The sequence below is a fragment of the Solanum lycopersicum genome, chromosome 5 (genome assembly GCF_036512215.1).
Source record: "Solanum lycopersicum chromosome 5, SLM_r2.1".
Classification (NCBI taxonomy): domain Eukaryota; kingdom Viridiplantae; phylum Streptophyta; class Magnoliopsida; order Solanales; family Solanaceae; genus Solanum; species Solanum lycopersicum.
In genome coordinates, this window is record NC_090804.1 from 56,622,819 (window position 1) to 56,694,907 (window position 72,089).

The following is a 72,089-nucleotide window of genomic DNA, read 5'->3' on the forward strand; positions in this document are numbered from 1 at the left end:
CGTCATCATGAGAGCCTGGTATCTCTACTAGGTCCCTGGGTTTGTTTCATCTGCAATACTCAAATAAGAAACCTGCAATACTCAAGTAAAAAACCTAGTACCTTTATGAGGTCCCTAAGTTTGTCAAATCATCAAAACTACAAATAACATTTTCCCCCTTTTTGATGATGATAATCAATGATCTGAGATCTTCTCCAGGATTGTTCCCCCTGACTGTATATTCCCCCTTACTGTATATTCCCCCTTTACTTAATTATCATTTAGCTACTCACAGTTTTACTTCCCCCTTTTGGCATCATAAAAAAGATATGCAGTAGACCAGTGATGTCAACATAAATACTGAGCAAGATCAAATCTAACAAAACAATCAAACAGTAGAGGAAAAACATTCACAAAGGAAGATAGTCAGAACAACAAAGGAATAAAGTAACCAACATGCCATCATAACATAAACACATTAAAAACAAACTGAAATATCTATCAACACAGTGATAAGCCACACAAAAAAAATGACACAAGGGAGGATTGTTTAACAGGCTTGGAAGAGGGGGGAGGTTGAGACAGGGACTGAATAACAAGAGTGAGTCGTGCATTGGCAGCATCATTATCCTTGATGACCTTTTCTTGCAGAGCAGTTATCTTCGCCTTCAACTCAGCATTCTCTTTCTCTAGAGCTTGAACAACTGAAGAACCAGGTCCCTCACTCAGTGCAGTAAGCAGTTCTGCTTTGAGTATAGCAATTTCTGCCTCTTTGCCACTCGACCGCACAGTGAGCTCTTCAATCTCGTGTTTAAGCTGATCCTGGTCCTCAATAAGTTGAGCCATCTTGCTCTTTGGTGTCACGACCCAATTTCTCGAAATGAAGCCAGACAACATGTGAGGATTGTCCTTTCTAAAAAAAGCCGGACAACACTTTCCTTGTTAGCAAGTCTTAGTGGTGTAACATAGAAAAACTGAGACATCATGCAGAAAAACAAGGTCATAGAGTTCAAGATATTCCAAAAATCATTACAAGTTAATTTTTCAACCATTTTCTTGTTTATTTAAGAAAAAATTAACCAACTTAACTACATAAAAATCAGAGTAATGGGAATTAACATAATTACAGAACTCTTGCACAGCTTAATTATATAGGTTCTGATTTTAGTACCTGCTATCAGCGACATGAAGAATGAAAGTCTTGCGCGAGTACTTTTCATTGTTTAAACTTAAGTAATACAGTCATACTTAAGGTGGGGAACAGGTCCCACAAGAGTTAGTAAGGATCAATCCCTCAAAAGAAAATTCTGCACAAGTAACTTAAGAAATAATCCTAATGTCCTTAAAAACAAACGAAATTCTTGTAGCAGCTACCACACTAGAATACTCGGTAGATCATCTCCTCACTAAAACTTAAGAGCTAAACTTTTTTTCTTATGTTTCCCTTCTGAGTGTTCTAAGCATTAAAATATACTCTCCAGACTTATATTTTATGTACAACCCAACAGAATAGAGATATGGAGAATGATTGACATTCTGTATCTGGCATTCTCAACAAACTTTTCCTACTTGCTTGCACTGTACTGTGGCTGCTTCACTTTACATATCAGAGCGAATGCGTGCAAGCACCTCCATGCACCACCCAAGTTGTTACTGCCAAGATACCATCTCAATTATTTGAAGTTTCATAATCAAACTAGAATATAGCATTTAGATAACTTGCGATTAGTGAGGTATCACAGGTTATTGTGTCCCTACAGATAGAAACGTTATCACCTAATTATAATTGACATCATCTTATGATTATTTACTTTCCTACTTTCAGCTTTACATATGCACAATTCCATATATGCCTTTTTCAATGAACTCCTGACCTCTACAAGTAAATTAGAAGAACTCAGTTGCTTTTGTCTACCAAGACTTCTAGAACTAGTTTTGTCCTGAGGACTTTGATCTAGTTGTAGTATTCATCATATAAAAAAGTTCATTTTGTATACAAACCCCTTTGGTGTTTGTTGAGCTTGCACTCCAGACCTTTCTTTTTTGGGAGGGGGTGGCAGCATTTGGGATCCCTTCCAAAACCTGGAAGTCACTAATACAGAGCTACCAACAAAACGAGTACAAGTCCCAACAGTGGACCACCGAAACTAGACTGTCTCGATAAGTAAAAGACAAGTCTTTATATAAACAGATGGAGACTGAAATAGTACAAAATGTTGTGTGCTCACCCCTGTCTCCAGACCAGAAATTCCTCAAACTCGATCAACGCTGACTACCGGTGCTCGAACTTGCATCACGAAAATAGATGCAGAGCGTAGCATGAGTACCAAAAAAACAGGTACCCAGTAGGCATCATAGGCCGACTGAACTAGAAAAGTAAAGCACTATGAAAAGACGGAATCACAAAACTAGAGGTCAAGAACAGAAGGCTAAGTAACACAATAATGCACACGACTGTATAAAAATCTAACTAAATTAATATAAATAAGCTAACTACACCTAACTGGACCCACCATAAGCCCAGAAGGTACACTCGTGCACAAGTTTAAATAAAAACCCGAACGAACCCCCATAAGCCCGACGAGTACACAAAATAACTATAACTTAAGGAGAATAAAACTCGAGGCCAAAGAACACCGAACCAAAAAGTAAAATCTGACGGTACGGAGGTCGGGCCTTGAACCGGACACTCACCAGAATTACACAAGTAGCCAATTGCAAAATATAAGTAACTGAGGCCGGACCTCTAACCGGATGCTCTACATACTTGAGGCCGGACCTCTAACCGGATGCTCTACATACTTGAGGCCGGACCTCAAATCAATCTTAGAAAATACGACGGCACCCGGAAGCTGATCAAACAAATCATCTATACGAGGCATAGGGTAACAGTTCTTCACCGTCACCTTGTTCAGCTGTCTGTAGTCAATGCACATCCTCAAAGTCCCATCCTTCTTTTTCACAAACAGAACAGGAGCACCCCAAGGCGACACACTCAGACGAATGAACCCCTTTTCTAAGAGGTCCTTTAACTGAACACTGAGCTCTCTGAGTTCTGCAGGAGCCATCCGATAAGGCGGAATAGAAATAGGACGAGTGCCAGGCTCCAAATCTATAGCAAAATCAATGTCACGCTCTGGGGGTAGGCCAGGTAGATCTGTATTAGTGACTTCCAGGTTCTGGGAGGGATCCTTTATTGTATTTATGTTTTGGTTTGCTTATGTTGTTATAGTAATTTTTCTTAGTCTTGTTTAGTTTCTTCTACCCTCACACCCAGTATGTGTGGTTCTGGGTTGTGGTTTGGCTTACCTACTGATGGGTTATAGTAGGTGCCTTCATGGCTCGAGAAATTGGGTCGTGACATTTGGATAGCCTCTTCCTTCAATGCATTCACACTCAAACAAGATATTCTCAGAGATAGTCTGTTTAACTGTCCCAACCTTTCCAACATTGAGAGGAATTCGAAAATGCTTGAATACCTCCGTGAGAAAGTATCTGTAACCCATTCCATGAACACCTTTCCTCTCAATGACGGTTTTGTGAATGTGCTCAATCATTAGACTAGGGAGGATCAGGGCTTCAAAGCTACACAGCATCTCCATCACATACAGATCAGCAGTAGTTGCAACTGTCCTCTTTTCTGTGCGAGGAAGGAGCACCTTGTTGATGAACTCAAAGACCAGCTGATACTCACTCTTCATGATTTTCTTATAAATCCCAGCAACCTTAGTTGTGGGTGACTTCGAAATCATAGAAGCAAACTCAGAAGAGCAAGTTTTGCCCAGCACAGACCGGGTCCCCTCTTTAGGCACCCTGAGAATTTTGCTCAACACCTCCTCATCCAAAGATATGGAAATATCGTTTACCCGTGTGAGGATGCTCCCACCTTCCATGAATTGGACATTGTAGTAAAATTCACGAACTTCTTCTTCATGGAGGATGGGGATTTCTTGTCAAACAAGTGCAACCAAGATTGAATCTCCACCATGTCGTGCAGAGAATCCATGCCAGGAAGAGTTATAATGCCCATATCAAAAACTCTTCGTGCTAGGACTGCTTGTTTCCTCAGGTTGTCAACTACCTTCTGCATGTTGACATTCTCAACTTTCCTGGCTTGGGAACCAGGTCCCTGTGACCGCTTTCTCTTTTTCTCAGATCTCTTCCCTTTTGACTGTGATTTTTCAACCTTCCTTGTAGCTCTTTCCCTTTTCTTCTCTGACTTCTTTTTCTTATTTTTCTTTTCCACTTCTTCCAGACAACTCAACCAATTTTTCCTTAGGTATTCTAAAATTTGATACCTTGAAGGTTCTTGCACTTCTAACTGTAGCAGTAGAACGTGCACTTGCCTTCAAGGGATCAGCCATCAACTTTTGTGCAGCAGACCTTGTAGTAGGTCGTCTCCTAGGGACCTCCTCTACAACCTTTTCCTTCCCTTTTCTAGTTCCCACCCCTTCTTTTCTCTCAACCTTCCATTTTAATGGCTCCTCCTCACTTGCAGAGTCAGAGGAAGAGGAAAAAGAGTACCTTCCTAAATTAGGGGTTTTATCAAAAATAGGTTGAGTAGGTCTTACCTCTTCCCTCTCCAGGACTTCAGTATGCTCTGCCTTGCTTCTTCCCGCATCATGGCCAGGCTTTCAATCACGAGTTCTTCACTCGCTGTCAGTATGTTAGACTCGGAAGCCCTATGTTTTGGTAGATCCCCTTCAAACATATTGTCAGACAACATGTCTTGAAACGGACCAGGTCCAGTAGGCACTGCAGAAGTATTTAGATCTATGGCGAAAAAAAGGGTTATCAGGAGTGTCTTGTTGAGGACTGGAAGGGGAATGAAGTCTGGCTTGTGTATTGGTTGGAGAATAGAAGGCAAGGGGCTCTATTTCACTGACAGCATTCAACATTTGTTTATAAGAAGATGAAGGGGAAGACATGATTGTTATACTGGAAGGTTTCTTTGAACAGCGAAGAGACGAAGAAGAAGACAGATTTTGCCTTTGAATTTTGATAAAAGAAACCGATGAGAGTTCAAAAAAGAAGAAAGGCTTTTTAAAAAGAGTGAAAAGGTGCCAGGTCCTGTGATTGGATGTGTCGTTTGAGGAAGAAACGATGGGACTGATCGGTCAGAGTAACCGATGACTAACACGTGGCATTTTCAAAGCTCAAATTTTTTCAGTTTAAATTTAATGTATAAATGCTAACCTAGACAGGTACCAGGTACCACGATAGAGTTTAACTTCATTCCTTAATTGTTCTAGTTGCTTCTTTTGCTGAGCAGGTCCCTACTGAGAGTATACCTACAAAAGGTACAAAGGGAATATTTGTTTAGATATTTAAAATTCACACAAAGGATACCTGCACTGCAATTTTAGCCATTAAGGGAGTTCCACTGTTGGAAGCTAAAAGCATCAGTTGAAGATCAACATCCCCAACTTTAACCGATTTCTCTCAAATTGATCCTTGCTGAGAGCCTTGGTGAAAATGTCTGCAATTTTCTCCTCCGTTGGACAATATGTGAGCACAATATTTCCCTTCTCAACATTATCTCTCAAAAAGTGATGTCTAACATCAATATGCTTTGTTCTCTTATGGTGGATTGGGTTCTTTTCCATACTAACAGCACTAGTATTTTCACACATAAGAGGAATTACTTTGATGTGAATTCCAAAATCTTCCAAGTGTTGCCTGATCCACAACAACTGAGGACAACAGGCTGCATCAGCTACATATTCAGCTTCAGCAATTGAAAGAGCTACAGAGTTCTTCTTCTTGGTACCCCAAGAGATAAGTGATGATCCAAGGAAATGAGCCATTCCAGAGGTGCTCTTCCTGTCAACTTGATAACAAGCAAAATCAGCATCTGCAAAACCAACTAGAACAAAAGTATCACCTGCAGGATAAAAGAGAACCAGGTCCCCTATTTTCTTCAAGTATCTGAGAATGCGTTTTGCAGCCTTCAAATGTGAATCACGAGGACATGCTTGAAACCTGGCACACATTCCAACACTATACACAATATCAGTCCTACTAGCAGTCAGATATAACAAAGATCCAATGATTCCCCTGTACATTGTCTGATTCACAAGAGGATCATATTCTTCCACTATCATCTTGGAATTTGTTCCCATAGGAGTTTCAATAAGTTTAGAATCAAACATATTGAATTTCTTCAACAGCTCCTTAATGTACTTCTCCTGACATATTGAAATCTCATTTAATGATTGCTTGATTTGCAAACCTAGGAAGAATGTTAATTCACCCATCATGCTCATTTCAAACTCCTTTCCCATCAGTGATGAGAATTCCTCACACAAATATTCTGAAGTAGCTCCAAAAATTATGTCATCCACATACACTTGAATGATAAGCAATTCTTGTTCTCTTTTTAATAAGAACAGAGTATTTTCTATCTTGCCTCTTTTGAAACCATTCTTCAGCAGAAACTTTGACAGCCTTTCATACCATGCTCTTGGAGCTTGCTTCAGACCATATAATGCCTTATTTAATCTGAACACATGATTTGGTAGCTCTGCATCTTCAAAACCAGGAGGTTGTTTGACAAACACCTCCTCTTTGAGATCTCCATTCAGAAATGCACTCTTCACATCCATTTGGTACAGCTTGAACCCCATGAATGCAGCAAAAGCTATTGAAATTCTAATAGCTTCCATTCTGGCAACAGGTGCAAAAGTCTCATCATAGTCTATTCCTTCTTCTTGATTGTATCCTTGCACCACCAACTTGGATTTATTTCTAGTAATTACTCCATTTTCATCAAGCTTGTTTCTGAAAACCCACCTAGTTCCAATTACTGTTCTGCCTTCAGGTCGAGGAAACAGGTACCATACCTTACTTCTTTCAAACTGATAGAGTTCTTCTTGCATAAAATTGATCTAGTCTGCATCACCCAATGCTTCTTTAAAATTCTTGGGCTCAATAGATGATATGAATGCTGAGAATGCAGCTAGATTTCTTGTTTTTGATCTAGTATGAATTCCAGAATTCAAAGGAGAAATGAGATTATCAAGAGGGTGTGATGAACTATGCTTCCATCCTGACCTTGGAGCAGAATGACTTGGCTGATCTGCATGTTCTTCTTCATTAAGAGTTACATCATTTTCTGGGGAGTCTGATGTACTCTGGCTGGAATTTTGAGTAGTACCAGGTACCATATCATCCTTTTCAACCTCAGCAGCCTCTTCAGGTAGACTATGATTTTGATTATCACAGTCATTATTTAGTTGTTGATCTGCATCAGCTTCAACTCCTTCAGACTTCTTTGATCTGAGCATTTTCATCACATCATCATCATCATTTGATCCATCATTGTTCAACCTTCCATATTCATCAAATATGACATGAATTCTTTCTTCAATGCATTGAGTTCGTTTGTTGAATATTCTGTAAGCCTTGCTAGATAAAGAATATCCAACAAACACTCCTTCATCACTTCTGGGATCAAATTTTCTCAGATCATCCTTCCCATTATTCAGCACAAAACATCTGCATCCAAATGCTCTAAGATAGCTCAGCATTGGCTTTCTGTTGTTGAGCAGCTCATACGGAGTCTTGTTCAAAATAACTCTTATTAGACACCTGTTGGTAACATGACATGCTGTGTTAACAGCTTCGGCCCAGAAACTTTGAGGAAGATTTGATTCAATAATCATAGTTCTGGCAATGTTCACCAAGGTTCTGTTCCTTCTTTCCACTACTCCATTTTGTTGAGGAGTTCTTGGAGCAGAGAAATTGTGGCTTGTACCATTTTCCATACAAAATCTATCCAGCGTTGAGTTTTCAAACTCTGTGCTATGATCAGATCGAATGCTGCAAATAACTTGATTCAATTTGGTTTGAATCATTTTGAAGAATACCACCAACTCTTCAGCTGTGTCTGCCTTTGATCTCAAAAATCTCGTCCAGGTGTATCTTGAGTAATCATCAACAATCACCAAAATGTACTTCTTGACATTTCTGCTTTGAACCTTCAAGGGTCCACACAGGTCCATATGAAGCAGCTCTAGTGTTCTTGATGATGTTACTTGATTTTTGGGCTTAAAAGATGATCTGATCTGTTTTCCTTTAACACAAGCTTCACAGATTTTATTTTCAGCAAACTTCAGTTTGGGCAGACCTCGGACCAGATCCTTAGAAATCAGTTTGTTCAGTAAAGATTAGCTTACATGCCCTAGCCTACGATGCCAGAGATCAGCATTCTCATTCTGAGCACTAAGACATGTTAGGTCATCTCCATGAGACGTTTCTAAGTTTGCCACATACATATTTTTACTTCTGTGTGCAGTGAGAATTACCTTGTTTGTAGTTAGACTCACCACAGTGCATTTCTCAGAAGTGAATTTGACCTCATTTCATTTGTCACAGATTTGTGACACACTCAGCAAGCTGTACTTCAACCCATCCACATAGTAAACATTGTCAATTTAATCTTCAAGAGATCTTCCTACTTTGCCAACTCCCAAAATGTACCCCTTCTTACCATCACCAAATGAGACACCTCCTCCTTGGAGGGTCTTGAGTGAGAGAAAGTTCTTTACATCACATGTCATATGCTTAGAACAACCACTATCCATATACCAACATTGACTGTTGCTCCTCTCATTCACCTGCACCAAAAATCACTTGTTAAGCTTGGGAACCCATTTCAACTTGAGTTCCCAGTAGGCAGACAAAGGAGTGATTAGATTGTATTTGGTCCAATATGGTAGATTTTGAAGCTTTCTAACAAAGGACATGAGAGCAGGGACATATTTTTTCTTTGAAAATCTGTGAGTTGAAACATGCTTTGGAGGACCAGGTCCCTCTTTTGGTACATTTTGCCTTTCATCATAATTAGAGAACCTTTCACATGATTTTCTCCAGCTAGCACACTCATCCTTCAAATGTCCATTCTTACCACAATGAAGACACAATAGATTGTCAGACACAAACACATACTTAATGTGAGGATTATAAGGACTTATGTGCAGACTTCCTAGTCCTTTCTTATTGAAATTACTCTGATTTGTTGCATTTGATAGTAACTTTGAGGATTTGGTCCACTTAAGTGATTTTTCAAGTTCTTCCTTAAGTTCCACAATATCCTGTTCTAATTTGTTACTCTTTTCAAGTGACAGACCAAGGTTTTTCTCAGAGTTTTTCAATTTTTCTTGAAATTCAGCTTGCAAACTATTTGACATTCCATTCAGCTTTTCAGATTCTTCAGTAATCTGATTGAACTGGTTCTTAAGTTCAGAGTTATTTGACTCTAGATACACCATTCTTGACATTTTCTCTTCAAGTTTAACTTTGTTTTCAGTTAAACTGTCAAGTTCAGCATTCATGGTGTCTCTTTCAGATGTTAACTCTATCACAGAATCAATCATGACTTTTGCCAAAGTTCTCAATTTTTTAAGAGAATATTTATCCAAGTCATTTTTCATATCTAGAAGGGTTACCTGATTGTCCTCTTCTTCATTTTCTGTGTGAGCCATGAGAGCAAACATTTCATTGAAGACAGTTTCCTCCTCATGCACAGCAACCATGGACACATCTTTTGGCTCATCAGGCTCTTCTGAATCACTTGAAGAATCCCCCCATGCAGCAAGAGCCTTTTTGACAACCATATCAGCAGTAGATTTTCGATCTCTGTTGCCAAGTACCAGGTCCCTTCTATTTTCTTTGTAACTCCTGTGTTTTTTATGTTCGTTGTTTTCATTCTTGAGCAAAGGACACTCTCTGATGAAGTACCCAGATTTTCCACACTTGTAGCAAGTATCACTTCGAGCAGCATTTCGAGTACCATTTGTTCCTCTTTTATAAACTTTGTTTTTCCTTACAATTTTTTGAAATCTACTGATGAGATATGCCATATCATCATCACTGGAATCTTCATCTGATTTATACTTCAGCATCAATGACTTGTCTTTCTTGGCTTTCTTCTTTGACAAATCGTAGTTTCGATTCATCTCATGTGTCTTCAGATTACCAATCAAAGCATCCATGGTCAGCACCTTCAAATCCTTGGCTTCTGTAATGGCATCAACCTTGCTCTCCCAAGACTTTGGAAGGATTCGAAGCACTTTTCTGACTTGTTTGGTCATGCTTATAGGTTCACCCAGACTTCGCAGCTCATTTGTAATGGAAGACAACTTGGTGAACATGTCATGTATTGTTTCTCCTTCCTTCATTTTGAAGTTCTCATACCGTGAGGTAAGCATGTCAATCTTAGATTCTTTGACTTGTTCAGTTCTTTCATGTGCAGTCTTCAAGCAGTCCCAAATTTCCTTAGCATACTCACAGGCTGACACTCTGTTGTACTCATCAGGTCCTATCCCACAAATAATAAGAGCTTTAGCTTTGAACCCTTTTTCAATCTTTTTCCTTTCAGCTTCGTCATATTTCTGCCTAGGCTTTGGAACAAGAACAGTCTTCTCTCCATCCTTTTCTTCCATAGTTGGAACAAATGGTCCATCCAGTACAATATCTCATAACTCACTATCTTCAGCCTTGAGGTAATCGTGCATTCTAACTTTCCACCAGCTATAGAAATGTCCATTGAAACGAGAAGTTCTGTATGACGACTGACCTTCTTCGAGGTTAAGTGGAGCTGCCATTCTAGAGCAAATATCACTTCCTTGGTGTTAACCAAATAGATAGTGCCTGCTCTGATACCACTTGATAGAATATATGCCTTCACTTAACAAGTAATGGTCCAGGTCCCTTACTACACTACTGAATAAAACAGAAAGTTAAATGCAGTAAAATCAACACAATGATTTTACGTGGAAACCTCCTTGCTTAAGGGAGTAAAACCACGACCTGTCTCACAGAATTTTCAATCGTTTTTACTAATCTTCAAAAGCAAAAGTAAAACATGATTACACCAAATGTAAGAAAGAGTTATCAATCTTACAGTTAAGCAATAGTCTTCTATTGCTTAACAAGCCTAAGTAGAAGACAATCTACCCACTAAGCTATCCCACCTGGACAACCTAGACTTCTAACACAACACACCAATTCCTTTATAGATTCAGGAATGGTTTACAGTTTAAGAACAAGAGAATGTATTCCTAAACAACTAGACGAAAAGCTCCAGAGATTGATGTTGTTCTTGGAATAATTCTGCCTTTTCTTTGTAGTAGCCTGTGCAAGAATTTTTGAAAAGTTTTTATCAAGTTGCAAAAAACTACTAAAAATGTTTAGGAAAGTGTCTTTTGTATAGACAAGTCACTTTCCTAAACTTATTTGCCATTGGTTGGAAAAGTCACACTTTCTGACGTCATCGGAAGTGTGCACCTACTTTCTATACCATCTCCAACTAGCAATCTACTGGCTCGTCATCATGAGAGTCTGGTATCTCTACTAGGTCCCTGGGTTTGTTTCATCTGCAATACTCAAATAAGAAACCTGCAATACTCAAGTAAAAAATCCGGTACCTTTATGAGGTCCCTAAGTTTGTCAAATCATCAAAATTACAAATAACAATAATGTATCCTACAAGCTCTATGACACGTCTCTAGGTATGGTCTATATCGCTTGTATGGGGTCCACATACTTGTGGAACATGTGCATCTGAGTCATGGTTCATTAGTGTATTAGGCTTAGCCATTGGATCAAAGACGAAGATAAAAGTCCAACTAATCCACTAGCAATTTTGGAACTATTGAATTAATTAACGGTAATTAGTGATATGAGACTCAAGATAAAATGCGAATAATCCAATCGAAATACCATAACGGGTGCAGATATAAAATAACAAAAAAGTGAAACCACACGAGCAAAGGCATTCTTTGATGGATGTGTCGATTGAGTAACTGAAAGTGAGGTCGATGGTGGGATATAAACTCACAAGGCTAGTCAGCTATCACTATGCCAATGGTCCTAATTCTAGTAGTATTAAGCTAAAAAAATTGGATTAATTAAGATGAAAGCATATTTATCAAACTTAATTAGCAATCCATCATAATTTTATGTACAATAGTGATCATGAAAGTAATATTTTTTGTAATTCTATTTCACCTACTTTTATCATTATCATATAAGGAGTCAATTTTCTTTATTGGTCGCATAAGTTTAAATTTCATTTTTTATGTATTTTTTATTTAGAGGAGATCTTGTTGAGAGAAATTAAATAGTCAGAAATATATTATTATAAGAACTCTCAAATAGAAAAGAACTAAGAAATACAAAATTTGAGAAAAGAATTAAAAAGTAAACGGAAAAGGCCTAAAATACCCTTAAAGTATTGAAAATGGTACAAAATTACCCTTCATCCACCTATTGGCTCCAAAATGCCATTTTCATCCACCTATGGGTCAAATTTAAACCTAAAGGTGGATGGCAAGGGTATTTTGGAGCCAATAGGTGGATGAAAAGGGTATTTTGAAGCCAATACGTGGATGTAGGATAATTTTGTACCATTTTCAATATTTCAAATATATTTTAGGCCTTTTTCCGAAAAATAAAAGAAAGAAAAGAGTGGGAGCTCTGAGTAGGAAGTGTTTTAGTTGATAAAACCTCCATCGCTTAGGGTCCTCTATCACAATCAAGTGCACATCGACTCTCTCTATAAAGTTTAGTTATGCTCCCTCTGTCAGTTCTGCTCAATTTCAAAGCTTTAAACGCCTACTTGATTTACATGACGATGTAAAAAAATTAAAATTATGCATCTAAACCATTCATGTAGAAGTAAGCCTAAATCTTCACAGACAAGTTCACCTTCCACAAAAAAATAGATAAGAAAAAAATTCACAGATACAAAAAGTTAAATATCAAAATTCACCTAAATCAATTCTCAAAAACAATCGACTCCACTTCCTATACCAAAAAAAAATTGCACATCAAAGCTTTCAATATAGTTTTACTCAAAAACAAAGGAAAAAAAATAAAAGTGATTACATTTTGGATACCTTAACACTCTTCTGAACCGAGGAACAGAAACGAATGAGTGTGCTTTTGGTGAAAACTTCTCAAGAGAAAAGTGAATCTAATGAACTAAAACACAAGCAACACATTTGCAAAGAAAGGATTTCTTGAATATTCATTTCCCGACAACGTCTTCGTTATATCCAAAAAGGGTAAAAAAGAGAAATATGAATTATTTTTATCTTGCAAAGAAACAACAAGTCGTCAAAATATTCTTATGGAAAACAACGTGAAAGAGAAATATAAATGACTTTTTTTTTTTCTTTCTTTTTATGAAGTTGAATTTGATTGAAATGAAAAAAATTCAACAGATTTATACATAGAGGTAGAAGGAAGAGTTTGGGTTCTAAATTTTAGGAAAACAGAAAAAAATATTACAAAATATGCTTCCTTTAAATGAAAGTTTAGTTGATAATGAGATTTGAATTCAAGACATTGGTGTGAAAATTGTTTTCTTCATCATTTCCTAACCACTGAGCTATTGATCAATTTTCTTCGTTGTTTCCTAATTACTGAACTATTAATCAATTTTATTAGGGGTTCGTAAGTTAATATACATATATATTTATTTAATTTTCTAATATAAATACAAGATCTACGAAAAAACTAGTGAATTCATCATAAACCTCGAATTCCCACCCAGCGCTCCCTCTAATTGTTTTAAAGAGGTAGTTCAAGAATAGTTACGGAAAGCTTTCATTTGATTTTTAAAAATATTTTATTTAATAATTGCTATTTGATAGATAAAATTGCAAATATAAATAAATAAGAAGTAAATTAATATTATAGTTGAAACTTATTAAACATCTGTTTCTCCACGAGAAATGATCAAGACTTCTATAATAACTTTTATTTTTTTCTATGAACTTTACTTACTATATTTGCCAAACTTCTTTCGATCTAACATTTCTACTTACTACTACTATAAGTGAAATATAAGTCTCATTATATAAGATAGGGAAATTGCACAAGTATCCCCTCAATTTATGTCCGAAATTCCAGAGACACACTTATATTATACTAAGGTCCTATTACCCTTTGAACTTATTTTATAAGTAATTCTCTACCCCTTTTAGGCCTACGTGACACTAGTTTGAAAGAAAAAATCAACCAGTGTTGGCCCACTAGATAGTGCCACGTAAATCGAAAAAGGATAGAATATTATTAATAAAATAAGTTCAAGGGGGTAATAGGATCTTTGTATAGTATAAGTGTGTTTCTAAGATTTTGGGCATACGTTGAGGGGATACTTGTGTTATCCCTGTAAGATAACTAGCTAGAATTGCAGATATAATATTTTAATATTTGTGATGATTTGTCCTGTTGGATCATTTTCTACAGGAAAAAATATTAATATTAATATAATACAAAACAATGCAGTAGATTTTACAACTAAAAAAATGATAATTATAGACGAAACAAACTTAGAATAAGCCCAACTTCTGGTTCCAAATGAAAAATGATAAATTACCAAATTACGCATCCTTTTTATCATATTTTTATTATTCTTTAACATTTAAAAAAATTACAAAAGAATCCCCTTTTATTCAATTTCTCTCGCTTTCTCGATACATCACTCTAAATAATCACCCTCGGAATATTTTTTTCAAATGTTTTTTTTCTCTTTTCCAATTTATCAATTGCAAGTTATTGAAGAGGTAGTTCTTCTTCATCTCCTTGTTCATTCATTTTTTTCATTTCAGTTAATCAATTATCGTTTTTTTAAAAATTCTTTTTAGTTTTTTCATCTATAAATTTCTAATATATATAGATGATAGGTATGTACGGACGCTCTTCAGAAAGCATTATCGAACAACACGAAGCAAAAGAAATGGAAGAAAAGAGATGAACCCATTGTTGTCATATGGCAACGTAAATTTTCATATGGGTTGTGGTCCATCATTTAATATTGGTCTTACCCAATAAGTTTCAAAAATAAAAGATCTCATCCTCGCGTTTGTGATTCGAAAAGATGAAAGATGCATTGCAAGTTCTAAATTACCCATTGAGAAAGATTCCACAAAAAAAGAGAGAAAATAGAACATGTTACTAAATACTCTTCTCTACCCAAGATTCATATTTTCAATATATCTAGTTGATTTTGATTCATAATTTAATGTATAATGTCGTCGTTTCAACACCCTTCTCTATCCAAGGTTATATTTACAATATATGTGTAACATCTCGTAGCATGAAATAGGTAGGAATAAGCTAAGAAACTAAAAATAATCACTTTTGTAAAGAAAGGAAAAAATTTGGAAATTCTTTCAAGTTCAAGAAATGAGTTTTGGTCATTTTCAAATGAACATAACTTTTAGCTTAGGAAGAGTTAGAGGTAGTTCTTGATATGGTTGCGAATCCTCTGAAGAGATATTTTCAGCTCCGCCAAGTTTGTGCATTTTTGATATGGTATGAGGGAGATATGCCTATCGAAAATTGGATTGTCGAAGTGAGAAAAGTTCGATTTCGGATACAAGTAAGGGCAAACTAGTCTTTTCACCAATTATTTTCTAACTAGTTTTAATGGTTTAATTGGGGTAAAAATAAGCCTTAAGTAAGTTTTGGAAAATCAATTCACGCTTAGGGCTTGGGAGAAAAAAGCAGAGAAGAAAGAGAAGGGAAAAAGATCAAAATTTCGCCAAGAACGCCAAGGATTTGCGAGTGAAATTTATCGGTGGTGATCCTTATTAAGGTATGTGAGATCTTTTGTGTTGCGTTAGTTCACCCACACACCAATTTGTTTCAATTCAACAAATCTATGAGTTGATTCCATGTTAAAACTTGAAGTTCTTGAAGAAAAATATCGCATTCTTATTGATTAAATTGTTGGCTGACTATTGTTGGTTGATTCTTGTTTCTATGAGTTGTTCTTTAGTAAATTCAGTGGGTATTGAGGGTACCAATAGTCCTAAGTGTTTTGTGAAAGAACTAGGGAGGTTTGGAGATTGAAAAACGAGTTAAAAACCAGTCATACACATCTGGGTAGGCCAGGCGCGTCGCGCTTGCAGTGCGCCAAAAAATGGCCTCAGTCATTGGGACATGGTGCGGGCGCCACCAGTGAACCGGGAATTGGCATTAGTCAATTGAGGCCTCACCCGAATGCACCCGGATCGGCGTTTTCAACTAAGTTTTCATTGTTTAGACCTTTTAAGTCCTTCTAAGGTATATTAACACCTCCCAATGATTCTTGTCACGCCCCGAGATACCCCCGAGACGCGACACGAGACATAGGACCACAAGTGATCCCAAGCTAACCCTGCTAGCATGATTATGAGCATACTAAAGAAATTAAATTGATGAAGAAGCTAAAATCATAATGTAAAATGAAAATATGGGGAATACCCATATGCTAAAACTGAGATATATGAAAACTGATGAGTTTAATACAAATAAGTTATTAACTCAATACTAAGTTGAAACTGACTATGTATGATATAAGCCTCAAACTAATTGGAAATGCTTAGACAAGCCCCCCACTAAGTCTAGCAAAAACTGAAACTAAATGACTGAAAGGAACTCATGATTCTTGTCTTTGGAGAATGAGGACTCACCAATGATTCTGTTGAACTGGACATTGGAATCGCTCTAAGCGTGATCTGCATGCTGAGAACCTGAACCTACATCATGAGAAGATGTAGAGCACGTATGCGTCAGTACTTGAAAAGTACTGAGCATGTAGGATAGAGTAAAGCTGAAATAAAACATAACTGAACAAGCACAAAACCAAGTATATATTATGAACATGATGTACTAAATTCTGAGCTAACTGGTTGCAATGACCAAACTTATAATATGCAGAAATTGAATACTAATTGAACTGTAAATATGGTCAATGTAATAGAGTCTGACTAAACTGTGGAGCTACTAATAACCGATAATAAAATCACATGAGCTAAATGTTGAGTCTGATGCATACGACCCATCGAGAGGAACCAATATACCCTGCCCGAGGTATAAAGGCATGCTGGTGTGATCACTAAATTGATGCCCACAGAGGGGACTTACAACCTACTGGACTAGTAAATCTGGGACTAATTGGGTACACTAAACCCTACTCCAACTCAGTATTATGCTACTCCCAATGAATAAAGTGATTAAGACATTGTGACTGGATTTTTGTAAATACTGGATAGCTCATAACCAAAAATGCAAATGAAGAATGCACAATTTATTGGATAATTATGCATTAATAACTAAGGCATGCATATCAGAAGTAACTGAAATATCTAACCTAACATATGTAATTCAAGAACTAAAGAAATACATAACTAGGATTCTGAAATTCATGCGATAAATAGAATAATAACTTTACAATCTGATTTGGAATATATATTTAACTAATTTGTGTGTTCTGATGTAATTTTAGAAACCCTAGGTTTAATCATGATAAGAAAATCAAGAATTGACTGGAAACTAGGGATCTAATGGGTGAAAGGAACCCACTAGGGAAATCTCACATGCCTGGTGATGAAATCCACTGAGAAATATTTAGATTTCAGGACTGGAACTAATGGAACCTTGATGTGTTCTTGAACTAGGGTTATTGACCTTTTTTTCCTTTCTTGCATCTAATTTTCTAAGTTTTGATTTATGATTTTGACTTAGGTAAGTTCTTGTTATATTTCTAGGCTTAAACTAACTAAAATATGATGATCTAGGGCTTAAATGACATATCTTAGGGTTTAAACGAAGTAGGAAAAGACCAAAAGACCCCTGGAAATTTTGTTGTTGGACCAAAAGACGACCTGGATTGACGGTCCGTAGTTCAATCGACGGTCCGTCGTTTGGGTATGCTTAACAGGCCTTTACTAAAATGGACATAACTTTTCACTCAGAGGTCTGATTTTATTAAACTCGATGGATATGGAAACCTAATTCAACAATCTATCATTTCATAGGTCATATGACACATAGTTCATTTTATGCTAAGAGTTATGATCATTTGAAGTTGATCCAACAACATTTATCTCCTAACTGACTGCAAATTTTCACCTACGGACCGTACAGGTCAATTATGGTTCATGTCAGATGTTGGGTAAATGAGGTCTTGATCCACGAACACAGACTACGGACATAGGTCTGTCTGTGGGTTGAGACATAGCCGATTTTTCTAAATTCAGTTTGGGAGGGGCTGTAGTGGCAATCTATGGACCTGCAGTACGGGCCATAGATCAGACTATGATCCGTCGATTGCACCTGCAACATCTGAAAAGTTGTTTTCTGGTCTATTTTAGATGCGGGTTGTTACATGATCTCCCCCTTAGAAACATTCGTCCTCGAATGAAGACTATACTAGCTGAAATAGGGGGAGAGAGCTGCAATCCCTACCACTAAACGCTGGAACTAAGTTTCTGATTGGATTAAGTTCCAAGAACATGCAATTACGCTGAACATGTAAGTACAATATATGGGAACATGATTCTAAGGCTGAATTTACGCATGAATGACTAAAAATCTAAAGAGGAACTATTACCTCAAGCTGGAGTAGAATCGAAAGGAAAGAAGTGAGGATACTTGACTTTCATGACTGCTTCTGCTTCCCAAGTAGTTTCCTCTATGGACTGAATCCTCCACAAAACCTTGACTGATGCGACTTCTTTGTTCCTCAACCTTCTAACCTGACGGTCAAGAACTTCAACTGGTACATTCGCATAAGAAAGTCTATATTTCACAGCCACACTCTCTAATGGCACTATAGAGGCTGGATCACCCACATACATCTTCAAAAGTGAGATGTGGAAGATCGGATACACTCCTGCTAGCAACTCTAACTCATATTCCACCTTGCCAATCCTCAGGGGTGGACCCAGTAAGCCAGACGCGGGTGCTCGAGCACCCGTTTGATTTCTGAAATTTTTTGTATATATATATATATATATATATATATATATATATATATATAGAAAATATGATACATATGCTATTATAATTTAAATGAGCACCCATAGAACAAAAGCAGCTATGGGTGAGCTAGTTTAAACCTCTGCAATAAGAGGCGCGCGAAGCCATAGGCGAGAGTTCTAATCCTGCCAATAGCATTTCTTTTTTTAAAATTTTTCCAAATTTTCCACCTGTTTTTTTTTTAAAATCTTTTTTCTAATTTAGGGCTTATTTAACTCTTTTTAAAAAAAAATTAATTCCAACGAATTTTACGACTTTTTTTTATTTTTATTTTTCCTTTTTCTAGTTAAGGGCTTATTTAACTCCCAATTTTGTATTTGTTTTGACTTTTCCTATTCTTACTTGTTTTGACTTTTCCTATTCTTAATTAGTTTGTGATTGCTAACAAGTTTATGTTAAAGGAAGTGAGCACCCACAACCTTTAAATCCTGGATCCGCCACTGCCAATCCTTTTTAAGATCTTTTAAGGGTCTACATATCTCGGACTGAGATTTCGTTTCTTGCCAAATCTCATCACCCCCTTCATAGGTGACACTTTCAGGAAAACCCAATCATCAAATTGGAACTCTAGTTCCCTTCTCCTTACATCTGCTAAGATTTCTGATGACTATGGGCTGTCTTAAGTCTATCTCTAATGAGTTACACTTTTTCCATATCATAAAGGACTGAATCTGTCCCAATAAAAGTTGTTTCACCTACTTCAAACCAATCAACAGGAGGTCTACATCTACACCCTACAGTGCCTCATAAGGGGCCATCTGAATGCTGGAATGGTAGCTACTGTTGTAGGCGAACTCAATAAGAGGAAGGTGATTATCCTAACTACCCTTGAAATCGATCACACAAGATCTCAACATATCCTGTAGGGTTTGAATGGTACACTCTGCCTATCCATTCGTTTGCGGATGAAATGTTGTGCTAACATTAACTTGATTACCAAGACCCCTCTGAAATGACTTGCAAAAATTAGAGGTAAACTGAGGACCTCTATCTGAGATGATAGAATATTCTTACCCATCCCTTCAAACTCCCAAAATATTTTCACCATCACTGGAACACCATAAGTCCATTATTGGGTCTTTAAGGAGGAAATGTAAATAATGATCTCAGAGCTCGTTCAGAGATATTCAGGTTTTGCTCATTTGAAAACTGAAAATTAAATTTTAAAAAAAAGTTGGGGGGGGGGAGAAAAAGACAAATATGATGGAATATTGTCATTAATGGTGGTCATCGAAGATAAGCATTCCTATTAAGGAAGATGAGAGGAGGAGCATACGATGTCTTCTACATCATCATCCATGCGACGATAATTTCAAAGAGGAAGAGACCGATTCTACGACAATTGATAGATTAACAAGATTAATAGCGACAATTTTTTAGATATAGTTGTTTGATTGAGATTTGATTTTTCTCAAATTAGACCCAAAGTATCTTGGGGTGATATATATATATATATATATATATATATATATATATATATATATATATATATATATATATATATATATATATATATATATATATATATTATAATTAGGTAAATTGATTTTGCAGGAGTTTTTATGAGTTTGAAAATTTGTTTAGAATAAAAAATAGTGAATCCGGTGAAGGTGGTGGTGGCAACAAGATGTAGAGGTGGTGAAAGATTGAGAGATTTGTTTATATTGATGGAGAAGAAAGAACACAAGTAAGAAAAATAAATAACTGAAAATTCACATATTTATTGAAAAGGGATTTTAAAAATAAAATTTTAATGATATATTTAGATGCTCACTCTCCCAAAGGGGGTGAAATACACTCACTATACTAGCTATGTATTCAGGGAAGTAATTATTTTAGTTTTAAATAGTACGGGGGAGGGGGGGATATGACTCCCGTGAAGTTTTAAGTGTGTACTTGGAAATTCAGATATATGTTGAGGGGGTGATAGAATAAATGCCTTCACTTATCAGTCAATGGACCAGGTCCCTTGACACACTAACAAGTATGAACAGAAAGTAAATGCAGTTTAAACAACACAACGATTTTATGTGGAAACCTCCTTGCTTAAGGGAGTAAACCACGACCTATCTCACGGGATTTTCAATCGTTTTCACTAATCTTCACAAGCAAAAGTGAAACACGATTACAACAAATGTGAGAAAAAGTTTTTGATCTCACGTTTAAGCAATAGTCTCTATTGCTTAACAAGCCTAAGTAGAAATGAATCTACCCACTAAGCTATCCCACCTAGACAACTTAGAATTTCAACACTACCCACTGATTCCTTCATAGTTTCAGGAATAGTTTACAATGTAAGACCAAGATAATATATTCCTAAACAGCTACACTAAAAGCTCCAGAGATTTCTGCTGTTCTTGGAATGATTCTGCCTTTGCTTGGTAGTAGCCTTTGCAAGAGTTCTTGAAAAGTTTTTATCAAGTTGTAAAAACTACCAAAGATGTTTAGGAAAGTGCCTTTTATATGGACAAGTCACTTTCCCTAAACTCTTTGCCATTGGTTGGAGAAGTCTCACTTTCTGACGCCATCGGGAAGTGTGCACCTACTTTCTGTACCGTCTCCAGCTGGCAGTCAACAGGCTCGTCACCATGATAGCCTGGTACCTCTACTAGGTCCCTGGGTTTGTTTCATCTACAATACTCAAGTAGGAAACCTGCAATACTCAAGTAAGAAACCTGGTACCTTTACAAGGTCCCTAAGTTTGTCAAATCATCAAAACTATAAATAACAGGGGGCATTCGACCATTTTCTCAATCATATTTATAGTTATTATACTTATACATAATCTAATGTTGTTTATACTTCTACTAGTGGATTCTATGTAACATATCATGTTTATATTTATTATAATATTAATACATATCCTAGTGTTGCTAATAATTTGACAAGTGATTTTTTTGCAATGTATCATATTTATATTTATTATATTGATCCATAAACCTAATCTTGCTGATACTTCGACTAGTGTGTTTCGTGTTCAATTCAAAGGTTTTTTATACATAAGTAATATATAATGTATTATTTTGCCATATATCAAGCTCTATAATTTATTAGTAAAGTAGTTTTCATTTGATTTCATTCGTGCAAGATATACAATTTGATTGTACAAGATATGTAATTTTTCAGCTACATGTAAACTGACACACAATAGTGGCTATGATACATTTATACAAATTTCTACTAATACCTATTATTTTTCAATGATATATTTATACAAATTACTGCTAAATAACTCATTCTTTTGCAATGATACCTTTGTACAAACTAACACTACAAGTATCTAATACTTAATATTTATAACACAGTAATATTTCGATACAAAACAAAACACTTTAAATCTTACATCTCTAATATATTTGTAGGATTGCAATGCTTAGATTTACTAAATACTTTAGACATAATAATGTATCATGAGTAATATATCTATCTTGAATGCAAGAATTAACTGAATTCAATTTGATCATATTTGGTCTCTATATTCATTATAACACACAACTATAAACATGTAAACAATAACTAAAAGAAATTGATCAACAAGTCTTCACAATATAGTAATATCCAGAGCCATTATCTTCCGATGCCAGAAACATGTAAACAAGCGTAAGACACAACCTGTTAAACTCATTGTCATGTTATTTCAAAAGAAAAATCAAGAAGATTTATTTACAAAAGCTAAACTGCAAAATACATGATAGTATGATCAACAACACACAGAAAATGGGTTAAGCTTGATCTCATCAGTAAATGTCATCACTAACAAATAGCTTTACCTTATTTATTTAGACCACCCATTGCTTCCTCCAAACCACTGCTCGTCGCGGCCAAAATATGGGGATATTTATAGTTCATGACAGCTTGCACAATTGCCCTAACTTTCTTGTAAGGATCAGAGCAACTGAGTATATCTGAACCATCTCTCCAATCATCTACAATGGCAAATTTGAAATTCATGATTTTAAATTGATGAAGAAGATGAAAATTTGATTTTTGAATATTGAAGTTGTTACAGATTGAAATGAATTGATATCAATCAGTTCTGCATGATTTGTGGGAAAGAAAATAAGTTTTGTGTGATTTCATATTAAGTGCAACATACAAATTTTATAATGTATCACAATTAATATATCCCGATGACCAATTTTTATGTAAAATAAAAAGAGTTGGGATAGGATACAATTTTGAATATTACACTATGAGATTTATGTAAGTTATACATGAAAAAAGTCTGATATTTTAATTAAAAAAAAACTACCTTATTTGATATACATCACTACCATATATAAACCTCACATATACTTTTAAACAATTGCGCACATAAGTGCTTTTCATATTTTATACAATATTATTAAAGATATGGTCAAATATCCATATCCCTCAGAATGAATTATTTGCACAATTAAACCATCCCCAATTCAAGCTTTATGTTAATTAATTTTTTTCTCTCCCTCTCTCTCGACAACTTCAAATTCCACCACCGTTTTCTTACTTTCTTCCTTCTCTTCGCCACGAATTCCACCATTACACCTTAAAAATTGAAATCTGAAACAACACAACAATTTGATGTTTGTGTCTATTTAATCATTTTCAAATTCATCCATCTGTGATAGATTTCAATTTGTTTCATCTTCTGGTTCTTGAAATTTAAGGTTAACTCCATTGATTAAGAGTTTTCTTTTAGTTTTTATTTTCATGGCTAGTGATTCTCCAAATGAGAAGAATAATGAGAAGAATGTTTATTTATTGTTGCTCCGACTATGACATGATAATTACCACTACAATTCTCGATATTTTGAGTTGCTTAAATTTAAAAATTCAAAAATGCAACAACTTTGATGAAAAAAAAGAAGAAGATAATATGTAATTTGTTGCAAATGGAAAGATCGTTTATGTGGTAATGGTGATAAACCATAATGAGGAAGAAGATGAGAAAGGGACGTTTTGGATCGGATTGAAATTATCGATGTATCTAACACATTATTAATGTATTTGACACATTCTAAAGTTAATATTATATATATCTATTTTTTATCCATGTATCTAACTAAGTGTATATATATCTAAATAAATATATGCATGTATTGATAATTTATGCATCATTGAAGATTTACACACATATATATTGCACATTATGAATGTTTCGGATACATTATTGATGTATATGATATATTACTGAATTAAGATTATATGTATCTAATTTTTTGTTAATATATTTGATTAAATGTATATGTATATAACAAAATATATGCATTTATTTGAAAAATAGTTCATGAATATGAGTTAAGAAGTCTATACTCTGCTAAATCTCCAAAACAAAAAAGAGAAGGATTTTGATAGTTTTGATGTTTTTTAGGAGTTGTAATATGCTTCCTTTAAAGTTGTTGCAGACATGATTTTCTCCTTACTTAATTGATTTCAGTCGCATCCGTGAGAGGGTGAATGTAATTCAGCTCGAACGAAGTGAGGGGGCTGAAAAGGAAGTTCGACCTACCGGGAGAGGGAGGTCATTCAGAACCCGCTGGCTCCAGAACCTTAATTAGACACGCTATTTAATTAATGACTTTCAATTATACTCCTTAATTATACACACTAATTGGATGCACATATTTGAAAAAGATATCTGAGATCCAAAATATGGCAAGGATTGTAATATTGTCAAATAGTGTAAATCTAAATAATTAGGTCCCAAAATAATGAGATTTGTGTAAGTTACCTTTTAATTTAAGAAAATGTTTTGGAAATAACTAATATTCAATATATATAGATATATTTTTGGTACTTAACATTCATAGCAAAAAAAAGAAGAAGAAGAAGAAGAAAGAAGAGACGAATTATATTGGGATGAAAAGGAGGGAGGCAAGTGATATTGGTAGAGTAAGGAGAGACGCGAGCAAAATCTAGGACAGAGAGAAGAGAGATGCCAAATATAAATTGTATTTGATGAATACAAGTTGTATTACCAAATATAGTCTGATACAAGCTATATTACTTGTATAATATATTCATTCTCTCTTGTAGCGCTTGCATTCATTTGTTATACAGAGAGCTGATACATGTGTATTAGGGCATCTCTAACCCTCTCTTCTATTTAACTGTCCAAATTTAAAGTTCTCTAATTTTTCAAATAACCAATTTCAACTCAATTCTCTATTTTACTCTCTAAAAATTAATCTTTTTCTCTCTCGTCAATATTATATTATTATTTCTATTTCATTCTTATTTTCTTATTTCATAATATAAATCCCTTCATTCTCTTTTTCTAAAATAATCACTTTTATAATTATTCATGTAATATGATTCTTTTTTCAAATTCTTTTTTAATATAAAATTATACTTTATTATAAATTTCTAAATAGCATAAATTATAAAAAATTATATAATGTACAAATTAATTAACCATTCAAATAAAAGCGAATCATTAATGAAATATAATTATAAAAGAATTAAATAAATGTCAACTTTCAAGATTATTACGTTGCTCACATAAATGCTTTTGAACACATTTTGAAGTTTAAAATGAGCATTTTTCTGTAATTTTTTTATGTCTGCTAAAAATTGTTCAAATCGAAGATTTTCATCTACCACCTTTTTATGTCGTTGCAATTGGAGTCTCTACAACATCTTGAATTGATGCATTAAGATTACATTCATTCTCGATTATCATGTTGTAAACTACAATACATGTAGTCATTACATCATGTAGAACTTTTTTTTCCAAAAACGCAATTGTCCTAGAATAATTACAAAATGTGATTGCAAACCTTCAAATGTATGTTGAACATCTTTTTGGCTCGATTATTATTTCATTGTGTAATATTTTTTCTTTTGAGAACGTGGATTACGAATATTTTGAATGATTGTAGACAATTTAAAATTGTGCATTCTTTATAGTGAAAGTTAGTAAAAGTTAGTATAAAATCAAATTATATTAAATTGACAAAGAAAATTAAAAAATTGAATTATCATTAATTCAAAATGAAAGTGGTATATATTAAATAATATATATTTTAAAAATAGTATATTACATTTAGAAAGAACTATAAATATTAGAGATTTAATTCATAGCCTTATATGAAAAATAATATGTAAATTACGACAAATAGAAATAATAATAAAATAATATAAAAAAAGTTATAAAGTGTGATAGTAGTTCTCCATCTGCTAGGAGAGCTCAATCTCTATTTTACTCTTTCTCCCATTTACGTGGATCCATCGGCTAATGTTTCATAATGGTATGAGCCCTGTTTTCCAGCATGACCTAGACTTCTTGACATCTTGTTCTGATTCAATATTTTTCATTGTTTACAATTTAAATTTTGTGTTAGCCTAAGTTTCAAACCAAAGCTTCTGGCAGATGATTTCAGGACTTTTCTATGCTTAGAAGTGAGTTTTTGCTGATTCGTATCTATCTATTTCTTTTTCTTTCTCAGTTGAATATGTAGGACGGTTTAAGAAATATCTCTCGAATTATTCTTTTAGAAAGTTACAAAGTTTGTTGTCTGTAAAATATGGAATCCGCGGCTGCTCATATCGTTATTTTAAACTTGGGTTAGAATCATCTTAGAAAAGCACAAGGCATGTTCAAAGTTGATGCTTTCAAGTTCTGAAACATGATTTCATAAGTCGTTTAGCCTGATTGATGTTGTTCTCGGTTGTTAAGTATCATTCATGTTTATGCTGATGTTAAAGTTTCATAAGTAACCGCATTATTTCGAAAGTCTGATTTGAATTAATGTTTGAGGAGTTACGATCCTAAATTTTGTTTACTCCTTCAAATAAAACCAAGGATGCTAAATAAGCATTTACTTATTAACTTGATGTCAGGCCGAACCAACTCGAGTATAATCTTGATTTATTTCTCTGCTTGTATTCCACCTTATCTGGAAGTATTTTTCTTTTTCTATGATGTTGTCAAATAAGATCGTCACTCACCTCCTTTATTTTGTCTTGGTTCACAGAAATGAACCTAAGAATGTTTGAACGTTCCTAGCTCCTCTCATCTTCTGTTTTATACCAATTTTGGTGCGATTAATTCGATTGAACGTACACCTTGTTCGTTATTGCATATATGTTTGACTACCAAGCTTAACCATATAAAATAAACATAAACCAAAATACACATACATGGCACACACATCTTTATATGCAGCTAGGAATACATCACTTTATCCATAAGGTTGAAAAAATATCTATCTTGATCACAAAATAGCATTCTGTCAGTTGTTTGAATGATTTTTGAAGTCTAAAGTGCATTTCTCTCTTACTGGTAGATCTGCACACAACCATATTTTTCTTTATTGTACACTATGAATCAGTACTAAGGAATAGTTGTTGCTTTTATCATCAAGTCTTTTATGTGTTAATCAAGATTAAAGATTTAAACTCCCTCGTATTCACTCGCACTGAATCATTGCTGCTATTATGAAAAGAGTTTAACATTAGCTGATTACTATGGTAAAGTCATAGCAAGTCAGATTCATATTCTACTCCCTATTTAAAAGATAGTTTTGTCTCTTCTTTGACTAGGTGATTCAACTTGATTCTCATTTTTTTCCAAAGTGAGCCAATGTTACTCTCCGTGACCTGGTAACATGAATGTATGTGTGTGTTAATTTGGTTTGAACATATATTAGAAATGTATGGTATGGGAGGTCAACTACTAGAAACATTTCGATATCATTTTCTTATAGAAACTCTCGATTACTCCTCTTTTAAAATGAATAATATTTGCCTATTTTGACATGAATACTTCTGTTTCTCCAAAGCTGTAAGTTAAGATTTGGACTGTTCAGTTCTCTCAAACTTTTTCCATTAAGTGTACTTAGCGTAATTTTTTCTTCCATCTCATCATTGAATCTTGGTTTGTTTAATTGGAATTAAGCATGAGGATCCTTCTTGATTACTTAGTATACTCATGTAACTTAACTGTTGACATTTTTTTTCCAATCCTCCTCTTTTTTTTTTTACTTCACATGTACACTTGGGAGCGCATTTGGAGTTACGATATAACTCCATCTCTGTCAATCAGAGAAACAAATGACCGCCTGCATTACCGCCCGTGTCTAGCAGCGTTTTTTCACGTCAATTGTGCCCAACACTTCCTTCTCGCTTCAAACTTTCATGTGCTTTATATACATTTACGTGTTGTTGCTTTGACTAACATTTTATTTATTAGTATTTAACTTTGATATTTGATTGCTTCTGTTTGTGTTTGGATTTGTACAAACCAACTAAGAACGATGTCTAAAGTGCAGATCTTTGTGAGTCCAGATGCAGATTCTAAAGTTGAAAGAAGTGCAGACTTTAAAGTTGAGGGAGTGCAGATTATTTTAGACTAAAATGCAGGTTTTTAGTTATAAAATTGCAGATTCTCAAACTTAAAGTTTTAGATTTTTTTAGTGTGAAAGTGTTGCTTTAAATATGTGCTCTACTAAGAAGATTTTTAGTGTAAAACTGCAGGTTTTTTTTTGGTCTAATACACAACACTTTGGTGGGCTTTAAGGTGTAATATTTCAGCTTAAAATGCAGATTTAAAGAGGTGAAAATCTGTTGCTTTAAACTGCCCAGCAGTGCAGATATTTCTAGTGTGAAAAATGCAAATTTAACCTGCTCTGCCGAGCAGATTATAACGTAAAAAGGTGCAAAAAATGCAGGTTTTGAGAGGTAAAAAGTATAGATTTTAACAGCCCAACTGGGCAGATTTTTTTGGCGTAAGAATGCCGTCTTTTCCTTAGTTTTCCGACACCATTTTTAGGATCTAAAAATATAGTTTTTGGGAACTAACCACTATATTTTGAGAGTTTAAAAATTGTAGTAGCTCGAGTCTAAAAATTCTTGAAAACACTATTCCAAAGGAAGAAGAAATGTTATTTTAAAAGAATATTTAATAGTTATACTTATCAATACTTAGATTTTTATGTTAAGAAAAACTTATCATTTAAAACTCCCAAATAAATTTAAAAGGCTAAGATATTTGCCCTTTGGATAAAAAACAAATAAGAAAGTAGGCTCATATATATAACAAAAAATAATAAGTAAAAATTCAAGGAATCCCATAGTGTAATTCAATAATTACACTCTGTCCCGACAAATTTAGTATTTAAAAAAAATTCCTTAAATTTGTTGTGTCGTGATACTTTATACTCTAGTGATACATGGTAAATGATACATGGTAAGTTTAAACTGTTGAGAAAAAAATGGAGAAAAACGGTAAATTTAATGTTGTTACTAAAACAGCTTATTTTACGGTAACAGATCATTAATCAGCATAAATTCAGCACATAATTGGATATTATTTTCAAATTTTGAAAATCAAAGATTAGATCATCTAGTTTGAATACATTTTTTATGAACAATCTGTTAAATTTTGAACTACAGTAATTTTATTGTTATTACTGTGGATTTTTCAAGATGAATACTTCAATTTTGATGAGACATTCCGGAATTTGGGTGAACGAATTGCAGTATGAAAGTTACAAAATTGACGGAATCGTTGTTGGAGATTCTATTAGTATCATTAAGCAAAGTTGATGACGCATTTATTAAACATAGTGAATGATACATTATAACAATTTTGAAAACATGTATCAGTACATCAACTAAACAACTAATACCTTACTGATACATGATATCACTTTTCAGAAAATTCATACTACATGAAAAACATGTGATACATATATACTACATGTATCAGTGCATTGACTAAACACTATACACACTGATTCTATATGTATCATCAAGCACAATTGATGGCTCAGTTATTAAACTTAGTGAATGATACATTATAACAAATTTTCAGAACTTCATGATACATGATAATAATTTTCATGAATTTTTGATACATATTGGATTCCTTAAAATATTTACTAATTTCAACAACAGTTTTAAATACCAAAATACTAACCCGAGACAATGTAGGACTAACAACAACGTTTGCTGCTTCTTTTTTCTTTTTTTTTTTGTTGTATTTTGACAACCTTTGATTTTGATGTTTCGCTAGAGTCTTTGTTTGAATCCTTCTGAAGATTCACAGGATCATGCAAAGACTTTTTTCTATTTTCTTTCCAATGTTCATCGTCGGAATCATATATCCTTCTATTAAATAACGGATCCATTACTATGATGTAACATAACAATTAACAAAAACAAAAAAGGGAAGAAAAGAAGACCTGATGATGGATTAAGAAGAAAAAGATGCTGGGTTAAAACGATGATGAATTAAGAAGAAAAAGACGATGATGGATTAAGAAGAAAAAGAAGAAACCAATAAAATATGTTGGGTTAAGAAGAAGAAAGACGATTATGGAGAAAGAAGAACTGAAAACGTGATGGAGTAAGAACTGAACGGGAGAGAAATTGTCCAAATTTTTGAAATTTCAAATATTTTGAATTTTGAAATTCAAAATTTCAAAATTGGGTGTTTTAATTAAAATTAATTAAAATTAATAATTCAAAATCCAAAAACTGAATTAAAAGGTTGAGTGTTTTAATGGAGAAAATTCAAAATCCAAAAACTGATTTAAAAGGTTGAGTGTTTTAATGGAGAAAAAATAGGCATTAAAATGGGTAATTGTGTATTATAGGAGAGAGAATGTTATGTATCTATAAACTTATACTAAAATTAAAAAAAAAAGGAATTATGTAATATTTAAAAAAAGAAGGGAAAATTAGAGAATATAAAACTTATAGTTGTGTATTTAAGTTATTTTTACAAATAAATATGACTATAGAATAAGTCCAATTGTCAGGCCCATTTTGTATTCTTTGACATCACCCCTTTATGAAGTATATTTGCTAATTTTTTTTAGATATAACTAAACATTTAATTTCTTAACATGCTATTTTCAAGAACTTTAGATATGTCAACGTGTTCAAAATACAAGATACATACATATATATGTCATACGCAAAAAGGTACAAATTATATATTTTAGTTTTCTCTATACATAACTTATTATTTTCACATTATTTTTCTCATATCTACTCTCACTTTTACAAACGATACTTATTTTATTTTTATAATTTATAAATTTCTACATTCTAATATATACATTATTTTACTATATATTCACACCCGATAATTATCTTATTTGTTTTATTTTTCTTTACATCTCAATTCTATATATAAATAAAACGATAAATTTTCATATCTATTAAACTCAACATTTATTTTTTACATTTATATGAGATACCTCTGTATTTTTCAACGTATAAACATTGACATACATTTTAATACATTTATTTATTTGTTACCGTATAATAAACATACTACTATTAATTTTATAGACATACATATGTTGTGCCTTGTATTTTACTCTTTTTTAAAAATAATAAAATTTACTTGTCATTAATTTTAAAAGCGAACAAATAAAAAGTTTTTCCTTACTATATTTTCCTAAGTTGAGTTTAAGGACTATCTTCAGATAGGCTCTGAGGGATGCTTAATACCTTCACCTCGAGTAACCAAAGTCCTTACCGTAAATCAAAACAGAGTTTATATTTACATATTTGAAAAAATGATTTTCCTAATATTATCCTTAAAATTTAGGTGACAACTCTAACACAAAACAATTTTCCAAAAAAATCAGATTGTCAACCATATTATGTTGTGAACTGTTTCGGCTGGTTCAAAATAGCGGTGCGATAGTACCCTCAATATCCAATAGATTTAACTCGAAAAAATACCTGGAAATATAATCAAATTAACCCAGGCATGAACAACTCAACCAACAAGAATTTGACAGTTTGTTCTTCAATGACTTCACTTTTTAACATGTAACCAACTCAAAATCGCTGAATTGAAACAAGTTGGTGTGTGGGTGAACTAATCCAACATGAAAATATCTCACATACCTTGATAGGAATCACTTTCGATGAATCCCGCTCACATATCTTGACGTTCTGGGAGAATTCCTTGACTTTTCTCCCTTTCTTTCTTCTTTTCTCTCTTCTCCAAGCCCTAAGCGTAAAGTCTAATTTTTCAAACTGAACTAAGACTTGTTTTTACCCAAATAAACCCCTAAAAACGAAATAGGAAATTAATTGGTGAAAAGACTAGTTTGCCCTTCCTTAAATTCGGATTTGGACCTTCCTCAATTCAACAATCCAACTTTCGATAGGAATATCTTCCTCATACGATATTCAAAATGTGCGAACTTGGCGGTTGAGAGATCTTTCCAACCATATTAAGAACTAATACTTACTCATCCCGAGCTAGAAGTTATAGTCGATTGAAAATGACAAAAACTCACTTTCTTAACTTGAAAAAAAATTCTAGATTTTCCCCTTTCTTTCCAAAAACGAATATTTTTAGTTTCTTAGCTATTTCAAATTGTAAGATCTTACAATATCTCCCCCTAGGAACATTCATTCTCGAATGAGATTCTTTTCACTAAGCTAAGGATAGTAACATCAAGTTCAACACTCAACAACAAAAGCAAGTAACCACATGCTTACTCATAGTTCATAAAGTACTAAGAAGAGAATTAGTACCTTGATCTGCACCTTCTCCGGATTAAAAGAGATGTGGATATGTCCTTTTCATATCCTCTTCAGCTTCCCAAGTAGCCTCTTCAACAAATTGGTTCTTCCAAAGGATCTTGACTGATGCAACCTCCTTTATTCTCAACTTGCGAACTTGGTGATCTAAAATATGAAATGGTATCTCCTCATCGGATAAACTATCCTTAATCCCGACATTTTTGGTTGGTACAATCAACGAAGGATCGCCCATGCATATCTTCATCATAGAGATGTGAAACACTGTATGATTTCCTGCTAACTCTTGTGGCATCTCTAATTCATAAGCTAGATTACCAAACTTTTTAGCTATGTGATATGGTCCAATATACCAAGGACTAAGTTTCCGCTTCTTACCAAACCTCATAACACCCTTCGTGGGTGAAACCTTCCATTATAGCCAATTATCCACTTCGAACTCTAGTGACCTTCTCTCAACATCTATGTAGGATTTTTGACGACTATGTGCCGTTTTCAATCTCTCTAGAATCACCTTCACCTTCTCCATATCTTGGTGAACTAGATCTAGTCCTATCAACCCTGTTTCACCAAATTTGAACCACTCAATAGGAGATTTGTACCTTCTCCAATAAAGGGCTTCATACGGAGCCATTTGATTGTTGTTGTTGTAAGCGAACTCAATGAGAGGTACGTGATCATCGCAATTCCCCTTTAAATCAATCATGTTATCCCTCAATATATCTTCTAATGTCTAAATGGTGCGCTCTTCTTGCCCATCCGTCTATAGATGAAAAGCAGTACTTAAGTTCACCCTTGACACCAAACCTTTTGACAATGATTTCCAGAATTGTGCAGTGAATTACACACCTTTATCTGAAATGATCAAAACTGAGATTCCACGAAGTCTCACCACCTCCTGGATGTATAACTTTGCATAATCCTCTACCTAATGAGCGGTCTTTACCGGCACAAAGTGGGCTGATTTTGTCATTCTATCGATAAACACCCTAATTGAACTATGCTGCCTGCGAGACCTTGGAAAGCCTGTGATGAAATCCATATTAATCACCTCCCACTTTCACTTTGGAAGTTCTATATTATGAGCCATCCCATAGGTCTTCGGTGTTCAACTTTGACTTTTTGGCGACAAATTCAACAATACCCTTCTTCATACCATGCCACCAATATGCCTCTCTGAAATTGCGGAACATCTTTGTAGAACCCGGATGGATGGAATATCTGGATCTGTGAGCTTACTCCATGATCCTCTTTTGGAGTTCATCTACTATTGGTACACACAATCTACGTTGATACTTCAACACACCAATCCTCCTTTTTCAAAATATAATATTCTTTACTTATGAACATTTGCCTTCAAATAAAGCAAATGGGGTCTTGGTCTTGTTTTTCTTTCACCTGTGACACTAGCGATGACTCAACCCCATTTGTTACCACTATGCCTCTATTTGTGGAATCCATATGTCTGACTCCCAGGCATGCAAGTTTGTGCATATCTTTGGCTAACTCGCTTTTTTCTTCCTCAACATAGGTGATACTCCCCATAGATTACTTGCTTAAATCATCAACAACCACGTTAGCCCTACCTGGGTGGTAAAGAATACTCATGTCATAATCCTTGAGTAGTTCCGACCACCCCTTCTGTCTGATATTGAGCTCTTTCTAGGTAAACACAAATTATAAGCTCTTATAATCAGTGAATATATCGGCATGAATACCATAAAAGTATTGTCGTCATATATTCAAAGCAAAAACTACCGCAGCCAATTCTAAGTCATGGGTTGGATAATTCTTGTCATGAACTTTCAACTGCCTGGAGGCATAAGCTATAATCTTGTCATTCTGCATTAACCCAACCCAACTCTAGATGCATCACAATACACCACAAAACCTTGAGTACTTTCTGATAAGTCAAAACTAGGACAGTAGTCAACCTCTTTTTCAATTCCTGAAAGTTCTTCTCACAAGCTTCAGACCACTGAAACTTAACAATCTTCTGAGTCAGCTTTGTCAAAGGAGATGAGATGGATGAAAACCCTTCAAAAAACCTTCTATAATATCCATCCAAACCCAAGAAACTCCTAATATCAATTGGAAATATGGGTCTAGGCCAACTCTGAATTGTTTCTATTTTTTGGGTATCCACTCTAATTCCATCACCGGAAAGTATGTAGCCCAAGAATACTACAGACTTAAGCCAAAACTCACACTTGGAGAACTTGTCATATAACTCTTTATATTTCAAAGTATGAAGGACTATCATGAGGTGACTAGTATGATCTTCTTTATTCCTTGAATAGATTAGTATATCATCAATGAAGACGATAACAAAAATATCCAAATAAAATTTAAAGAATCTGTTCATAAGGTCCAAGAACGTTGCTAATGCATTAGTTAAACCAAATGACATGATCAAAAACTCACAATGCCCATATCTGGTTCTAAAAGTTATATTTGGAATGTCACATTTCCTAATTTTTGACTGATGGTAGCCAGATGTGAGGTCTATTTTTGAAAAACAGGTGGCACCCTAAAGTTGATCGAATAAATCATCTATCCTTTGGAGAGGATACTTATTCTTGATGGTAACCTTATGATACGCTCAAACTTACTTCTCAAATGAGAAGTAAAGCGGTCGCGTCAAGTAAATAACCCAACTAGTGAGGTTGGGATCATTCCCACGAGGAAAATAGTCTAGACTTAACTTCAACTTGTTATTACTATTGTTCGGTTGATGACTTCTTTAGAAAGTAAAAGCATAAAAGGGGGGTTTGTATTTTCTAATGAGCAAAAATAACTAACGAACTTGAAAGAGACACTTAACAGCTTTTAATGTTGAGTTTTAATCAAGTAATCAAAGTAACTAGGGTTTACGTGTTCCCCACAGGTTCATAACTTGATAATCCTAACTATAACAATTCTTTCCTAGTATCTTGCATGCAAAGTGATAAGTTATGTATTTCTAAATCCTTGTTCCGGCATCTAGAAAATCTCACTCCGCACCTTGGTCCGGCTACATGTGTTGCTTTCCTAACCCCTATCCTTACCTCATATTAAGCATCGTATTCGATATTTGACTAAGTTATTACCTCGTACCAATCAATACTAGCCTATTAGATAGTATACACTAAATCTATGTTAATAATTCTTTTCCTATTATCTACCTCCTTGGTCCGGCAAGTAGCATTAAGGTGAGTTCTAACGTTGATCATCCGTTAAAAAGACTTCTAAGCGAAAGAATTATTAATACATGCAAGACACGATTCTAGAATTGTTATTTTAGCTAGGGTTTATCTCATTATTTGCCTATGGTTCCCAGAACCCTAGTTATGGAGTTTAGTTCCTCATAGCCATAAACACAATATTCAAATATGGTAAACATGAATTCATGTACTTACTTCAATGAGAAAGAATAAAGTCCAAAAATTTTCTTGATTAATCACCAAAAATCACTTGTAAGAATCTCTAACAATCAAACACTCTAAACACAAAGTCTCACAATATAATGTTTAATATCCCAGAGTCTAACCTCAAAAACGAGGTTTTTCGAACTATTTATAAAAAAATAAAAACCTAATTAAACAAGGATTCTAATTACTGGAAATCTGCCAAAACGCGGCTGGGTCGACGGACCACGCGACGGACCGTCGTGGTCATGACGGACCGTCGTGGACTCCGTCGTCCCATACTTGGTGCAATTCTTCTGCTGCTTTCTTCATTCCCCTCGACGGCAAGTGTGACAGACCGTCATAAGCACAACGGTCCGTCGAGGGTCTCGTTTCAAAATACTTCAACTCTTGAAATCTGGGTACTGGGATCACTTCTCTGATCTTCACGACGAACCTGCAGGACGGACCGTCATAGCCATGACGGACCGTCACAAGCTTCGTAATCCCACACTTGGTCAGACTTCCCCATCTTCCTTCAGGAGCTTCTCTACGCTGCCACCTATGGACCGTCACAGGCACGACGGACCGTCATAAGCTCCGTAGGTGGTCTCTTCTGCATTTTTCGCTCAAAATCTCCGCATTCAGCTTTGGACAGATTTCCTGCAAAACAAAGAGAAACTTATATCAAAATTAGCACAAAAAGGGCTTTCGGACACACTAAACTTAAGGAAAAAGTATTAATTATACCGTGAAACCACGGTATATCAACACCCTCAACTTAAATTCGTTGTTTGTCCTCAAGCGACGCACTATGACTCACTACACAATCTTTGTACAATAGTATTCATGTTTTTATCCTTTGCAATCATTTGGCTATCAATCCCGATTAATCTCATCAAATCTATGCATGCTATCACTATTAGGCTTGAATTTTGTGGGATTCGAACATGACACCGACTCACCACACACTAACACCTTTCCTCTTCAATTTCTCACCGAGAGGGTAACAATTCCGGTATAGCAACTAGTGTCCTCACTTTAGAACAAAATCCTCATTTTTCACACAATGATTTCAGTTTGAGTATAAGGATTACATTTCAAAACTCGCTCTCAGAACAAAGTCACACTCATTCATACCTATTGCCATAAGCTTGCCCTTATTTTCACTGCCTTAAGTTCGCTATACAACCCTTAGGATCACGATAGGACTTTTTTAGCTTGTAACGTAGGCTCAGAGTCAGGTAGGGTATATTTAGGTATACTTTAGTGACTTTTTGCCCTCCTTGACATATCGGCTAAACCTTCCACTTTCTATCACTTTATCTCGCCCAGTTTCTCCTATTCTTTCACCTTGCTGTTTTCCTTCTTTCTTCATTTGTGTAAGTAACTCTTTTCTTTTCTCGTTTGTAATTCTTGAATATTTCTCTTTTTTTTCTTTTTTTTTAAAAAGAGTTCTTGAGTCACTTTACTTTTGTTCTTTCTCTCTCTTTGTTCTTTCAACCCCACTTTCCGAAGCATTCCTCAAAACAGCCACCCTCAACTCATGGCTTTGCCATGAGTCAAGGTACACAATACCCAAAGTCGGGTCAGGGCCATAACGAAGGTTGTTTATACATTAGCCACCCTCAACTTATGCTTTTGGCATAAGCTGAGGTGCACATGTCCAAGGAGGGACCAGGGCCAACATATTGTTCCCAGAAAAGATCAGTTGGGATGAAAAAGAAAGGTCTTATTTTAAGCTCAAATTATTTGGATCAAAGAAGGATAACTTTCATTTGGTTTCTTTTATTTAGGCTAGAAATGGGCTATATTGAATAAGGACCTATGATCCTTTCCTAATTGTCTGTTACAGCTTACTTTTGGCAGAACTAACCAGGCAAGTTCTAGCTCAGTATCAGTAGTGAACTATTCAACTTTCCTCACACTCACTTGACATCTCATCACTATACCAGATTATCAGACACCTAGTTCGACTTGAAGATTTAGGGTGATGCAATGGTGTAACTCTATTTCATGTTTAGATCCACACAATTATCAGTTACTACGCCTTTTCATGCAACCTTTTCTAATTTTATCGGGATATCATTTTAGCCACCATGCTTCAGAGTTAAACTATGTACAAAAGATATAACGTGCCGGTTCAACAGAAAAAGTAATCGGTCTTTTGGGGAAAAAGAATACAGGCAAGAAAACCCCAAAAGAGGATGGTGAGTTGGGCTACTCAGACTTCACCCTGACACTCACTTTCCATTTACCCCACCCCCAACAAAAAAGCATGCAATTTTCCTCAATGCATAAAAAAAATCTAAAGATTAGAGGGGTAGGTGAAGCAAACCTGTGGCTCATAGCGCCGTCGATCAACAAGCTGGTGGGTCTGGTTTCCCAGAACCCACATCCTCTACAATCTGGACACCCTCAGTGATGTCCTCAGCAACAACTGCACCCTCAGTAGTGCCTCCTGCTGTCTCTACAGTGCGGGAGCTAGACGCCACAGCCGCTATCTGCGATGCTCTGATCTGGTGTGCCTCCGCCTCAGCAAGTGAGGCTCTCCTCGCGGCCTCCATCTCTCGGCGCTCTTTCTTCCTTGCTCGCGCCTCATCCTCTGATCGAACCCTACGCCTCTTGGCACTCTCTTGAGGGGAAGATGGGGGAATGTCTGGAGTAGGAAACAGGGCCGCCAATACAGTATCCTCAGCAGGCTCGACAGACTCGGGCACTCTTGCCCCTAGGATCGTGTCGATGTCTGCACGAAGACTGTCGACTGCAGCCTGAAGAGTCGACACATCTACCAGAGGGGCTGGTCAAGCTAATACTCTCAATTCAAAGGCATCTAGGCGCTGGTTAACCTCAGCAATCTTCCGCTACATCTGCCTCTCCATACGCGCCTCAGACTCAGCAATAGACTTCTGCATCCACGGCTGGATATGATGCAGAAGAGTGGCCATTTGTGCCTCCAGTTTTTGGACTCGAGCAAGCGGGGCCGGTGTCGGTAGAGGGGCTGTGCTACTACCCGGGATAGACTCGACCGGGGTAGTGTCCGTGGATGCTTGTGTAGCTGTGCGGGCCTGGGCCACCGTATCCGCAAGATCATCAGATAGTGGTGGAAACTCTGGACGGGGCCCTCAACGTGGGGCCAACTTATTGGCCTCGTCTCTGATGAGGCCGACGTTAACGGTACCCGGCGGGGTCCTCAACTGATCTATGTGCCATATGGGCACACCTGCAGACCTGCAAAGGGCAAAGATCATTCACGGAAAGGGGTAGGTGGTAGTGACCTTGAATGCCCTCTCGTGCATGACTGCCTGGAGAAGCCATGCATAGTCCACCTCGAAGCCGGCTATCATCGCCGCCATCAGCACTGCTCGATCCCAGGTGACTATGTTATCAGCAGCTTTGGGGGAAAGGCAGTGACAAACGAGCATCCAAAAGAACTTGGCGACGAACGTGAGGTTGGCCTTCTTGATGGCCCCCTTCGGCTCGGTGACCAAATCGGCACCCTCTCCGTCGACTGATAAGTGCAGGGCCATCCACCGCTTGGTGGTCTCCCTCAGTGCTGGCTCTCGCAGGAACTGTCCATCTTCACTATCTGCCAGCGGTAGTCAAACTCGGCAGTGATGGGGGTCCGAGTAGCATCTGCACTCTCGCCGTATAGGAACCGGCGGATGGCGGGCAGGGAAATGTCAACCTGCACGCCCCGGACTAGAACCTGCTCCAATGGGGCCTGTTTAGCGGGAGCAGCCCGCCTGTCGATCAATAATCGAAGAGTCGCTACGTAGGACGCGTAGAACTCTCGGACCATCTCCTCGCTGTATCGTCCCAACGGACGGGCAGTCCACTCTAAGTGATGCCTGGTGAATATGTTGTGGATCTCCGGCATCTAGGGGAGACTCCCTGTAAGTACCCGCCGCTCCAGGGTGAGTGTTCGAGTCATTACTCCTTTATCGGTCAAGAACTTCGCGTCGGAGTAAACTTGAAACTGGCCTTCAACGCACCACCGGTTTGGCTGGTCAGAGGCTGGGGTGGGGACCTGGGCTGGTGCGCCGGATGTAGAGTCTGAACTGTCAGCCTCATTAGATGAGGCCGATGCTGCAGCAGTGGCGGGTGCGGGAACCTCAACAGATCCTGAAGCTTCCTCGGACCAGGATACTCCTAAGGAGCCAGACGCTCCTTCCTCATTTGTGGCCGACCCAGAGGGTGTGCCGGTCAGTGTGCACTCCTCATCAGACTGGGAGGAAGTGACTACGCTGGACGCCACCGTCTTGGGTGTGGCTCTGGGGGCACGTGTAGCAAGGGAAGGAGCAGAGGTGCCTGGGGGCATGTATTCAGGGTCCCGCTCATCATCAGAGCCGATGACCATGCGGGCAGACGGGGCGACATACTTAGATCGCCCGCGTGCATAAGTGCGGTCTTGCTTGGGTGCCATAGTCGATAGTACCTGTAAAGGGGCAATATTAGCATGAGTAGTGGCGATCAAAACAGGCAAGCTCATATGACATTAAACTTTGAAAATAGTGTGTTAGTAATATTGAAACTGTATCACACGACGGGACCTATGACGGCTCGTCGTGACTACGACGGACCGTCATGAGGTCTGTCGTGTTATACTTGGTATATGTATATATAAGGAACCCTGAAGGAGGGGTCTCTGACCATCATGACGGTCAAGCAGGACGGACCGTCGTGGGTATGACGGTCCGTCGTAAGAGTCCGTCGTAGGACACTTAGAAAATGATAGGAGACCCTTAGAAGAGGGGTCTCTGACTATCATGATGGTCGTGCAAGACGGACCGTCGTGGGTGTGACGTTCCGTCGTAAGTGTCCGTCGTTGGACAGTTGGAAAATTTTTGGAGACCCTTATTAGAGGGGTCTCTGACCATCATGACGGTTGTGCAGGACGGACCGTCGAGGGTGTGATGGTCCATCGTAAGTGTCCGTCATTGGACACTTGGAAAATTTTTGGAGACCCTTTTCAGAGGGGTCTCTGACCATCATGACGGTCGTGCAGGACAGATCGTCGTGGGTGTGACGGTCCGTCGTAAGTGTCCGTCGTTGGACACTTGGAAAATTTTTGGAGACCCTTTTCAAAGGGGTCTCTGACCATCATGACGGTCGTGCAGGACGGACCGTCGTGAAGACAACGGTCCGTCACAGGCGTCGTTGGGGAGGGTGCTAGGGGTTATGCGACGGACCCTACGACGGTCCGTCGTGTATACGACAGACCGTCATCGGGGTCTCGTTCTGAATATCAGAGACAGAACTGTAGGTACCCTAAGCAACCCCAATGAACCCACATGGTCTTGTAGTGTTGTGGACCTATATGTGTCTATCCCAACTAACTAGGAAACTATTAATGTGAAATCACCTATGTCTAGGGTTATTAACATGGCAAATTCAAACATTTAGAGCCTAGGTCTAGACATAATCATATAAAGGAAACAAGATACGACTAAGAACGAATCTAATACTAACTAATAAACAAAAATACAAGAGAAATGAGTATAAATTTAGAGACACATACCTTGGAAATGGAGAAAACACAAGTGGGGAATGATTCACGTGGCAAGGTAGATACCAAAGGCAGCAGCACCGACAAGTAGATGATAGTGATAAGGTTTGGGGAGATTGTGGGAGTAATGATCAGTGGGGGAAGTGTGGAAGTGGAAAAGAGAGGGGAGATGAGAGGAAGTTGGAAGTAATGGGTGGAATATGGAGGGGTGGGGAGTATAAACAGTCAAATTTTGAAAAGGGGTCCAGCCGGGTTGGGTCGGGTTAATTTCATTATTCGCGCGACGGTTCCCTGACGACGGTCCATCGCACATGCGACGTCCCGTCGTGGGTTCCGTCGTGTGTGCCCTAATTTCAAAAATGACAGAAATACGTACCTGGTGTGACGGATGCATACGACGGTCCGTTTCAGTCGCAACGGTCCGTCGTTGTATCCGTCAGTGGCTACTGCGGAGTAGTTTTGTGCAGAATTTCCTGGTAATGTGCTTGCAAATTTAAAACCCATTTATAGAAAAATGCTACCATTATTAAAAAGTCGATAAGTATTGGGTTGCCTCCCAACAAGCGCCAGATTTAACGTCGCGGCACGACTGGGGCCACTTGATTACTCAGACTTCATCAAGATGGTATGCCTCGATCACTTCATTCGCCGATTCAGCATGCCCTAGATAGATTTTTATGCGCTGTCCATTCACCTTGAACCGCACACCCTCCTTAGTTTCCAACTCAACTGCTCCATGAGGGAATAGTTGGGTAACCGTGTAAGGACCAATCCATTTGGACTTGAGTTTGCCTGGAAACAAGCGCAATCTGGAATTGAATAGAAGCACTAAATCCCCGACCATAAACTCTCGTTTTTCAATTTTGTTGTCATGACACTTCTTCATCTTTTCTTTATATAGGGCAGAGTTTTCATAGGCTTTCAAGCGAAATTCATCAAGTTCATTCAACCCAGTTAACCGCTGCTCTGCAGCTTCGCTCCAATCCAATTTTAACTTCTTCATAGCCCACATGGCTTTATGCTCTAACTCAACTGGAAGATGACAAGCTTTCCCATATACAAGTTGGTATGGAGACATACCTATGGGAGTCTTATAAGCTGTCCGGTAGGCCCAAAGAGCATCATCAAGCCTCCTTGACCAATCTGTTCTACTAGCATTCACTGTTTTGGACAATATCTGTTTGATCTCCCGATTTGATACCTCAACTTGCCCACTAGTTTGAGGGTGGTAAGGAGTGTCCACATTATGGCGAACACCGTATTTCTCCAATAACCCCTTGAACAATCTGTTGCAGAAGTGGGAACCCCCATCACTAATAATGGCCCTTGGAGTGCCAAAACGGGAGAATATATTCTTTTTCAAGAATGCAGTGACACTCTTCCCTTCATTGTTTGCGAGAGCTATGGCTTCGACCTATTTAGATACATAATCAACTGCTACAAGAATGTACTTCATCCCATGAGAACTCACGAAAGGGCCCATAAAGTCAATACCCCACACATCAAATAACTCAATCACAAGAATGGGGTTTAGAGGGAGCTCTTGCTTTCTTGAAATACCACCATCTCATTGACATTTGTCACATGATTTAGCAAACCCATGAGCATCTTGATGAAGAGTTGGCCAATAGTAACCACATTGCAATATCTTGTGAGCGGTTCGGATACCACTGTGATGTCCGCCAACAGGTGAAGAATGGCATGCCTCCAATACACTCAACATTTCACATTCTGGCACACAACGCCGAATAAGCCCGTCGGCACAACTCTTATACAAGTATGGTTCATCCCAAAAGAACTTCTTCACATCGTAAATGAACTTTTTCCTTTGATGAAAGGACAAGTCTGATGGAACAATATCACTAGCCAGATAGTTCGCAAAATGTGCGAACCATGGAATCAAGTCTTGTGAAGCAGCCAATACATGTTCATCGGGGAAAGTATCATCAATGTCAGTCTTATCCCCTAACTCTCTCATAGCTTCATCCTCTAGACGGGACAAATGATCAGCAACTTGATTTTCAGTCCCTTTTCTATCCAGCACTTCAAAGTCAAATTCTTGCAACAGTAATACCCAACGAATCAGCCTTGGTTTCGCATCCTTTTTCGCCATCAAATATCTCAGTGCTGAATGGTCAGTATGCACTATGACTCTAGTACCTACCAAGTAGGAGCGAAATTTCTCAAATGCAAAGACTACTGCAAGGAGTTCTTGCTCAGTCACTGTGTAGTTATTCTGGGCTTCATTTAGGGCTTTACTAGCATAGTAAATTGGGTGAAGGATTTTGTTTCTTCTCTGTCCCAATACTACACCAAGAGCCACCCCACTAGCATCGCACATTACCTCAAATGGACTGTTCCAATCCGGAGAAATAATGATAGGTGCAGACACTAACTTCTCTTTTAGCTCACCGAATGCTTTAAGACAGGATTCATCAAAACAAAATTTACATTCTTTCTCCAGTAATTTGCACAATGGGTGTGCAATCTTTGAAAAGTCTTTGATGAATCTCCGATAAAAACCTGCATGCCCAAGAAAGCTTCTCACACCTTTCACAGAGATCGGCGGGGGAAGTCTCTCTATTACCTCAACTTTAGCTCAATCAACCTCTATGCCCTTTTCTGAAATGCGATGACCCAACACAATACCCTCTCTGACCATGAAATGACACTTTTCCCAGTTTAGTACCAGATTGCAGTCTTCACATCTCTTAAGAACCTCAAATAAATTGGTCAAGCATCGCTCAAATGAATCACCAACAACAGAAAAATCATCCATAAAAACCTCTATAGTATCCTCCACCATGTCAGAAAATATTGACATCATACATCTCTGAAAGGTTGCGGGTGCATTGCACAAACCAAACGACATTCTTCTGAATGCAAAAGTCCCATATGGACAAGTGAAAGTGGTTTTCTCTTGATCTTCTGGTGCGATAGAAATCTGATTATACCCCGAATACCCATCAAGAAAACAATACCACCCTTTTCCGGCAAGTCTATCCAACATCTGATCCATGAAGGGCATAGGAAAATGGTCTTTTTCAGTCCATGAGTTCAGTTTACGGTAATCCATACACACCCTCCATCCAGTAACCGGTCTCATTGGAACAAGTTCATTCTTTTCGTTGGGGACCACAGCCATTCCCCCTTTCTTAGGTACACACTGAACCAGGCATACCCAACTACTATCGGCGATTGGATAGATTACTCCAGCATCCAACCACTTGATAATTTCCTTCTTCACATCCTCTTGCATAGGAGGATTCAAGCGTCTCTGGTGCTCAATACCCGGCTTATGATCAGGCATGAGTTGGATTTTATGAGAGCAAATACCAGGAGGGATCCCAATAATGTCCGCAATGGTCCACCCAATAGCTCTTTTGAACCTTTTTAGTACCTTCACCAAACTCTGAACCTGTTGTTCATCTAGGTCTGATGCAATGATTACCGGCAAAGTATCACCATTTCCTAAGAATTCATACCTAAGATGAGGTGGGAGAGCTTTCAATTCAACTTTTGGAGCTTCCTCTATAGATGGTTAAGCAGGTGGGGACTCGCGATTCTTCATATCAAGCTCAAATTTCTTCGGTTTAAACCGAACATCACCTCGGTCAAGAGCCGCGACTAATGACTCATACTCTTCAATGCAATCGCTATCAAAGTTCATTATCACTGCCGCTAATGCTTCGGCACCTAGACGTTCTTCTATTGTGTCTCAAAGGTCTCACCCATGTTGTAGGATATAGCAGATGCCGATTGGAGCTCACCACTCTGCCTCATGGACCTACAAATATTAAAGGTCACTTCCTCACTGTTCAACCAAAATTTCATCTGCCCCTTTTCCATGTCTACTAAGGCTCTTCCCGTAGCTAGGAATGGCCTCCCAAGGATAATAGGCACTTCAAAATCAACCTCACAATCAAGAATAACAAAATCGGCTGGAAAGATGAATGACTCCACTTTTACTAGCACATCGTGGAGTATCCCTATAGGTCGTTTTACTGTTCGATCAGCCATCAGTAGCCGCATCGCAGTGGGCTTTGGGTCACCCAAACCCAACTTCTTGTAAATCGAGAGGAACATGAGATTTATGCTTGCCCCCAGATCACATAATGCTTTCGCAAAATATAATAGCCCGATTGTACAAGGAATAGTAAACGCACCCGGATCTTCTTTCTTTTGGACCAGAGATCTTGTAGCAATAGCACTACAATGCTGCATTCTATCATCATCCTCAAAAGTGACCGATCTTTTCTTTGTAACCAGATCTTTCATAAATTTGGCATAACCGGGCATTTGTTCTAAAGCTTCTACCAAAGGGACATTGATAGAAAGTTGCTTCAACATTGTTATAAAACGCCGGTATTTACCATCCTCGGTCTTTTTCACTAATCTCTGAGGAAATGGGGGTGGTGGCCTAGGCATAGGAGTTACCTTTTTAGGCACTTCAGCATCTTTTGCAGTGTTATCCTCTAATTCAGCATCAACTTCTACCACTTTATCAGATTCTGTTGTCACCTTATTCTCATCAGATGGCATAGGTGGATCAATGGTTTGCTTACCACCGCGAGTAGTAATTGCCATACAATGTCCATCATTTTTCGAATTTTGGATAGTGTTGCTAGGAAGAGTGCCCGTTGCCGTGTGTTCACAGTTGCAGATAATTGGGCCAATTGTAACTCAAGTTGGTTAATTGATATTGCATGGGTATCAATTTTTTGCCCAATACCCGCTAGATCATTCCTCAACTCTTTATTTTGCTCATCACTAGCATCGAACCTCCTCATCATTTTATGCAACATATCCTCAACTCGCGGCATACTACCTCCACCATCCCTAGGAGTAACTTCACGATTTTGAGGGGGAACATAAGGTCCATTTCTGTCGTTTCTGTTACCATAGCTACTCCTGTTGAAGTTGTTGTCGCGATTGTAGTTTCCATCTCGGACATAATGACCCTCACGATTGTAGTTACCATAGTTCCGACCTTGGTTCCCTTGACCTTGGCGCCAATTTTCCTAATTAGAGCCTTGGGCACTTGGTCGGAAACCCCCCATCTGTTCATTTACTGCATAGGAATCCTCCTCATAATAACACTCATCGATTGGAGGTGGTGGTATAGCCAAGTAGTTGACTGCATTAACCTTTTCTGCACCCCAAGTGACATGTTTTAGTACCAACCCAAGCTCAGTTCTCATCTGAGCCATTTCTTCCCGAATATCATCTGTGGCTGGGTTGTGAGTGGACTGCACTGCGAAGGTGTTTCTCCCTGTATCGGACTTCCTAGTACTCAAAGCTTTGTTATTACGGGAGATTTTCTCTAATTTCTCAGCAATCTCAGCATAAGGGCATTCTCCATAAGATCCACCTGCTATAGTGTCCAACACCACTTTATTGTTATCATCATGTCCCCTATAGAAGTATTCCTTTAGTGACTCATCATCAATACGGTGATTTGGGACACTTCTCAAGAATGAGGTGAATCTATCCCAAGAACTACTAACTGACTCTCCTGGTAGTGCCACAAAGTTATTCACCCTATCTTTGTGGTTTAATTTCTTGGAGATCGGATAGTAGCGTGCTAAGAAGACATCCCGTAGTTGGTTCCAAGTGAAAATGGAGTTGTATGGGAGCTCAGTAAACCACATAGCAGCCTCTCCCGTCAGTGAGAGAGGAAACACTCTGAGACCTATTACATCTAGATCCAAATCAGGCCTCCCCACACAACTTTTACACACTGCCCTTACCTTAGCTATATGGGCATGTGGATCCTCAGAAGGTAGCCCTGAAAACAAACCTCTGGCAGTGAGCATTTGCATCAGACTACTAGTTACCACAAAAGTGTGGCCTGTGGGTAGAGGAGGCAAAACCAGTGGCCCATCCGAATCTGCTATCTTATCATAACCTCTGTAGTATGCTTGGGGCCGTGGAGCGGGATTCTGTCCCCTCTGTTGATGTTCACCGGGAGCATCGGGTAACATCTGACCATGAACATCAGCCGGAGCTGGGATGTTCTGGTTTGGATCCTCATCATTGATTCCCAAATTACGATTCATGTTTCGTAGTGTACGTTCTAACTCGTGATCGTAGGGGAACAACAGTTCTCTTCCTCTCCGTGTATTTGGCATACAAGGAGGATAGTTCTGAAAAGAAATCAAAAACAATAAAACAAAGTAAAATCAAGAATATATCAACTAAACTATAGTAAAAAGTTTAAGTTAATCTAAAAGCTATCTTCCCCGGCAGCGGCGCCAAAATTTGATACGCTCAAACTTACTTCTCAAATGAGAAGTAAAGTGGTCGCGTCAAGTAAATAACCCAACTAGTGAGGTTGGGATCGTTCCCACGAGGATAATAGTCTAGACTTAACTTCAACTTGTTATTACTATTGTTCGGTTGATGACTTCCTTAGAAAGTAAAAGCATAAAAGGGGAGTTTGTATTTTCTAATGAGCAAAAATAACTAACGAACTTGAAAGAGACACTTAACAGCTTTTAATGTTGAGTTTTAATCAAGTAATCAAAGTAACTAGGGTTTACGTATTCCCCACAGGTTCATAACTTGATAATCCTAACTATAACAATTCTTTCCTAGTATCTTGCATGCAAAGTGATAAGTTATGTATTTCTAAATCCTTGGTCCGGCATCTAGAAAATCTCACTCCGCACCTTGGTCCGGCTACGTGTGTTGCTTTCCTAACCCTTATCCTTACCTCATATTAAGCATCATATTCGATATTTGACTAAGTTATTACCTCGTACCAATCAATACTAGCCTATTAGATAGTATACACTAAATCTATGTTAATAATTCTTTTCCTATTATCTACCTCCTTGGTCCGGCAAGTAGCATTAAGGCGAGTTCTAACGTTGATCATCCGTTAAAAAGACTTCTAAGCGAAAGAATTATTAATACATGCAAGACACGATTCTAGAATTGTTATTTTAGCTAGGGTTTATCTCATTATTTGCCTATGGTTCCCACAACCCTAGTTATGGAGTTTAGTTCCTCATAGCCATAAACACAATATTCAAATATGGTAAACAAGAATTCATGTACTTACTTCAATGAGAAAGAATAAAGTCCGAAAATTTTCTTGATTAATCACCAAAAATCACTTGTAAGAATCTCTAACAATCAAACACTCCAAACACAAAGTCTCACAATATAATGTTTAATATCCCAGAGTCTAACCTCAAAAACGAGGTTTTTCGAACTATTTATAAAAAAATAAAAACCTAATTAAACAAGGATTCTAATTACTGGAAATCTGCCAAAACGCGGCTGGGTCGACGGACCATGCGACGGACCGTCGTGGTCATGACGGACCGTCGTGGACTCCGTCGTCCCATACTTGGTGCAATTCTTCTGCTGCTTTCTTCATTCCCCTCGACGGCAAGTGTGACGGACCGTCATAAGCACAACGGTCCGTTGAGGGTCTCATTTCAAAATACTTCAACTCTTGGAATCTGGGTACTGGATCACTTCTCTAATCTTCACGACGAACCTGCAGGACAGACCGTCATAGCCATGACGGACCGTCACAAGCTTCGTAATCCCACACTTGGTTAGACTTCCCCATCTTCCTTCAGCAACTTTTCTACGCTGCCACCTATGGCCGTCAGAGGCACGACGGACCGTCATAAGCTCCGTAGGTGGTCTCTTCTGCATTTTTCGCTCAAAATCTCCGCATTCAGCTTTGGACAGATTTCCTGCAAAACAAAGAGAAACTTATATCAAAATTAGCACAAAAAGGGCTTTCGGACACACTAAACTTAAGGAAAAAGTATTAATTATACCGTGAAACCATGGTATATCACCTTATTCAATTGACAGTAGTCTATACACATCCTAAGGGACCATCTTTCCTTCTTACAAAAAAGACCGGAGCACTCCAAGGTGAGACACTTGGTCGAATAAAACCCTTTTCTAACAGATATTTCAACTGTTCTTTCAACTATTTTAAATTTTATGGTGCCATTCTATATGGCAGAATAGTGATAGGGCGAGTATTGGCAATGATGTCTATGCCGAAATTATTTCTCTCTCAGGTTGGACTCCGGGTAAATCATTTGGAAAGACTTTTGAAACCCTTTTACCGTAAGAACTAACTGAAGGGAAGGTACCTCAACAATTGATTCATTAAGAAGGACTAAGTGATAGATACATACCTTTGAAGCTAACTTCTCGCCTTAAGGTACGAACTGAAATGACCCTTAGACACTGCTGAACTTCTACTCCACTCTATAACTAGATCATTAGGAATCTTAAACTTGACAACTCGAGTTCTACAATCTATCGATGCATAACATGCACGAAGCCAGTCCATACCGCGAATGACATCAAAATCTATCATGTCTAACTCCACTAGGTCAACCATTGTGTTCTTGTGATTGATGGATACAAGACAATCACGATAGACTCTTGTTTCTAGATTAGACTCCCCAACAGGTGTAGAAACACAGAAGGGTTCACAAAGGTTCTCACGAAGAATTTAAAACTTATTTGCAACATAAGGAGTTACAAATGATAAACTTTTTCCTGGGTCTAGCAAAGCATAAACATCAAAAGTAAAGAATTTGATCATACCAGTGACAACATCTGGAAAGTTCTTTTCCTCTTGGCGGATAGTGATTGCAGAGACGATTTGCCCCTCCACCAGTACCAAAAATAGCTCCTCTAGGTGCAGCCTTTTCTGGTGGAGCATCTGATGAAGATTGGGCTCTGTTTCCTGGATTTCCACTTCCCTGCTTATTCTTAGCGCACTCCTTCATGAAGTGACCCTCTTGCCTACACTAAAAGCAACATTTTTGGCCATCACGCTATTTACCTGGGTGAGTTCTACAACACTAAGCACATGCAGGAGCCCAACTACCTCCATGTGCCACACTTTCTTGAGACTGTGTCGATCTAGCTCTGAGGTTATGTGGATTCTAGCCATGATGCTCACTTTTGTTTCTAGGTGCAAGCGCACTAGCATATGATAGCGCAGACCCCTTTTGTTTCTGAAAATATGGCCGATTCATACCACCTTTCTGCTGCCTAGACTCATTCCCAGTCTTAACTTTCTTTCTTATATACTCTTCTCTGTCCCTCAGCTTCTCCTCTTCAACCTGCTGCACATAAACCATCAACCTGCATATGTCTATGTTGTCTATCATCATCGCAGCCCTTTCCTATTTGCTTGATGCACTACACGAGCCAGCGACAAATAAGCTCATTATACTCCATATGCCCTTAACCATTTCAGGAGCATAGCAGGACAACTAATGAACTTCAACCCATACTCATGCACACTCAAGGAGTCCTGTTTCAGCTTAAGAAACTCTTATACCTTAGCCTCTCTCAATACTCGAGGAAAGAAATGCCCCAAGAAAGCTTCTTCAAAATAGTCCTAACTCAAATATGGTGCATCCTCAATCTATCCTCTTTGTACTGATCGAACCAAGTCATAGCCATATTTTCCAGTTGATATGTTGCTAGGTAAACTCGTTCAGCCTTCTTCAGTTCCTCAACAAAATTCTCTGAATCCACATTAGTGATCGAACTTGTGAAATTGGGAGGATTATTCTCAAGAATTCATGAATCATCAAAGTGTCAGCCTCTTTATGTATATCTCCTCTTTGCTTCCTAACTTGATTAGTTACCACTTGGCTCAACATCCGGATAGACTCACAAAATTCAACATTACTAACCTCGCCTTCAGGTTGCAATTTAGGTGGATTAGGTAAATCTGATTTTATGCATTCCTCCTAGCTGGATGACCTCTTACTGCTCTTCATGAAGACATGGTTATCTAAAACACGTGCAAGTACAGAATGAGTGTGAAAGAAGTGAAGAGATTCCTAGATGTAGTAGCCTCCTAATTATAGATGTGGCACGCTTCACACCAATAATTAGGACTCTATAGACACGGCTTCACAGACACCCTAGGACTCATGCACTCTGTGCTTTGATACCAAGTTTATTATGCCACGAGACTACACCCTGGACGTGACTGGCACCTGAAGACCACTGCTGTCCTCGAGCAGACCCTTGGCTTGGCTTACTTAACTAGGCAGAAGACTTGATTCAATGAAATAGTCTCATTCAATAACTTAAGAAAATAAGTTGGACAAAAAGAAACTTAAGTCTCATAACAAAATATCTTCAATACAAAGATGAGAGACTCGATACTAACTCTCTAACAGTCTACGAAGCCTCTATAATACTAAGAAGGATGTTGGGACAGACCCCACAACATCCTATAAAAAGAAAGACTGATAAGCGAATAAATGTGTCCTTCAGAACGGAAGGAGACTCACCACTGACTCCGAGTACGCAATTGGATCAATGAGGCGCTGGATGATGTTGATCCTAGTTAACTATGTCTCCATCATAATATGATGTAGGCTAACTGGCATCAGTACATTGAATGTACGAGTATGCGAGTTGGAATGCTAACAACAACTTAATCTTGAAAAAGAGTAATAAGGAACACTTACCTTGACTTTGCTCACTCATGAATAACTTGACTTAATTAAAGCGATAAGAAATATGCAGTATATAAAATCTTGTTAAAACAATTTAAACACTTAGTTAGTTAAAGAAAAATGCAGTAACAAACTCAATTTTACTTATATATGAAGTAATATAGTTTTTGTGGGAGATTCTCTAACCGATAACCACCATTATGAGCCTAAGTGGTGATACAAAGTCTTGCTCACACTGCCAGAACTGTCCTATACATTGTCATCGCATAGCTTAGCTTATGTGATCATATAAAGTATGACTCATTAATACTCATGATGGCTACATGGTTTATGTAGACTTGAGTTATTATGAACTTGCATCCTATGTCGGTGCTCAATACTACTCCAAAAAATATACTTAGCTCATGTGTTTTTAAAACAACTTCTCTTTTTAGGTTGAAGTAATTGCTCAACACTTAGCTTTAAAATCTCTCTTGGAATCGATGTTCCCTTTTCTTGCCCAAACACTTTTGGAAATCTTACTTTCCTCTTATCTTAAATGTGAAAACATTTTTAAATTCTTCTGGAATACTTAATTCCCTAATAACTTTTGAAGAAATGAACACAACTATTTACTCTTTGATTAAATTGAAAGTTGATCCTTAAAACGAAGTTAAACATTTATTAAAGACTCTTGAAACTTTAAGAAACTTTATTTTCACTTACTTCTTAACTTCTAGACTTAACCCTTAGCTTCTTTGACTTTAATCTTCACTTTCCATGAATTGGATTATGGATTCAAGGTTCATGATCTCATCTTTATGGATTATTTCATGAAGTTTAGATGTACCTTAGAGTGTTAGAATCAATTAGGAAATGTCGGTACATCACTTAGGAATTAGTATTAAAATATGGGGGAAGAATGGGGAGAATTGGTGCCCCTGGCTCTCTGAGAGGCGCGGGGCGCTAGACCTCAAACTTCAGAGAAGTTTTTGTGGAATACTGGCTGGCGCGATGTGCCTGAGGCCAAAGTTGAGAGGAATTTTTGTGGCTCTCTGGCAAGCGCGACGCCCTAAGCCTCGTCCAGAAAACTTCCATTTTTTTCCTTCGTTTTTCATCTCTAAACCTCTCTAACTTTCAAATTTCTTTCCTCAAACGCTTAGGATCATTATTACCCTAAATACCTAATAGATTTAACTTGAGAAACTACCCGTAAACATGAATCAAATCAACCCCAGGCATCACCAACTCAACCAACAAGAATTTGACAGTTTGTTTTTCAAGAACTTCACTTTTAAACATGTAACCAACTCAAAATCGCTGAATTGAAATAATTTGGTGTATGGGTGAACCAACCCAACATGAAAAGATCTCACATATGTTGATAATGATCACCCCAGACGAATTCCACTCACAAATCTTGACATTCTTGGCGAATTCCTTGACTTCTCTCCCTTTCTCTCTTCTTTTCTTTCTTTTCCAAGACCTAAGCGTAAAGTCTATTTTTCCAAACTTAACTAAGACATGTTTTTACCCGAATAAACCCCTAAAAATGAAATAGGAAATTACTTATCCTGAGCTAAAAGTTATGGCCGTTTAAAATGACCAAAAGTCACTTTCTTAACTTGGAAAAAATTTCTAGATTTTCCCCTTTCTTTCCAAAAAAGAATATTTTTAGTTTCTTAACTTATTCTTAGCTATTTCAAATTGTGAGATGTTATAGTGAGTCTCCTTGCTTCCGGATTATTTCATTTACCTTTCAGTTAAATCAGTTGTTAGAATGTCGTGAGTCTTGTCTTGAGTTTGATCATTGTCATTTAGATGCTTCATAGATATATATTAGAGTTTCAGAAGTCTTCATTTATTTTGTTGAAAGTTTTAAAGACTTGATTTTCCCATTTTATGGCGAGTTGAATATATTATTTTTATTCAGAGTTGTTCATTTGAGTCAAAGTTTTATAAAGTTGAGTTTATTGAATTTTATTTCAGTTTTAAGCTTTTGCATGCCTAAGTTAGTCTTCCACTTGTAGTCAGTCGGGATGAGGTTCGCTTGGGGACCAGCAATGGTTCTTGAGTGCAGGCCACGTCCAGGGTGTAGACTCGGGTCTTGACAAAGTGTTGCAAAAATCTATAGACAATCCTGCACATTTTCTTTGTTTTTAGGCCTACCTAATATTCCCGATATCTCAGAACTCAGCAACACAACTAATAACATCTTCAATACAAGACACAATATCCATTAGTCATCTATTCACCACGTAATAATACTTCTTCATCCCTGAAAATAGAACAAAAAAGATTCAATGCCAGTCAAATGTCTATATATGAATAAAAGAATGCTTGTGACTCCAGTAAAGAAGTGACTATGGAGCGACTCTAAGGTCTCATTTATTTTCATTAAAATTAAAATGCTTGAATCTGAATGTGCATCTTCATATTATCATTAATAGCAATATTAAGATGTTAGAATCTAAATACTTGTCTGAATATTAAGATGTATTTTCTAGGTTTGAACACTAAATCATTAAGATTATTTGTTTTCAATATTTGAATGTGCATAATATTTTCTTAAATTAGAAATTAAAAACTATCATAAAAGCCAAGAATACTTCTTCCAAACAATTGTTTCAAGAATAAGATTATAACCCACCCTAGAAAAAAGATGATTTATTTGGTTTCTCAAATAATTTTTTCTCAAGAAACAATGATAGCTTCTTCCAAAGAAGTTTTGACAACATAAGAATTGTGACAAGAAGATTTCTTCTTAAATATCAATTAACCCAAGAATATTTTATATATTGGAAATTTTAGATAAATACTTGTAAAAGATTATGAAACTTAATTATTCAAAAGAAGAAGAAAAAAAGAGAAAATCCCCCCCCCCCCCGCCACAAACCTATCGTCGGATTTGACTGGATGTGAAGTAGATACATATGTAATGCAGATGTTATAATGGACACTATTTCCCTGCATAACTAACACTAGGGATGACGCCCCAATATCCACTTGGTGCTTATTAAAACGTGCTGCAGAAAAAGGGGTTAAGGAAAAGGTTAACATTAGTATGACTAGTCATTTAAAAACAACTGCACTTTTACCTAATAATTAAGGGATTTGACAATGAACATTTTAAAAGTAGAGTATATAACTCCTTAAAACGTTATAACCACAAATGTATCTTGTAGTAAAACACACACTTGACACTTTTATTTAACTAGTTAATTATTTTTTTTCGAATTTTTTTCTCCTTCATATTCTTCCTTGCTTCTTTAATCATTTTTTTAGCCCTAATATTTTACAAATATTGATATGCGAAAAACATTAGTGAGTGCATTCAGGTATTTTCCCCATCCCTCTTCCACCCTCCACCTCCACCCCCACCCTCCTTTATAATCCCCCCCCCTACCATTACCTTCTTCACCTATTCAAAAGTTCTTTACCATGTCTTTTAAGAATGAAGCTTTGAAAAAGAAATATTGCAAAATATATGTTGTGTTGCTTCTTTTTTGTTAATCAAGAGATTTGAAATCGATACTAAATTTTTGGTGGTTCAATTACATTTGATGTGAATCCAAATTGATTATTCTCAAATCCTATTTGAAGTCTTTTGGAGTGATTGAAGATGGTTGGCATTTTATATGTAGTGGATTTAATTGATGTTGCAAGTATTTTACATGAGAGTTTGAAATTAATAATGGTCAATCCAATTGGGATGATGGTTGACAATGGCTGCTTAAGGTTGGTGAATGGCGGAGGATCACATTGTTTTAGGGAAGAAAGAAAATAAATAAGAAAAATAAATTAAAAATATATATGTTTATGTAATTAAAAATAAATTTCAGAAATATTTATTTTTGTTGCTCACTCTCTCAAGGAGAATGAAATACACTCACTCTAGGCAATTAAGGCAGTAATAATTCATTTTTAAACAGTTCAAGGGGGTGATGGGATCCACGTAAAGTATAACTGTATAGTTGAGAATCCGACAATAGGTTAGAGGGACTTCTGGCCTTTTTTTAAAAAAAAAATGATAATTGGTTGAAAAAGAAGAGGAAGAAACTTGAAGCTTGTCCAGAAGAGAAGCAAGGAAGAAGAGAATTTGTTTATGAAAAGAAACTTATTATTCTAATAGAGTCATAATGATATTGAGACTCTATTATAGATCTGATTCATACAGACTCATTAACACCCGTTAAGAGGTTTTTTAAAAAAAAGAAAAAATTATGTGAGATGAAAAACATCCATAAGAAATTAATTAATAAGGGTATAGTTTAATTTATTTACTCTCATTAATTATAGTTTCATTTTTTTGTCATAATAATGGGACTATATCAAACTGTAATAGACCTTTTTATGATTTTGTATATAATTTTATACAAAATCAATTTTATCTCTCATATGCCCATTCCATATCTTTCTCCTAAAATCACTCCTTCACTCCTATTTTAAGTTTCGAATTGAGAAATTTCAAATAGTCCATCTTGTCTTACTTTCAGTTTTTGCAGTAACCACCAAAATCAACCCATGAATCCATTTTTTTATTTTTTACTTCATCAAAAATGTTATTCTTACAATAACTTGTATTTATGAAGTTAATGAACAGAAACAGAAACAAGATGAAGTAGAAAAAATTTAAAATACAAGAATTAATCCGAGTCCACAGAAACTACTGTGTGTCCTTAAGAAATTTAATCTCCTCACTCTACCCAAGGTTATGGATTAATTTCTCCCAAGATAAAACGAATTAAACTTGTTAAAGAAATAGCGGTACCTCAAACTTCTTTAACTTCAACGAACTGAAGAACAGCAACAAGTCACACAGGCTCAGTTGATCAACACTTTGATTTTATTTTGAGAGAAAAAATAAATGTAGAGAAAGAAAAATTTTCAGTGATTAAAAAATCAAAAATTAACTTCCTTTTATAGCCATTTTCAGCAAGGAACATGTCTGTTCAGTGAAATCTGTTTAGACCCATTTTATCCAGAAAGTTGTGTCTTTTGGAAAAAATAACAACTTTTTTGAAAAATTGTGTCTGTTAGGAAAAATAACTACTTTTTGGAAAATAACGACTTCTCGGAAAAGTAACGACTTTTCGGAATGTTACTGTTACCCGCAAATTTATAAGAGATAATATTAACAGGATTTATTTGATTTAATAAAAATTGATTAAATAAATTTTGTCCAAAAAATTTATCAATCAATCACATCATTTGCCAAATCCAAATCCAAAGAAATGACTTTTCATTTGCACTTTGCAAATGACTTTTCATTTTCTCTCCAAAGTAGTTCCCTCACTTTTGATATTCTCTCTTTTCTTTTCCCATTCACACTTGCTAAAACCCAACAAAAAATTATATATGTATTACGCTTCTTAGTTTTTTCATATTTTTTTACAAATAATTTCGTTTGTTTCTTATCAGATTATAAGTTCTTCAAGATTAGAATGGAGTATTCATCTCTATCTATGAGGATTACAAGAGGTATGTCATTGCATGTCAATATTGGTTATAATTCACCTTCGTTTTCAATTGAGTTAACGCAAGATTTTGGAGTCAATGTAGGGTCTATGGCAAAACATAAACAAGTTCAAGTTAAATAATTTGTTGCATTGAGATTCAAGAAAAAAAAATGACCAATGACAATTTAGAAAGTCATCAACGACACGAAATCTAGCGGCATTAAGATTGTTGAAGGTGGAAGTAAGAGATAAGTCATAAACATAAATTCAGAGGAGATTGGATCTGGCTCATTAGAACTAGACAGATTTGGACAAATCTGAAGAATATCAGAAACAACAGGTAGTGTAATTTATATACAAGTTTTAAGTGTCATATCAAGTAAGAGATTTGTTCCACATGCAAGTTCAAATACATTCAGTAACACATTTACTTTATAACCCAGGTACAAATCATGAAATTAATGAAATATAAATTATGGTAAGATTACTACTCACAGTACCCATGTCGAAATGCCAAACTCGTTACTCAAGTAATCCGTGTGACTTTCTCTAGGTCAATCTATAATCACACCAGATAACCTTTAGTTGATGATGACCTTCACATGGTCACTTCATAGGCTCTATTGACATTTACAATTACATATTCGAGATCGTCATATTTCTCTAGAGTAGCAAAGATATATATTATGACAAAAATGTAGAAATTAAAAGAAAAACTAACTGACAAACAAATTATTGAAACTTGATAGTATTGAGAAAGAAATTAGGGAGGAACAAATACATTAATTTGTTAGTCACAAATGCAATAAATATTAAATCAATCTAAGTTAAAGTTCATATAAAATTATTTTGAGAGTTAACTTGATCAACCACTCCTTTTGCAAATTAATATTACTGTTTTGGAGCGTATTATTTATCTCTTTAATTCCAAATTATTGATCTAATATCTCAAATCCAAGATAAAGTTTTCACGATTATGAATAACACAATTTGATAATTCAACTTTTATTTAAATATTGTAAGCAGTTCAAGTATGCTAAATCCTCGACTAATGGAAGGACAAAGGAATAAATAGTGGTGTAATCATGAAATAATCCAATGATTTTGGAGAAACATCGTAAAATAGAACAAGAATAAATGACTATTCAATTTGAAGCTAAAATCAAAAGTCTATATTTATTTAAAACTTCATTTACAAAAATATGTACTAATGAAGTTCTTAAAAATTGCAATTTAGCATAAGCCAAAAGCTGTTTATTAAAGAAATAATTTAACATAAGTTTCATAGGAAAGCTTCGTAGCTTAATTGTTGGCTACATGAAAATTTTTCTAGTAGGACAAACTTTATGACTCTATAAACAAAGCCTCATTAGTAGGGAGATTTGTGAGATATAAGTACTACATTAACGCTTGAGTGAAGCTCTTTGTATATTCGGGTATTTCGAGTGAATTGTGTGAGGTTATTTCTCTATATATTTATACTCTTTTTTATATAGTGGATAACATATCTCCTCTTATGATGTAGATCGACTGATCGAACTATGTTAAATATTGTCTCTTTTACTATATTTCTCGTTTGTCTTCTTATTCATGTTTTTTTAATGTTTTCTTTAGAAAAATTTTTATATACGACAAATGTATTTAATGAAATAATCTCTATAGGTATAGTTTATTCAATTACATTTCATGGTTATAGTTTAGTTTGCTATGCAACATTTAATTTGTATATTATGTTTTTTGTTTATAACTTATACAATATTCTTTTTAATATAGAGATACATGAACACTAAATAATGTAATAGAAAATTTAAATAAGCCCATGATTCAAGCTAATAGTCTTAAATCAAATATTTTCTAGAAAAGAGTTCTATGATTAATTAAACACCATAAAAATTACTTTTCTCAAGCAATGTTACACGAAAAAAATATTCTAGTTCTTCAATATTTGTAACACTCTCAAAAGTCCAAAACCTAATTTAGAGTCTCACATGAGTGTCTAAGGTTTGTAAGATTGTTTTAAAGTCAAAAATAATGTTTATAAGTCATTTAGTGAGTTTTAGAGTCAAGACATCAAGAAACGTCCATGATGTCCGGAGACTAATGAAAGAGATGCTAGTGAGCCTTAGCTTATTTCACGGGGTTTTAGGAGTCGAAAATTGATGAAAATTGGTGAAAATATGTCAAACTAGTGTTAGAATGTGTTTAGAGTCGAAACGTCCAAGTACGACTCCCCAAGGACCACCTTAGGGGTCCTTGGAGAGGACCCTTGCATTTGACCCAAACCTACCAAATGAGGTAGTGTAGGCAGCAACACCTACGCCTACCAAATGACGAGGCGTTGCCTGAGTGATGGGGCGTCGATGCCCCCGTCGATCAACACTTAGCCATTGTCCAAAAATGGGCAAAATGCGTAGTCTCTGACACAAACGACGGTTTTGCAGGACGGTGAGGGAAAGACTGTCGACTGACCTACGCACCATAGGTCGAGGTCTCGTAGGCCGAGGTCTCTAGGTCAAGCCTGCAACTTTTCTATCAAGACTTAAGTGACTTTATTTAATTAATTAATTAGTTAGGGGTTTAATTAGGGGTTAATGAGTGGTTAATTAAGTTAGTTAAGTGACTATATAACCTACCCTAAGCCTAAACCCGACTTAACACCCCACAATTCCCAAACCCAAATTGCTCTTCCTTTTCTCTAATTTCTCTCTCTCAAAGAAGACTCCATATAAGACCAAGGTATAAGGGTTCTAGGGCTTCAAGTATATCACTTTTCACCATCAATCTTCAAATAATATCAACGTATGGGAACCTTTCACCTTTGGGATTCCTTTTCCCAAAGGTTTCTTCCGAAATTGATTTTCAAAAAGATGATTTCATATGGGTTTCTTTCTAATCCGAATTTGATCTTATAAATTGTATTTTTTATGGTTTATTTTGATTATGATGTATTATTGTTTAATTATGTTAGTTCTTGATGATTTAACCTAGTATGTGGAATAGATCATTAATTGACCCAAATTTCCTAACTCTAGGTTATGAACTCATGTTAAATTGATTAGTACTGATGAATTGACTTATTTATTGTGTTAATTACTATTGAATTATGTTATTACACCTATTTATGAATGACATTGTATTTGTTGAGGGTAAGACCAATGGTGATGGCTTTTGAAGGAGAATTGGTAAGACTTTGTGATCTTGAACCTTTACTTCAATTGTGATGGATTGTACTTGGTGATGAAGTTCAATTGAAGTATATATGTATATTGTGATTGTATTAAGTAAGTGTTGGTATGATGAATCAATTGAAATGTCTTGATTATTTGAAGATGTTAGATTATGTTTAAGATGTAATGATATCAGGTTGGTCATAAATTGATATGTGCCTTATTATGGCATAATGATGATGTGTTAATCTCACATATGAGGGTAGTATTTAAAGGATATTCTCATGCAATCCCTAACGATCTAATGACTATGAATATACAAGGGGTTAGTCTCCTATGGCCTAATCTAAGTTATGATTGTTAAAAGATGATCTGAAGACATTTCAAAAAGAGACTCCAGCTTAGCACCGAGTGAACTAATAGTGAAGATTGTCCCTTACCAATGTGGGAAGGTAGATTCACTATTGTATTCATGCGCTTGGAGACTATAATGGAATGTGCATAAAGAGGGTCCCAGGTGTTTACAACCCTACTCTATTAAAATAGGGCGAAACATCACGGTGACTTGAAAAATAATCAATTGATTTAATTTTAAATTTTTTAAGAATAAACGGATTTTAAAGGAGTCTCCACCTAATTTTAGAAAAAAATAGGAAACCAATTAAATATATACGAAACCAATTTGATTCTAGGTAAGAGATTCAAATTATTTCGAAGGAAAGGTGTCAGGCACCCTTTGAAACCCACAATTGTGGATCCCGACTGAATTAATTTTTTTTCAAATTGAGGAGGAAATAAAAATACTATACAAGTCTGATAACATGAAACTTACACAAATAATAAAACAAAATAATAATATAAGACGGCCTAAAATTTGCCTAACGTCGATAATATACATAATAAATAATAAACAATATAATTTGAACTTTTTTCGAATGGCTCAATGGTAAAACATCTCTGGGTACCTGTATAGACACTTAGTAAAAGTGTAAGTGTCAAATATATGTTATAAAAATATATGAATTAAATAATAATTTAAAACTAAAAATCCGTCTTATTAACATAGAAGACCTTGAAAATCGATGATAATTTCTTCATCGGTCATTTTAACAAGTAAATAATATAAACGTAATTAAATTTTCGTCTTTTAAAATATGGAGGCCTCTAAACCCGACGGAGAGATTTTCATTGGCCATCTTGACATATAGTTACAATAGCATTAAAAATTAAGTGATAAATAACACTAGGTAACCATGTGAAAAATGGAACAAAATGGGGCAAATAATCCTACAACACAATTGACATCCAAACAATATTTAATAAAAATGTAAAAATAAGTTCGCCGAGAAACTTCTAAACAATTGCATTAGTAAAAATTCCAAAGGCTAGGCACAAAAGAAATGAAAATAACAATTTAAGCACACAATTAAATTGAAGAAATAACAATTCAATCAAGTAATATAAATAAACAAAGTCAAACTATAATAAATGCAACCCAATAAAGTTCAAATATTATAGATATACATATGGAAAAGAAAAAATATCAACAAATATGATTTGGAGTTCAAACACTTTAGTAAAGTGTTAGTAAGAAATAAAATATGAATCAATTAAATAATAACTTAAAAGTAAAATTCGTTTTATGAACATGGAAGACCTTGAAGATGTACGATAATTTTTTTCATTGACTAATTTTAACATACAAAACAATTTAGAGCGATGCACGTATAAAATTAACGTTAAGCAAAATGATAAATATAATAATAATAATATCGACCATAACAACACCAACATTACAAGACTACTACTGCTACTACTTTTAATAATATAATATTATAATAATAATTACCAATAGTAATGTACTACCCAAATAGCAATAAACAATATAAAATAAGTAAATCAAATCTAAAAGTCATTATTCACTAGAAAAAGTAAACGACAATATAAAAAAAAACCCACTGTAATTGATAAATTAAATTAGAAAATCAAATTAATTACCGGCAAAATTTCAAAACATCAAAATGAAGGAATCTAAGAATTATAACTTAACTAAATTGTGTCCAACAATAAAAAAAACTAAAATAATAATAAAATAAATATATCATCCAACAATATTTCAATATAACTCTTACGACAAATGATAACAATAAATAATGGAGCAAGACCTATAAAAATAAAGTATTAACGACACAAATATAACTTGCCAAGCAGAAAAAAATATGAGGAGAATTAAAGGAAAGACATAGTACCGTGGTGATGATAAGAGTTCGGGACTGACGTGCTCATCGGAGCTCGCGGATTTCGCCGGAGAAGACATGGAGCAGCAACATCGTGAGCTTTAAACTACTGAAACTTGTCGACTTTTACTAAAAATCACCTGAAAACAAAAGAAAATTGTGAAGGGGGAAGAGGGGAAGGAGTTTGGTGTTATTTAGCTCCGGTTCTTCGGAGCTTCTGCCGGAAAAATGGGGAAAACAAAGGGGGACCTTGTAGGTAGTTTTGTGGTGTGTCTAATGAAGAAGAAAGCTAGAGTTATATGTGTGGTGTTGGGTGGTTTGTGGCTGCCTCAGAACGCAGGTTGTTCCTCCGGTCGTGGTTTTCCGGCGAGCTTGGCCTCGATTCGAGGAGAAAAGAGTGGAGGAAGAAGGGTTGGAACTGGAGGCGGTTTGGAGCAAGCAAGAAGATGTCTTGGTGGTGCAATTTTGGTTTGAAAAAATGGGTCAGTTTCGTGACTGCCAGAAAAAAGAACACAAGCAATGTTTGGATCGGTTTTTGGTAGGAGAAAAGAGTGGCAAAAGAGACGATGGTGAAGCAGTGGAAGGTGTCGTTGGAAAAGTATTTAGGGGGTGGACTCACCGGATTTCGGTGGAACTCCGGTGACTTGCCGGAAAATAGTAAACAATTAAAGAATATAAATATCTATGTATTAAACCGGTGAAAATATGTCCACCCCTATTTTTTAGCCTAATCTAAACTTAAATAGACAAAATATGCAATGGGCTCAAATGTCTGGGCTTGAAATTGTAAGCCCAAAATTATTAATTAATCTTCGTATGCAAAATTCAACTGTAATATTTAAATAATTTTTTAGATTGTGTAAAATATAAAAATAAATATAACGAATTAAATGAATGTAAATATATATAATAAACGTGATTAATGACATGAATTTAGCAAAAATAATGATTTAATCAAAATAAAAATAAAAATAAAAACAAATATTTGAATGTATTATCGATTATGGGAAAAAATGTAATTAAAATTAACTAATAAAAAATCCTAAAATTTGACAAATAAAGATAGTTATCGATAAACTTATTTTAAATTATATAAAAAAATATTTTGAACTAACAAATAAATAAAGTTTAAAAGTTAAGAATTTTTAAAATGTTAAGCCAAAATTGGGTGTCAACACCAATTATATCTCCTAGTTCTTGAACTATGTATCCCCCATTGGAATACTAGCTAGTGGATCCTACAAGAATGTTATGTCCATGTATTGGTACTACCTTGACAAGTAGTCCACCTTCTTTCGTGTAGGGTTTCGTGACACCGGATTTCATATTTAGCTCCTCTGGTCTATATCGGTTAAGGCAAGTGTTTCCTGAAAGTAAGATGAAGTACAGAAGTGAACACTAACTAGGGTGATTTGAGGGGTTGACTTAGTCTAAGTAGGGGTATGGGACTCTACCTATACATTGCACTAGTTGGCTTTGAGGGAAGTTCTAGAAGGTTGTTCTTATGTCTATAAAGTAAATGATTATGCATATGTTGACTTTACATGTTGATGATCCTATATGATGTTAGTTTCACTTATGAACATGATATTGGTGTATATTGTTATGTATGATGATGATTACTCTTAATGTTATGTTATGTGAGTCTAGACATTGCTTATGAAACTTTGTTTGTTTCACTTGGTTGAGTAAGGTTATGGGGCTTTACTTGGTCATTGCACATGTAGACTTGATGATGGGTTATGACTAGAGGTCGTGCATATGATGTAATGTTATGAATTTTTATATGTGCTTGGTTGTTATAGTATGATGTTAGAGTTGTTTTGGTTATGTACTCAAGAATGCTATTATACATGTTTGTTTGATTATACTTGATGATGTTTGTTTTTGCTTCATTATGATACATGTATGTATGCAAATGTTGGATTATTGATCACACTAATTGTAAATGAGGAAATATGAATGATTGATGCCATGGATCATGATTGATTGTATGATTATGAGAATGTACTTTGTGATTGTGATTGTGGCTTGTTGAATGGATCGGGTGTTGCATTCTGACACACTAACTTGGATAGGTTGCCACGTTCTGACATAATTATGGGATTGGTTGCCACGTTTTGATTGGATTGGTTGTTTAGGTTCCATGAGAGGACCAATTATTTGATATAATTATATGTCATGAGAAATATGAAATCGCACCTTGTTCGTAAATGTTGATAATATTGTATATGTATGATATATGCACGTGATTATATCTTTGTAATGACTTATGTATATTACACTTAGTGGGATAGCCGTGTGATCCTACGAGTACATTGTGGTTGTATATTGATACTACACTTGCTTTTTCTTTGTTGAGTATACGACATCTTCAAGCGACTATTGACAAACCTCGTTTAGAAGATTTGTGATTGTCGATCGAATTCAAATGTGAGCTAGTTCTTTCACGCTGCTATGAGTTCTCCTTTCGTCTATGTCCACATTCCGGACTTAGACTTTTATAGTTAGTTAATTAGTTCATCAGTTGGGGTTGTATCCCATCCTATTTATACTTTTGGTTTATGATTAGACGTTTTGGTATATATACTATCAAGTTTTAGTCGTATTTTCCGCATTGTTTAGTTGTTAGATCTATTGGAAGTTTATGGGAAATTTAGTTTTTAGCTATGTAACTTGCTTCCATAACTTAAATTCTTTAGTTTTTGATTCGTCGTTGGGTTTTGGATTGTAATAGTGGTTCACTCACTAGAGAATTAGTGTGGGTGTCAATCACGACGGTCTGGGCCGTGACAAAGGCGGTATTAGAGCCTAGGTTCATTGATCTCGATGTACAAAAATAAGTCTAGTAGAGTCTTGCGGAACGATACAGAGACGTGTGTGTTTTTGTTCGAGAGACAATAGGACTTCAGGAAATCTCTATGTTTCTCTTGTCTCCTTCATGCTATAACTTGATTCCAATTGATATCTGTCAATTCAAATTATTATTGAATCTCCTTCACTCCTCTCCTAGATGGTTAACACTAAATACAAAAGAGTCAGGCCCATGGCTCCCATTAATGCTCCAACTGAGGAATCTGCAGCGAGAGGTAGTGGTCGAGGCAGGGGAATAGAAAGAGCTAGAGGTAGAGGCCGAGGAAGAGTGGAGCCTACTAGAGATGGGGTATCGATCGAAAATGCTCCCCAAAATGAGGCCTCTCCGTACATCATAAAGAGATTGAAGAGAATATTAAGGTTGAAAACAGAGGAAGTTGGACAAGAAGAAGAAGTGCAGGCTGATACTACCGGTGTTCCTCCAATAGAACCAGTGCTAGCCCAACAAATCATGTTGTTCTTGAAAGGGTTGGTTGGTCCTAGGGTTATGCCTTTCTGGGCAAGAATGAGGTCGAGGCGTTAGATACGACGATCACATGTACTATTCTTGTTTGTGACCGGATGGCTAATGTGTTATTGGATCAGGGTTCTACTTATTCCTATGTATCCGTGTGATTTGCCTCAAAGTTTAATATGATTTGTCATATACTTGATGCCTCTATCAATGTTTCTATCCCAGGTTGAGAGTCAATTATAGTTACCCATGTCTATCGTGCTTGTCCTATTTTGTTATGGGTTTTCGGACTTGGTCTGATTTGGTGATTTTGGATATGAATGACTTTGATATTATCTTACGCATGACTTCATTGTCCCCCTATTATTCTATGTTAAATTGTAATACTATGTCTGTAACTCTAGAAACTCTAAGAAGGGAAAATTTAGAGGGGGGAGAGTGTACAAGCCTAAGCAAACTAAGATGATATCCTCCATTCAGTTTTGGAAACTGGTAGGGCAGGGTTGTTTGTCTTATTTGGCTCATATCAGATGTTGAGGTTGAAGCTCCATCTTTTGAGTGTATTTCCAGGGTATCAAAATTTAGAGAAGTGTTTCCTACTGATTTTCCTGGTATGCCTCCCGATAGAGCTGGTGCTTGTCCCATTTCCTTTCCACCATATCGCATGGACCCAACAAAATTAAGAGAGGTTAGGGATAAAATCCAAGAGCTTCTTTATAAGGGATTTATTCGTCCTAGTTCTTCCCTATGAGGTTCTCCAGTTTTGTTTGTTAAGAAAAAGTATGGTAGTATGAGAATGTGTATAGATTATTGACAATTTAAAGGGTCATTATTCAAAACAAGTACCCTTTGCCTTGAATAAATGATCTTTTTGACCAATTCGAAGGTGCATCAGTTTTCTCCAAGATTGATCTAAGGTTTGGCTACCATCAGTTGAAAATTAGGCTTGAAGAAGTGCCCAAGACGGCGTTTAGAAACTGCTCTGGCACTACGAGTTTTTAATTATGTCCTTTTGCTTGACTAATGTGCTTGTAGTTTTTATGAGTTTAATGAATCGGGTATTCAAGCAATTCCATGGTTCATTCATCATAGTCTTCATTGTTGATATTTTTGTCTATTTTTGATTATTGAGGAAGAGAATGATGGCCATCTTCTTATTGATCTAAGTGTTCTTGGGAAACAAAGGTTGTATGCTAAATTTTCTAAGTGTGAATTTTGGTTGACTTATGTTTTAGTTTTGGGACATGTAGTCTCAAAAGAAGTGTAATGGTAGATCCTTAAAGTATTGAGGAGGTTAAGAATTGTGTTCGGCCTAACTTTGTGACGTAAGTTAGGAGTTTTGTGGGGCTCGCTATCTACTATTGTCAATTTGTAAAGAATTTTGATTCTATTTCCACCCACTTGACTAATTTGACCAAAAAAGAGATATCATTTGATTTGAATGAAAAATGTGAGGAGAGCATCCAAAATCTCTAGACTCTCTTGACCACCACACATATTCTAACCTTATCTGTTGAAGGTAAGGATTTTTTATTGTTTATTGTGATGCTTCACATTCTTGTTTGGGTGCTGTGTTAATGCAGGATAAGAATGTTATAGCTTATGCCTCACATTAATTAAAGGTGCATGAAAGAAATTATCCAACACATGACTTGAAATTGGCAGCGATAGTGTTTGCTTTTAAGATCTAGCGGCATTACCTCTATGGTGTTAAGTATAAAATGTTTACTGATCATTGTAGTTAAGAGCATGTGTTCACTCAAAAGGATATAGATTTGAGACAATTAAGGTAGATGGAGTTACTTAAAGATTATGATTCACTATTTAATACCATACAGATAAGCCCATATTCGGGAATATTAAGATATTTTTAATGATATTCGGGCTTCTACCCAGCATAGTCTTCCATAACTGACCGACCGGTGAAAGGATATCTGGACCCGTTGAAAGCCGGTAGGCTCATGTAGTGGCATAAACGAACTCGTTGAAAGCGGGCAGGCTCATGTAGTGGCAGACACTTTGAGTCGAAAGACGGTAAGTATGGGCAGTTTAGCTTGCTTGAGTGTAGCTAAGCGACCTTTGACTAAGTAAATTCAGACATTGGAGTTCAAATATATGCAATTAGGAATCCTAGAGAAAGATGGAGTGTTATTTAGCATAAAAGTAAGGGTCACGTTAATGGAAGAGATCAACACCAAGCAAATTGAGGATGAAAATTTAAAAGAACTTAAGAAGAAGAGTGATATTGGTAAGGCAACACTCTTGTTGCGGAAGATGTGCTCAGTTTGAAAGAAAAAAATTGTGTTTCTCAAGTCGATGGCTTAATCCATAAATTGTCGATAGAATCCCATGGTTTGTGATATTACATTAATCTGGATGCGACCAAGATGTATCGAGACTTAAAGAGAATTTATTGGCGGATGAACATGAAGAAGGATATAGCGTAGTTTGTGGATAATTATCAAAATTGATAACAAGTAAAATATGAGCACCAAAGGCCTGCATCTTTGATTTTAAGAATGCTATTTTGGAATGGAAGTAGGGAAGAATATCCATGGATTTTGTGGTTAGTCTTCTCAAGACTTTGGGGAAGATTAATTCTATTTGGGTAGTGGTTGATAGATTGACTCAGTTAACCCATTTTATTTTGGTAAGGGTAGATTATCATGCTAAACAATTGTCTAAGGTTTGTGTGGAAAAGGTAGTGAGGTTTCATGTGGTGCCCCTTTCTATCATCTCATATCGTGATACTCAATTCACATCCAAGTTTTGGAGGAAATTACATGATGAATTGGGAAGACAACTCACTTTTAGTACAACCTTCAATCCACAATCAGACGGGAAGACGGAGAGGACAATTCAAGTGTTAGAAAACATGTAGAGAGCACGCGTAATTGATTTTGGAGGGAATTCGGATAAGTTCCTACCTTTATGTGAGTTCTCTTATAATAATAGTTATCACTCCAATATAGATATGAAACCATTTGAGAAACTCTATGAGAGGGGATGTAGATCAATCATTTGATGGTTCGAGGCTGGAGAGTGAAACCTTTGGGAGTTGAATTGGTGAAGGATGCTCAAGATAAGGTGAGGAGTATTCAAGCTAAGTCTCTAGCAGCCCAGAGTAGACAAAAAAAGTATGAAGATCATAAGGTAAGGGACAATGTGTATCTTAAAGTATCACCAATGAAAGGGGTGATGAGATTTGGAAAGAAGGGCAAGCTAAGTGCACGATACATTGGTCCCCTTGAGGTTTTTGAATATTTACAGACCGTGGCCTATAGATTGGACTTACCTCCTAACCTATCAGTATTTCATCCAGCATTTCATGTATCTATGTTGAAAAGATATCATGGTGACGGAGATTATATCATTGAGTGGGACTCAATTGTGTTAGAAAAAGACCTCTAACATGAGGAGAAACCGATTGAAATTCTTGATTGTGATGTACATAAGTTGAGGACCAAAAAGTTTAAGTTCGTGAAAGTTCAATGAAGGAATCGTCCAGTTGAGAGAGGTACATGGAAAACCAAGAAAGACATGCAAGACAAGTATCCCCGATTTTTCATCGAATCAGGTACTACTCCATTCTTTCCTTAGCCAATTTTATTAAGTTTTTCACTTGCAAACAAGTGATGGGTAAATACGTATCTATTGTAATGACCGGATTCCATCGTTACAGAAAATCCAACGGGAAAATTTTTGGGTCAGAAAACTTTTTTGTAGTAACTTGAAATTTCACAACCTAGTCCAGATTTGGATGAAATTAAAGTATTTAAAGTGTAGGAAAATTTGGTAACAATCGAGTGATTTAAATTATGAATTTGATTACATGAGTAGATAGCTAAGGCATTAAGGAATAGGTACAACTTTACAAAATTAAATTAAGGTGAGTAAAACTCCTAAGAATGATCTTAACATGAATGGGGGTGTTGGAATTATTAAAATAGCTCACCATTTGGTTCAAGCCTCTTTTGGGTTGATTTTCGTCACTAGGAGAGGCCTCTGTAGTGGGGTGAGGGCTGCTGTGGCGGGCCAGACACGACTTAAAGTCGTACATAAATCCCAAAAAAATTTTACTGTGCAAATTTCAAACTTGAGAGCTAAGGAACGAACTCAAGTCTCTTCTTGACAATTTTTCACCAATCTTGAGGCTAAAAGTAAGATTTTCACTCACCGAATCTTTTTTTTTGATGCATAGAACGTAATCTAATGGGTAATTATCGATGAGGGAGGATTCTAATATGGATTTTATGATGGAATCAATCCTAATTGGGAGTCTGGATCATGGGTTTGATCCAGGGTTCATTGAATTGTTAGTAATTTGGGTAATTAATAATTGTTTATTGGTTTTCATGTTATTATGAATGTTTGTATACCAATAACAAGTGGAATGAATCTTGAAACGGAAGGATCAAGTTTCTTAGCTTTCAAGCTTGCTTCGAGGTAGGTTATGGTTGTGATTCTATGATTTTGTGATGTATGTTTGTTATTGCTTCATTATGATAAATGTATTTATGAGAATGTACAAACTATTAATCACACTACTTGTAAATGAGGAAGTATAAATGATGGATGCAATGAATCATGATTTGATTGTACCATTATGAGAATGTACTTTGTGATTGTGACTGTGGCATGTCGAATGACCGAGTGTTGCATTTCAACACACTAACTTGGATCGATTGCCACGTTCCAACATAATTATGGGATTGCTTTCCACATTTCGGCATAGGCATTAGATCGGATACGAAATTCCAGTATGCTAACTGTTTGGGTTTGAGTTCCACGAAAAGACCAATGATTTGATATTATTGTGTATCTTTAGAAATATAAAAATTCGTCTTGTCCATAAATGTTGATAATATTGTATATTTTCGATATATGCATGTGATTATATTGTTGTAATGACTTATGTATATTGCACGTAATGGGATATACACTTGATCCTAACACTACATTATGGTTGTGTATTGATACTCCACTTACTCTTTCTTTGTTTCATGCAAGGCATTTTCAAGGGGCTATTGACAGACCTTGTTTAGAAGATCAGTGATCGTCGATGAATTCAAGGGTGAGCCAGTTCTTCAATGCTTCCATGACTGCTCATTTCCTCTATGTCCACATTGGTAGTTAGACTTTTCTAGATAGTTAATTAGTTCATTAGTTAGGGTTGTATTCCTTCCTATTTGGACTTTTAGTTTACTATAAAATGTTTTGGTACATTGACTTTAAGGTTCTAGGTGTATTTCTCACATTGTTTAGTTGTTAGATCTTTTAATTAGAAGTTTATGGGAACTTTAATTTTAGCTATTTAACTTGCTTCCATAACTTAAATGTTTTAGATTTGGATGAGTTATTGGGTTTAGGTTGTAGCAATGGTTCTCCCACCGAGGGTTACGTTAGTGTGGGTTCCAACAATGATATGGGTTGTGACATAAACTTACCGTTATTATCTCCATATCAACCATTCAAGTTCCATTCTTAACAAGTTCGAGTTGTAACCTTTTTATAATCTACTATTTAGTTAATTTCCTTAGTCTTTATAACGACTAATAAATTCACTCATCTAGTTGATATATGGTGTTTCTTTTCACTTGAAAATTCTCATATCGATAAAATTTCAGTTCTCAACTATCACAATGAACTCACTTTAAAAAGATAAAAAGTTATTTTATTTTCTCTCTCTCTCTCTCTCTCTCTCTCTCTATATATATATATATATATATATATATATATATATATATATATATATATATATATATAGAGAGAGAGAGAGAGAGAGAGAGAGAGAGAGAGAGAGAGAGAAAGAGAGCGCGTTCATTTTTAGGAAAAAATAAAACCCTAAAATAATTGAGACTCCAAGTCATTAATTTAGTTGCCTTATAGTCGAACTGGCCCAAACTTTATTGAAAGTATACACCTATAATAATTATGGACAAGTCAAATTATATATAACTACAAATCATTTTTAAAAAAAATCAATATATGACGATTCATACATATAAGATAAATATTACTTCATAATATAAATTTTTATTGCAATCTAAGTTTGGAAAATTAGGCGGGTTGACAAACATTACTAGTTTAATATTCAACGATTTTACAATTTAAATTAACTATTATGTGTGACTATAGTTTAATATAATTTGCTATTAAGTATGGGAACCATGAACAATTTGTATACAGAAAGAAAAGACCCCTTTCTAGGTTTGTATACTCATGTATACAAATCTACTTTTATCTATCCTCTCTCT

General features: G+C 36.1%; 2 protein-coding genes across 2 annotated transcripts; both read right to left on the reverse strand.

Annotated features, from left to right (window-relative positions):
• Positions 1-8,609: 8,609 nt before the first annotated feature.
• Positions 8,610-10,424, reverse strand: LOC138348912 (sporulation-specific protein 15-like). Its single transcript, XM_069298510.1, has 2 exons — positions 9,429-10,424; positions 8,610-9,209 (listed from the first exon to the last, which is right to left on the reverse strand). Exons 1-2 carry the CDS (start codon positions 10,422-10,424, stop codon positions 8,610-8,612), a joined length of 1,596 nt encoding a protein of 531 aa, XP_069154611.1.
• A 21,884-nt stretch (positions 10,425-32,308) lies between these two features.
• On the reverse strand, positions 32,309-32,998 carry LOC138348913 (uncharacterized). The gene is made up of 2 exons (XM_069298511.1): positions 32,807-32,998; positions 32,309-32,701 (listed from the first exon to the last, which is right to left on the reverse strand). The coding sequence occupies exons 1-2, from the start codon at positions 32,996-32,998 to the stop codon at positions 32,309-32,311; spliced, it is 585 nt and encodes a 194-aa protein (XP_069154612.1).
• Between the last annotated feature and the right edge of the window lie 39,091 nt (positions 32,999-72,089).

Coding starts and splice junctions, on each gene's coding strand:
- LOC138348912 (XM_069298510.1), bottom strand. CDS start 10,424: ATGGAAGAAAAGGATGGAGAGAAGACTGTTCTTGTTCCAAAGCCTAGG. Junction 9,210..9,428: donor ATGAAGAAGAGGACAATCAG/GTAACCCTTCTA, acceptor CTTAAGAACCAG/TTCAATCAGATTACTGAAGA.
- LOC138348913 (XM_069298511.1), bottom strand. CDS start 32,998: ATGATTGATTTAAAGGGGAATTGCGATGATCACGTACCTCTCATTGAG. Junction 32,702..32,806: donor AAGATATGGAGAAGGTGAAG/GTGATTCTAGAG, acceptor CTATAATGGAAG/GTTTCACCCACGAAGGGTGT.